The sequence below is a fragment of the Haemaphysalis longicornis genome, unplaced genomic scaffold (genome assembly GCF_048455015.1).
Source record: "Haemaphysalis longicornis isolate Haplotype H1 unplaced genomic scaffold, Haemaphysalis longicornis Haplotype H1 scaffold_7, whole genome shotgun sequence".
NCBI classification, from domain to species: Eukaryota; Metazoa; Arthropoda; class Arachnida; order Ixodida; family Ixodidae; genus Haemaphysalis; species Haemaphysalis longicornis.
This window is the reverse complement of record NW_027526422.1, coordinates 172633887-172705411: the sequence shown is the minus strand read 5'-3', so window position 1 is coordinate 172705411 and position 71525 is coordinate 172633887. Positions and strand designations below refer to the sequence as shown.

Genomic DNA, 71525 nt, shown 5'->3' with positions numbered 1-71525 from the left:
AATGTATAGAGTCATGCCGGAAGAACCTGAGTGGTTACCCATTCTGGATGTTCTAGCGCAGTTTAAGATGTTTTAAGCCACCCCCTTCAGCCGACTGGTGGCTGCAGCTACTAATTTGTGTACTGTGCAGAGCGCTTTGTGTTGTCGCCAAGCAGGCAATAAAGAAAAGAAAAAAAACGGTCGTAGCCCAACGGGTAAGACGACTGACACTAACGCTGTCTGGTCCATCCGACACAGGCTGGAATCCTGCCGGTGCCTGTGTGATTTTTTGCGATTGTAGATGCTATGCGCACGGACGCGGACTGACATTGTGCGGTCTTAAGGTACTCCGCACCTAAAACAGAAGAAATGGCGTCCGCGTAGGTGGCCGCTGGCAACTAGAAGGAAGCTGAATCAAGACAGACACATCAATGCTCGTCCAATGCGCCCTTCCTGCTGCTTTTTCTGACCGCTGCGACGTTTATCTCGCAAAACACAGGACTCGGACTGCTCGGAAGCCAGGTATGGACCGTAGATGGCCAGGTTGCTTCGGCTACGGATCCACGCCCAAACTCTGGGGCAGAGAGTTTCGTTATTTTCATTTGGCGCCTATCGCGTTCGAGAGTAAGCAGAATTAAGGCGAACGTGAAGATTATTGAATGAAAAGAAGCTGAAAGAAGCCCAACAATATTTGAAGCAGGTTTTCGTGAGGAAATTTAAAATTTTCCCCGCTGTTTTGATAGCGGGCCCGCCATTTTTCAAGCAAGAAATATGTGTTAAAAAGCTTTATTGTGACGCTTTCGCGCATATTTTGCACATTTCATAGCAGACCAGACGGCAACACTGCCCGGGAATATCCCAGACTATCCGGCTTGTCCAGACTATCCAGACTATCCAGATTGCTTTTAGGTTAACGTCTGCCCAGCTCCTCAAGCTTCGCTTGTGGCCATCGTAAGAACGTAGTTATACGCTTCCTGGTAGCCTCAACAGAGTAGAAAGGCTTCGTCTAATCTCACGGCAGCCGTGATAATTACCTCCGGGAAATTCTCCCGGCAGTTTCTATAAAAGCTTGCTGGCCGAAAATTTGCTGAATATCATTACGTCCCAACGTAATCTAACATAACCTCACCGAACCTAGCGTAACCTAACCGAACGGGTCATAACTTACAAATCCAGCCCAACTGCAACAAGCCTAATCTAACCCAGCCCAACGACACAGAACACAACCTACATTAACCGTAATTCAACCCATTCTAGAAGCCCTGTACGTCGATCTCTTGATATAGTAAAAACCAGAGTAAAAAGTATTAACAAAATCACGATGACCGAAAAATTCTGAAAGCTAAAAAAACATCCCAATGTCGGACGCGAACCTGAGCAGACTCGTTTAAAACGAAGTACTATACCATAGCGCTACACAGGCAGCTGCAGACACGGCCTTTTAGGGAATATTTGTCCCAAAGGATCTCCGCGTAGTGTGCTTACCCAATGAGAGGTGACTGCCGTGAGAAATTTCTGACGGTAATTATCATGGTTGCCGGGATAACAGACACTACCGAGTAGAAATGGCTTTGATTTACGAAGTTATGCAGCGAGATGTTACGAACCCGATGCTCTTCAAAGCACTGACACAGCAAGCCTTGTTTGAGCTCCGAACAGCGATAGCGCGCGCGCGTACCCGTAGAAGTCGTCGCACGGATGCACGCTATGGTTGATGGATGCCAGGAGGTCCCGCTCGAGGGAGAAGCAGCCGCCCAAGCCGCGGCAGGAAGCGCTCCTGTAGAACATCCAGGCAGGAACCCCGCCCATGACCACGAACTGCACGGCGACAACTGACAGCACGAATGACGTGTACTGCGGCACCGAGCGGGCGCCGGACACGTCGCCGTGGTACGCGGTTTCGGTGACCGCCACTGTGGTCGACATCCGCCGGAGGCAACCGGAGAGGGTGGCCAGAAGTCGCGGCAGCGTGTGTCGCACGGAAGACAGCGAAATGCGGACGGAGGAACGCCTCCGAAATTTCTTGCCATTTTCGCCGCGGATTGAAGACCTCCTAGAGTTCGCGAACTGCATTGTTCTCCGTCTTCTTCTTCTTCTTCGTCTTCTTCTTCTTCTTCTTCTTCTTCTTCTTCTTCTTCTTCTTCTTCTCCTTCTCCTCCTCCTCTCCTTCTCTTCAGTGCTCATGCTTCCTATTTCATTCGTTCTGTTAAAAATGCAGGGCTCTGCTGAACGCTCCGCTGGTTTTAAAGTGGTGTTTGCTAAAGTGGTGTTTGCCCGTTTAACACCAGACAAACTTTTACCCCTCTGCGCCCGAAAAGCTGAGTGAAGACGTAGGCATGTTTTATTCGCGTTTGCATCACTACTCCATGTCGAGAATGGCGACTGTGTTTTTTTTTTTTTTTTGTAGGCTCGAATACCACCGTTCTGTGAATATTCTCTGGGATGGCCTCCCTCGCGAAAAAACACCGCTGTGCTATCCGTGCTTAACTGGCCATATGAAGTCTCGTTAGGTTATAATACGGCAGGCCAATCCCAATCTATGCTCCTATTTTTCATATTTGTACGTATTTTTAGTATCATAACACCACGTATTCGCCCCCCCCCCCTTCTTCCATCAGATGTAAACAGTCAAGCTGTCAGCCATGCTGACCACGCCAGGAAGATAAACAATTGTCTATGTCGTCACTCGGCTATACAGAGCAAGTTGCCTAAAATGACGTCCAGTGTCACTATTTCACGCTAACGGCACGTTTTTCATCAAAGAAAACGCCTTTCGTTCCGCTTCCGTTGTGCAAATAATGTATCGGGATTGATATTGAAGAAACCGAAACGAAGCAGGTTCACAAGTTAACTGCCCATGCTCGTTGCGACTAGACCAAAATTAACATCGGGGAGTAGCCCGCTCACCCGGAACGTGTGGGTCCTTCTCCCGGGAAACGAAACGGCTCTTCCGCACAAAAAGCTCTGCATGTTAGTAGAAATTTTTAGCATTCTGTTTGTTCCGCGTGTTCTGTGCGTACCGTCAGTACCGGGACTCGACTGCGACTTCGCGCGCAGTCATGGTGAGGAGGGCACACCCTACCGTAACGAATGCGCGGTCATGGCGATGGCCGCCCGCAGAACTAATTCAACCTACTAGAACGAATGCGCTGGTGCCCTGTCGGGTCCCGGTAAGCACAGTGCGCACGGAAGACACGGAACCCACGGAATGCTGAAACTCGAAGTTGAAGCACGCGTTCAGGCGCTAGTGGCTCAATGCTGATAAAATCCGGCAAAAATATTGACCTCTTGTCTGGCGTTGTTTTACTGCAGCCAACTAACGCATCTCCGCCAGCCCTGCTGCCAAGTACACCATTTTCTTTTCTCGTCATTACACTCCACTCTCTCCTCGCCTACCTTTCCATGCTCGCATTCGCCTCGCCTATGTTGCTCTCCCTTCATCTCTCCATCTCCCCTCTCTCTTCATCTTCTTTCCGATCCTTCTCCTAATGCCTTTCTCCCCTTCATCTCCCCTTCCAACGCCCCTTCTTAAGATCACTCATCTTCTACTTTCCATCTTCATCACGCCTCCCCACTGGCCAAGCCTCTTTTCCGTTTCCTCACTTCTCCCTTCCTCTCCCAGTCCCATCTCCCCTCCAGCGCTCTATCTCCCCAACCTTAAATCGCTATTATGTCCTTGCCTGCCATTTCTCTCTCCTTGGTTCCCTGCCCCTTTTCCTTCATCATTTTCAAGTTTTTTTTTTCTCCTACCCCTGACTACCTTTCCAGCAAGCTCGTTCCCTCGTCCCTTTCTTCTTCTTTCCTTTCTTTCTTCTGGTATCCTCTCTCTCTTCTCATTCTTGTCACCACTGCGAACTCCTTTTCTCCCTCCTCTCTTCCGCCCCTATCAATTTTTTTTCATTTACCTATTCGTACCAGCACTCCACCTTCACCCCACCATTCACTTCCCTCTTTGACCCCACCCCTTCCGTTGTCATTACTATGTCCTCCTTCTCCCCTTTAGCCTTTTTATCCCTATACCCCCTCCCCAGTGCATGGTAGCAAACCGGGCTCTACACCTGGTTAACCTCCCTGTCTTGCCATTTATTTTTACCCTATCCCATCCTATCACACTCCTCCGCTGCCGTCTCTCTCTCTTCCCTTTCCCCTAAGCTCGTCTTCCTTCCTTCTCTCTCTCATCCAATACTATCGCCATCACCCGTTCTCCTTTCCTTCACTGCCCTAGTCCTTTGCAACTTATTATATCCCATCTCTTCCCTACACTATCTACACATCCTGTGTGACCTCATGTTCCTCCGCCGTCCACCTTCTATATACCACTGTCTCACTGCCCATGCCCGCGATGTCACTACTGCCCTCACCCATTGCCCAGAAATTCCGCGTGGTTAAGTAGCCAACACTCGGCATTTTGGATAAACTGCACTTGGTTACATTGTCAAGAGAAGGAATGATGCAGATTTTATATTTCTGTGTAAATGTTTCCGTCAGGTGACTCTGACTGGGACAGCTTGGCGTCGTCAATACACTTGCGGGTACTTTATAAGCCATTTCGAGAATTCAAGGTGTTGGGAACAAACAAAGTTTGTTCTCCTATGCAACGATGGTTTCATTTGTATAATGGTGCAAGGGCAAACGATGTTGACGTTTTTATCAATAATCTGTCGACATTTAAATTAGCTCTTGCGAAGTTACGGGGTCTCATGTATTAGTATTTATGTTTCTTCTCTTTTTAATGGCATTTTCTTTTAATTTTCTGCCTTTTTTTCATTTTGTACACCACCGTCTAAGGCCACGTGCTGTTGGGCGGCACGTACAAATAAAGATGAATTAATGAACACTGTGCAGGATCACTAGTAACGCTTGATGTCGACAGGCCGATACCAACTCCACCCCTCGCCCCTTCTCCAACTCAGCTTACATGCTCACAGAGTAGCATGTAACAACCTAGGTGTTTTGAAAAATGCGTTATGAAACTGCTGAATCGTTCTAGTCAGCTCACTACGTTTCCTCATTCAACCAATGAAATAGTACGCAAGCACTGGGATGTCTGAACGCAAGAAATGTGTGCCACCCCGTGGACCTATATATCCATGTACCCAGAGCCAAGCACATTGTTGGTCACCCGCTGTTTGGTTAGTTTTACAGAGGTGTACCAGGCAATGCTTTATACGGAGGAATAGAATGGAAAGAGACTTTGCTGATCGCCGGCAACAGACGTAATGTCTCCACTCGTCGATCCTGGTGGCGTTCTAGTAAGCAACCCTTTCGCTACCCACTGCAGGGCGTCGCTTCGCCTAATGTTTGCTCTGCGCCGGTCATAAAATTGCTCTTTAAAAACCGGTTATTGTTGCACTCTGTTACCTTGCCATTGAAGCCAACGTAGCATTTATTTTTCTTTACCTCCTCTGTGTCTGGTCTTCTTGCATAATATTGCTGCTCGTCGTCATGTTTTTGTATAAACTGCTGTAATGTTCCCCATCAGTTGCCCAGATGACTGCTTTTATTCACGTGTCCATCAATGTACTGTCATTATTTTTGTGTTGTGTCGTATCGCTCACTCCTGCGAAGGACATTGTTTCAAGGGTTGGCCGAAATAAGGAAATAAATAAGTAAAAATTTAGTTCCCTTTCACTCTCTGAAGGAGCATGACCAGTGAAGTTGGGTCCAGTCCAAGGCGTGCACGAAACAACACAAGTTTGCAATTTGCGATTGCGAATACTCCTCAGCTAATTAGCTGAATGAAGTCCGGAATAACTGGACTTTTATTGCAGCGGAAAAGCATGGGGCTGTCTGTTTACCTCACGCGTTGTCGGCATCTTACGGTCTGTGGAACACAGCACACTAAACTGCTCGAACACGGAGGACAGCAGTCTGATCGCGACGGGCTGTGCAAATTTCACGTTGACATGTTCCATCAGAAGAGGGGCACATCATTGGTGAGCGCATGAGACGTAAAAGACACCGTCGAAAATGTCGCTCTAAATTCCCTGTAGATTAATAAAAAAAACACTGTCGCGCAAAGACAGGTCGCGCAAGCCCGCAAAGACAAACGGTCCGCGGCTGCGGTTTTCCTTTCAGGACGGACTCGACCTACTGAGGGAAGTTCGAGCTGCAAACACCGTCCAGGACCTATCTCAGTGGACAACTGTTCAGGAAAATGTAGGAAGAGCCACGGGAAAGGCATTTTCCGGCGGGCCGTGCGCGACCATTTCGATTTACTGCTGGCGCAGTTCAAGAGAGACGACCGTGCGAATTTGCAAAAGTGAGTATCCGTTTTGATGGAATTTCCTACGTTTATTGCATTCAATTTCTTCATATTGACGGCCGTTTTCTACAACGGCCAGCGTAGGCCTATACGTACGTCCGCCTCGATGCGCCACGGTTTGGACGACGTAGACGCACTTTGGAGTTCGAAGAAAGTCTTGTATAAGTCATTATATAAATCACCCCGTCCTCTGAATTATCTGTTCAAGAACGACTCTGCCAGCTGATATGCCGGTTTAAAACCCACCAAAGACCGCGACGACACAGCGACAGACAAGGGCTGACAGAGTCGGCATGGCATGTGCTATTGGCCCACGTGGGTTTAGGTACCGCGCTCAAACCACGAGGGTTTCCGCGCCGTGCCATTATTGCGTGACGCGCGATCTCCCAGGCGTAATTTACCTCGTTTTTGCTTACGAGTCCTAGGAATGAAATCAATAAATTCAAGGCTGCAAAGAGTCGGCATGACATGGGGGGTTTCTGCAGCGTGCTCGAACCACGTTTATGAAAGCTACAAGTGAAATCCATGGATTTAGCCTCGCGATAGCCTTAATTGTCTGCTTGCTGCACCGCAACCGGCCTGACGTCCAAAAATTGATTTCGCAGTCTGGTACCAGGGATGGGTACACGGAGAAAGAGCAGCTTCTGCAGGAGCTGCTGGAGCTGGCGCAAGGGATTGGAGGCCCCCGTCTGTGCTGGCTGCCGAGAGAGACAGCTCAGCGGCAGCCAGAGGTGAGGCAGCATCGAAACACGCGCTGGAGCTCGGAGTGTGCACTGATGTACCAGCGCGTAAGCAGTTTTTTTTTTTTTGCCTTACACAGGCACATTCTCACCGTGCATGTCTATTTGCATGTCTGCGCCTGGGCTTTAGTGTTTTTTTTTTCACAGCTAGTATTTACTTGATCTCAAACCCGAGTTCGCCTGCACGCAAATTAGTATCATAGCAGACCACCAGAATTATTGTTGTAGCTGGGAACTGAAACAAAGTCTTACCTAAACACCTTTTATTACACTAAAACTTGTCGCCTACAGCTGAAAACTTTTTTTCTAAGCCATATCTATTTAGTAATTTTTTGTGCTGCTTGCAGCCCGTTCAGGAACAGCCCAAGACATCCTGTGCGGAATTCTTGGAGGTGGGAGCTCTCCGCCCGTGCAACTGGAGTACGACGCCGCTGGCAAGAGCACCAACTACTCACCGCCGCAGTGCGATGAGCCAGAAATCGTGCCACCGGCCACGTCTAATTCCGCGGCAGTCGACGCACCATTGGAGCCCCCGAGGCGGCATTTTGCACGAAGTAAGCAACAAGTTTGGTCTGGCTGCTGCATTTTACTAACACTTGCCTTGCAGAAAGAAGGGAGCCACGCCTCAGCGCTGACCACGCCTTCTTGGAAAAAAAATGTGGCGCCACGAACAGTTGTTGCGTGACAAAGAGAACGCCATAGAAGTGAAGAAGTTGGAGCTTGAAAACAACCGGCTTGCCCTAGAAAGGGAGTGCCTCCTGCAGGAGGCTGCCATACGCTTTGAGGAGTTCAAGGCACGGGAAGAAGACCGCCGCCACCGGGAGGAGCAGCGACGCCACAACGCTGCCAACCAGGCTGCTTTTTTTTATGTACTGAAAACGGCGCTGGTGGAAGTAAAAAAAACTGAAACGACATAAAGGTTTCTGTGTGTTTATTTGAATGAAACCTTGCTTCCTTTCCATTCCAGCAGGTACAGAACCACTCATGAGGTTAGCTACTAGACCACTCAGGACTTAGGCACTAGACTTTAGCTTGTTGCAGATAGTCGCACACCCAAGGTGGCTCCGTGCCAAAATAGGCTGAGATTTGGTCGCCATGCATGCACGCATGGCAGTTAATTAAAATGACTGCCACTCGGTACATTTTCGGCACAGCCTGCAAAAGCAACTTCTGGTCCATCTTGAAGTCAAGAAAGGCAAACTCTGACACCGCCTTCTCAAATCCCCACTCCACCGCCTGCCTTACGGCGCTCATGGCAGAGTTGAAATTCTGCTGTTCTCGTGTCAGATGAGAGCCTTCGTGTGGCTTCCTGATGAAATGCCGAAGGGGATATGCAGGATCGCCGTAGATGGCGTAGTGATGTTCGCCCACCAATCCCTCCAGCTTGCTGTACAGGTCGCTCTCAAAAATAATTCCTGGAACAAAATGCAATCCTTGAGTAAGATATAAACACCTAACTAAAAAAACAGCAACTGCTACATAGCATTTGCTTTCCCAGTCTGTTCATTTACTAACCCATGCCTAATAAGAGAGACTAGGCATGGGTAAGTAGTGCCAGTGCTGCACGCTGCAGGGTCCATTAAAGTGGTTGCTCCACACTTTGTAAGTTTGTTTTGCTGTTGCCTTTTCATTCTAATTGAACTTTTGACCACAGACAGCAGGCTCAACAGCGTGCACTATACATATCGAAAGTTTGGGCACTTTAGAGCTGGCACCCAGCACACACTGTTGTTCAAGTTCCTTAAAACAAATATGATGCATGCATGTCTGCGGAACGCACATGGTATAAATACGCACAGAAACCAACTGCCAAAAAAATCTACAAGGCAACTGCATGAATTGCATTGACGTACTATCAGAAAGAAAACAAATCACCAAAATCCCGCAAGCTGGTCCTGCGTAGCATGTTTGCTTCAAAATGGCTGGAACCTCAAAAGTAAAAGCTAAATGAGCCTGTTGCTTACGGCCGCAATGTATATCCTAGAGGTTTTCCAGTGAAACATGATTCATATCGGCATCATGCCGCTTGCCTGGGTGCGGCCCATCGAGCTCGCAGGTAAGCCCATTCGCACACATCAGAAGCTTGATATCTCAGAGCGTGCAGACGTCTGTGGCCGGAGAAGTATTCTTGGTGGTTTTGAGTTGGTCTGCAGATGGGTCTGCCAGTCCCATCAATGAATGCCCAACAGTTCCGAAGGGGTGCTCCCTCGTTGTAGACAGCTTACGAAACAGCGTGAAGCAGCACACAGTTACTACAAAGCAGTATCACAAACGTCGCCCAGTGTAACAACGAGTACAAACGGAAGAAGGCTCCGCTTGTCTTATGGCGCCGAGGTACCGGCTCGTATTAATGGTGATGAAGCCATCGTACTATGGCTTCATGTCCCATTCATCTGGGCTTTTATTTTCTTTTTTTTTGTTTGCATAGGCAGGACTTTTTTTAAGTAATCGTACACTTTATTATATTTCTATTCTCGTTTTCTGCCCCTGCACTGGGATAGCCGGTTTTAGGTGACTGGTAGTTACTTAGTACAGGGCACAGAAAACAGTGCTCTTCATTTCGGGAACTGGTTATTTCAAGGGAATCAGTTGATATACACAAGATTTTGAGAAGGTGGTGTGGGTGGTACCTTTCAGGCAACTGTCGACAGAGCGAGCATAAACACGCTGTTCATATACTAAAATTACCGAAGGCGAGCGTATACCCATCCAGGTATAATTTCACGACGTACAGAAAAAAAAGTTAATGACGCAGCTTTTCGCTCCGTAATGCGCGAATCCGCTACACACACAACACTGCAAGCCATCGTTTGGTCTGAAAATTGTATTTCACTTGGCTTTAGTTATAAAAATTAAAGTTGTGTCCACACCAAGTTAGAAATTAGCTGTAGTAAGATGCCAGCTAACCTAGGATAGCTCGTCCAAATCAGTCTCTGTCAGCCACTTCATCTCGCTCACGTCGCCCCGCAAGTCTCCGAAGCTTCTGTCAATGTGCTCAAGCAGTATGTTTGTAACGCTTGAAATCACCGAAGAGTGGCGGCCAAAAAAGAGTTCTAGGTCACACAGCCATTCGGGTAGGCCAGCCTTCGCAGCAATATGCACAGGGCTTCCCAGCCGGGTATGTTCACCCCCTGCGCGCTCGACATCATCTTCGGGATTCCAAGCGCCTGGCAAAGCGTAGGAAGGTCATCTTTTGCAAATCGGAACTGTATCCTAAAGACACTGTCGGACATGGAGCTTAGGTTGATCAGCCCGCGCTTCAACACGAAGCACCTTGGCACTACCTGGTGGCTTCTCATCATGAGCGCCTCAACGTCCCAATAACTTAAGACGTCAAGGTAGTACCGGTCCCACAATATACTCGTAGGCGCCATTCTCTAGCGATTAACCACCCAAGATGAAACACGTGCACTTTGTTTACGCGAGGTGTTCGACAAGGAGGCCGGAAACGACTTCAGTTGGATCAAATTTTGTATTGGCAGGGATGCCGATGGCTAGCTTCCTGGCTTATATGCTTGGCTACTTCCCAATTTGTCTTTTAGATGGCGCAGCGCGCACTACCGTTCGCTCCGCGCTATGTGGCGTTACTCCGCAATACTAAAACGTCCAGCGGTCCTGTCGCGTAGCGAGGCGCTATCCGTTTGCGATTGCGGCGCGCAAACGTTAACGCCACACCTAAAACTCTTAGCATAGCGCCTAGCAGAGGCTCACGCTACGGCGGCGGGATAGCGGGACCCTACTGCGCATGCGCACGCGGGGAGGGTGAGGAGGTTCAGGAGAATGAGGAGGAATGTGGGGGCATGGCGAAGGGTGGCTCGCGGAACTAATGCCCCCTACCGGAACGAATTTGCGCCTGCCCAGTTGGGCCACACTACAGGCCGCCGTAGCGCTAGCGTGCGGAGCCCGCTATGCTAAAACTCTCTAATGACTTCTTCCGGCGGCAAGCGAATGACCCAAAATGGCGGCGCCAACCTAACGTGTCTGCACCCCTGTACGGCGGACGCGTGAATCAAAGCACCCCAACAGCGCCAGCCGTGAGCGATGACAGGCCACATAGACGCATCGTTTGACGCGGTGTAATATCCCCGCAGGCAGTTACGTAATGGCACGAAATGACCTGCGCTAATCATTTGAATCTACGGCGTTGTAAACGAAAAACACGCAACGAAGGCACTGCAGCGCTTTCGGCCAAACCTTTTGTGGGATTGCGCAACCGCCTGCGCTGATAATTCATCGTGCCACATTAAGCGCTTGTCTCCCGTGTCATCGCTTACAACTGACACTACAGAACAGAATTCCGTTCTGCAGGGTCAGTCGTAAGCGGACCTCACAGTTAGTGCCGTCGGCAAATTTCAGTGGCCCATGCTAAATGACGACCGGCCACAGCCTATCCGACATCGGCGCACGCGAAATGGCAAACTACCTCCAACCAAGCAGCTATAGGCAAGTTGCGCTGATGGTCGCCTCGCAAGCAGAAGCGCCGTTTTCTATATCCTGGTGGTTCGGGGGGTCATTTCTTGTAGGAAAGATGTCACACATGCCACGGGCTCGGTTCGTAGCATTCATATTACGTACGTGTCGGCGTCTTGTCCAAGACAGCAACACCCGGGATTATCACGAGTCACGCACGGGCGCCCACACAAAGAAGGCATACTAGGTAACGTCATGTTAACAAGGCCGTCAAGAACGAACAGTTTAAGTGGTGCAGACGAAAATACGTTAGCTGTTGATATTGTAGCCGACCGGTGAGATTGCAGATAATACAAATAGCAAGGAGAAGCCGATGCGTTCATCATGGCCGTCTCTTTACACCGTGTCGCACTGTCAACCCCATAGATCGTTGGCACGGCATGCTGCAGGCAGTGGGTGATAACGGGTTGAGGAATCGCCACTCCTTTACCGATGCCCTAGCGTGCGCTACAGACTTTTGTAGGAAAAGTGCTGCGCTCACAGCGGACTCTGTCCAGTGCAACGTGCCTATAGCAAGTGTCGGCAGCATGCTCCGAAGCCGCGCGCTCGCTTGCCCTAGACAAGCCTGACGCGCACTGTACGGTACTTCTCGTATGCACCCACTCCTGAACGCACAATTTGCCTCAGCCGCGTTCTAAGACTGAAGCTATGCGTGCTGCCACCAGTGGCGTAGCCAGGGGGGGGCTGACCGGGCTTCAGCCCCCCCCCCGAAATTTTTCCGGCCGTCGCCGGGCTGCCTGTATGCCTGGTACGTCGCCTGTTAACAAAGCTGCATATCCTTTGAAAGTGCCACTAATAGAAGCATTCACGACTCAATGTCTGCCCTACGCAAGGGTGTTTACACAAAACCACGGCCGGGCTCGACTTTTTTTCCGCGCTGCGGAAAGGGAGTCGAGTCCGGCCGTGACAAAATGAAGCGCCTGAAGGGTGCGAACCGCGGAGGGATGATTGCGGAGGGGGCCACGGCGCCTTCAGGTAAGTTCAGCGCACGGGACGACAAAGGCATGCGTTGTGTCCCTTTGTGCGAGACATATGGCAACACAGAGAATAATAGGCCGGCTGAGTTGTTCTCAGCAGGGGAGATTGACTCTCAGCAGAGGAGATTGACTCGGCCGGGGAAGCAAGGAGTGGTCCGCACTAACTCGCGGCGAAAAAAAAGAGGCACCGCCGGTTATTGATGGTTGAAGACTGGTACAGTGCAGGCCCGAAAGGGAACAGACGATCTTTGTATGTTAAGCAGAGCAACGTGCAAGCGGCGGTGGCTGACGAAGGCTGCTCCATCTCCTAGAAATCAAGCGGCCGTGGGCACACATTCAAGACTCGTACAAGGTAACTGAAGAATGCGATGGGGCTACATAATGGCTGAAACATGCAGTTTAGCTGCATGAATGTCGTGCGCGGGCAGAGGGCCTTTGCGAATAAGACACACAGCAAGCTGTGCCCCTCTTCCTCGCGTCAGCCCTTCATTCTTCCTTTTTCATGTTTCTATCGAGCCCGGGAGGGTTTTGTTGGAGTGGGCTCAGATTGCGCGCACTGAGTGTCCCCTTCCGACGGCGATGTTGCGACAATCAATTTCACCCCTGCGATTAGGCAGCTTTGTACGGCGGTATTCTCCCCTAACCTAGGAAACTGGAGAACAGTGGTTCGACAAAAAAGGCGCGCTGCGGCTCCCCGAGCCAGTCCCAGGCTTTATCCTAAATGTGAAGGCACGGCGGCCACCAGCCCTGCCCACAGTCAGACGACGTCGCGACAGTAACAACGATCACATTGCCATATAATATTCTAGTTCACTGTAGCCATATTCTACCTCGATCCCAACTAAAGCCCCTCCATTGCATCCACGGCCGCTTTTTCCCTGGACGGCGGCTGCCAAGAGCAATGTATATTAAGGGCCTGAAACACAACGGCAATATGCCGCGAGGATAGAAGCGCCCCTGGTTTTGAGAAGCTCATGTTGCAACTGCCAACACTCAAAAGAGGCCTCGAATTGTAAGTCATTTTCTTTCAGTGAATAATCCTTCCATGATCACTGGTGTCTTTTGGCGATGGAGGTTGCATTGAACGTTAAGTTGTGCAGTGCAGATCAGTTATGCATTCTCTGATATTTAAATAATAATTTCTTTATATTTACACGATGCCCCAGTACCTTGCGTCTGCGAGCTAAAATTGTGTATTTCGTTTTATTTCGAATGCAGTATTTGCGTTTGAATTGGTCGTTAAAAGCGCTCACGGTGGAGCGGATAGGTGATTTTTAATGAGGGAAAATGTAAATTCAACTCCTGTAAACGCCTAAATATTTTATTATGCACGAAGTTGGAGAGGGTTAATCAGAGTGTATCGGAACAGCGTTAGTATCAGTACATGAAGAGTGAAAAATATATTTGTTCTGGCTGCAGTTTTAATAGTTTGCTTTTACTGGAACGAAACTCCATGTGATGTCGCCGCTGTCGTATTGTGTGCGCGTTATCGGGACTTTTGTTACCGCGTTTCTTATCTACGCGTGCATCGACTGCTACACCCAATTTTAAACCCATAGCAGCGTGCACAGCGCAAGTGAAGGACCTTCGTACTGGTGGCGAAGAAACGAACGTGCCTTTCTGGTAGAATTTTCCTTTAACTCTTCCTGGCCTTCTTTGAAGTTCTGTGGACGCAGGAGTATCGTTCTTTCAAGGCTCAGTTGGTCGTGCAAGACAACATAATTTCCTAATTAAATAAACGGGCTACAGACAGCAGGCCCTCTCAAGAGCACCAGCACACCTCCACCCTCCTCCTCCGCTCTACTCCCCCCCTCGCATACACACATACGGGTGCGCGCTGTTGTCTTTCTTCCTGAATCCACAACTGCTACGTATACATTCTAAAATGTTGCATGAAGGACATTTTGAGCAATCGTCAGCATTTCTTAAGTAACCGAAATGACAGAGGAATTATCACGGTAAACAACTTTGCAGCTTTTGGCCAATCTATCCTGTCGTAGCCTGAAACCATGCTTCAGTTTCAACATCACGCTCGCTGTCAACCAAGGAAATAGTTTAACTATGTCATTACTGTCCGCTTCATGCTGAAGCATGGTAGTCTTTGGTCTTTCTGTATGCGGGGCTATGCCAATACGCATGGTTTCTTGGTGCACTCTGGAAAACGAAATGCTGACTCGTTTCGGGCATCGCACCACGCCCTAAGGTCATGCTGGCTCTGCACAGCTGCCCAATCCTCCGTTTTCTGGTGGACCAAGGAGATTCCCAACATAACTTCAATTTCCCGCATCTCTAACAAAAACTACAAAACTCATGTGCGCCCTATACATTCCAGAGCCACCCATGCTTATGCACTGATATTGTTTTATCGTTTAGCTTTAAAACCGGCAGTGTGTACTCGGCTGAAAAATGGCAGTGCACGCGTCGGCTAAAAAAGTATGTCCTTTCCTTAAAGTTTGAAACCAAAATGGTAAGACCGCATTATAACTCTTTCCTCAGATCTAACGACAAAATTCAAAACAGCAATATTTTGCTCAGATTGCACAGAACATGCCTAACCGCAAGAGTATGGTCAGACATGGTCGTCTTTGCGTTACTATTTTTTCTTGGTAAATATAAAGTTCGATACAGCATCGAATGGTGAACTTTGCAGTGACTTGCTCTACCTCATCTGGGAGTGGTAACTAAATGGGGTGGCTGCTTCAGAAAAGTTACTGGATAGTACACGCCTTCAGGCAGACTATAGTGCACGAAGCATTGAAAACTTGACAGGTAATAATGCAACTATTTGAGAACACCAAGCTCATTACAGCAGACTCTACATTTGGGCTGTGCCGAAATGTAAACCAGATCCATTATGTTACAAAGCACAAGCTTCTCATGTCCGCCCGGAGACCTGATAGAAGCTACGAAATGGACTGTGTTGAGACTCAAAACAGAAGCGCAAATTTAAACTGGCGTGACTTAACAAATACCAATGGCTGAATTATTCCGCTTTGGTGTGGACTAATCTTGGCATGTTCATGTAATTTTCGCCCTTACCAGCGCTGTTATTGCCCATGATGTCTGTGTGTTTAGGGTTGATATTTGTTAAAATTATTGCTAGAGATATAACGCTTCTTGTATGTATAATTCATAGCCTCTCATTTTTTAAAAATAAGACCTGCGCTAGACATAACGCAAGTGCATAGATTATTCGATGTATACTGCACAGAGTGAGCTCCATTGGCCTGACACTGGCCGCTACTGTGCAGGCGTATGCAAAACATATTATTTTGCATTTTGGACAAGGACAAGTAAATAAAAAAATCGAATTCTTACAGCCTACGTCATTTCATTGCGGATGTCACACTCATCATTCTCCACACGTTGAAATAAAGCAAGTAATTGCATGAAACTATATGGCCGTTTAATGCAATGCCTGCACAAGGTTCCCGTGCGTGCAATGTACGTCCCGTATCACGGGCAGAGATTTGTACCACGTGGTCTGCGGATTTCCGCCCAGTTTACAACTTCAGCTGGCACAAATATACAATCATAATCAACACCAATATCATGAGAGAACCTTAAAGGGCCTTTTAAAGACAAAATACAACCTTGTTCAATTGAATCGCAACTAGCCTTTGGTAACTCGCACAGCTCCATTCCAATCACAGGCGTTTTTTCAACCGAAGCAATGCAACAAATGTCAGAAATCTTCAAATTTAGCACTGCAGTGAAGTGATATCGGCAGGAGTGGTATATATATAGGCTAGCACTAAAACGTAGTTATGAGTGTGTTAACTGCACGTTAGAATTCAAATGATAAGATCAATGGAGGCCAGTCTACAATCGCGCAATCATGTTCCTTGGCGGTGACTTAAAGGGACACTGAAGTGAATTTGTCAAGCTCCCGTTTTTGCTTGCACTGCATAGACTGGCTCAAATTAGCACACTTTTCATCGTTTATTCGGTTGACAAATCGGTAATTATTTTACAAAGCGCGAAAGAAGAAAAACTACCATGCGCGGTTTGCGGCGGCCGCACCAACTAAAGCTGTGACGTTAGGAGGAGCGGGCACCGTGATTGGACGGTGCCCAAGGTGAGCAACCAAACAAGTTTCGGTTTCGGTTTCGATTCTGTAAAACACAACCGTTGGCGTTGTTGGATGGGCATTCTCAATAACTCAGTAATCATCGTACCGCGCTTCTGCCATGTTGTCAGCTGTAAAAATGCATAAAGATAAGCCTCCTAGGACGGATTGGAATCGTAGCATTCACTACGTAACCTACGCACTGCATGAACGCCCTCCGCGTACCCGCAGACGCCCAAATGTCATGCGCTATTTCCCCATATTTGCAGCTTGCCTCCCTCACGCATGTGTCGTAAAAAGCGTGTTCGCACCAGGCCAAGGGTCTGTTCATTCTGGCCTGTGCCCACTGCCTGCAAGCAGTCGGTGCTTATGGCAACAGCACGCCAACGAGAACTCGCTAGCGCGCCAGTGCCAGCCTGCGCGCGTTTTGTGAACTAGTTCGTGGAGCCATGAACGTTGCGGCCCAAAAAAAGGTGAACTCAATATAGAAATCATCGGCGGAAAACGAAAAAAAAAAAGCACGTACCCGCGGGGATTCGAACTCGCGACTTGCAAAATACTTGCGGTGGCATACCTAGCAATCCAGACCGCTCGGCCACGAAGCGGGCTCCGCTGGTATTGGTAATATAGGGTATATATTGTACAACCAGTTTACACTTTTCTTTAGTTTTGGCATTTCAAGCAGCTTAGGTGACTATTTGTTGTATTGCGCTCGTGCAGTAAGCGTCGCCCGAGTTTCCACAATAGCTCACGTCTAGCAATTGCATTTCGTAGACGGAAAAGCGTTCGCAGATGCGTAGTCGTGCTGCTGACCGCTGTGCTTGTCCGCCCAGCGCAAAAAAGTGCTTCCCGCACCCTAGGTTTACGCTGTACGGTAAAAATATCAGTTGATTTTATTTCTTTAGTACCTATATTGACTTCGCTGACTCTTCTCCCGCCTTCAAGAGGCCTTATATTTTCCTACTGGCATACCAGTCAGCGAAGCGTCGCATGTGCGCTTGTGCAGCGCTTGCGTGAAGCGACCTTGACTTGGAGCTAGATACAGTGTACAAACTAACCAAGTAACGAAAGGCAAATTCTACCATTCACAAACGTGTCCTGGCTTCGTTTCAAGTGAGCGAACGAATTGCGACGACCCGTCGGCAGCCGGCGGACGAAACGCTGGGCCGACTGACTCTGTCTGAAGGCCGGGGAACCGTGCAGCTTATCCCCTCCTGACGTCACACGAAAACGCCGCAGAAAATGGGCGAGCGTAAAGAGAGGAGGACAGCATTTTCGAATTGATTTTTCTAAATAAAATCGCGTAAACGCGCCCAGGGTGGTCGAAACATGGCCTGGGGACTCCGGACTACAATTTGCGCAAGTCATCCCGCAATGTTTACATATCACTTCAGTGTCCCTTTAAGTCGTTGGACGCCAATCGTACCAACAAGATCCTGAACTGTCATAGTGAAATCGCCGCCGGAAAGTGGGCGGGGATTCGCCATTGCTTCAAATGTTTAATTTAATATTTTGATGATTCCTTTGAAGATTGCGATAAAACTGGTATCATTGATATCGGGACAAGGCAGACTTTATAATGAATCAAACATGAATTTTATCTTCATAGCCTTTAAGGGCGCTTGCAAACTACCGCACTTTTTTTTCTTCGGGGGGGGGGGGGGGGGGGGAGGGCAAAAACAACCTTAGCCCCCCCCCCCCGAACAAAAATCCTGGCTACGCGCCTGGCTGCCACTAATACGGCACGACTGGCGCAAGCGTAACCGATAAAACAGACTTGCTGGGTGGAATTTGTTTATTATTGACAACGTGGCTTGATGATGTGTTACGTCTTGTTACGCATGCCTTGTTCACGCGAAAAGTCGATCCCAGCGGCAACACTTTTACAGCTTGGGGAATGTCCGTCGCGTTGTCTGCTCGAGATTGGTTCAGGCACTTCACTGGTCTGTTCCGTGGTGCACCTGAAAGGCAAGGAAAATTTGGCAAAAATGAAAGTCTAACACATGCATTTGCCAGGAAACCGTAGGGGCTACTTGCTCTGGTCACAGAAAAGTCTCGCAGCATCCGCCAAAGTAATGCTGGTATTTCTGTCACTGCAGAAATAAAACGTGCCGATCTTTACTCTTGCCAAAACGTAGTGCACATACAGTGCCAAAAAATGGCTGGCGATTACGATACTCCCTAATGCGATTTTGGGCGCAGCAGCAGTGCGCTGAGGCAGCACTAGTGGGTTCTCTGGACGGCAACGATGATGAGCCTCTGCGTCAGCGGCGCGAAGTGCGTCTCAGGAAGGGACCGCGACCCGCGTACTAGGCATGGAACGCACACGAAAGGTCACGCGCAGCCCCCCTCACGTTTTCGCCAGCGTCGCGCAGTCGAGCGTCTCGTGCGGGCCCAGCATACTGTCCCCCCCTCCTCTCCCACCAAACACTTTCGGAGAGCGCTCGCGCTGCCACGGAGAATCGCCCTCCCCTCACATTTTCGTGACACTCCTCCTTTGCTTTCTTTCACTATTCGGTCTTGCCATCGTTCACTCGGTTACGACGACGACGCTGCTCAGCCCATATACGGCCGCCAAAGGCCTGCGCCCTAAAAAACCTAAAAAACCGGTTGAATGTTAACGAAAAACCTGCCGGGTGTGATTATGGTTAGTGGGTAAGTAGTCGAAAGTAAGCAAAAACATATCGAATTGGAAGTGTGAAGCTCCTACATTGTACGTTGGGAGGATACAAACGCAGCAAATATCAACACAATGGAGAACATACTTTGAGCTTCGCTCAGGCCGAAAAAGAAAATCGAAGTGTCGGGACTTACCACTTCTGCTGCACTATCGCCGTAGCCGAACCAAGCCGCAAGGGCCTTTTCCCAGTACTGCATCCACTGCCCCACCGAGCACTGCGTGAACCCCGGACGGTTACTGCAAGCCTGCTGCCACAGGTAGTAGTACACCAGGGGCGGCTCTGTGGCGAGCCTCGAGACCAGCGCCCACTGCGCAGCATCGCTTGCGTTCGGCCGGCGTCGGTCGTTCGGCTCCGGAGGGTTCGGCAGAGTGCATCCGCGACGGCAGCGGACGGCCGGAACGACTCTGCCCGAGCTTGACGGCGGCGACCTGTGGCCCCTGGAAGGAAACTGGGCCCTTGCTGGTCTGGGCGCGGGTGCAGGCGAACGTGAGGGCGAACCCTTGTCATTTGCGGGGGCCGGATTCGGTGTAAAATCCCGTGTCGTGCATTCGACCGAGATGCCGCCGACGTGTAGGAGCCATTCTCTGTAACCGACGGCTGCGTCGACTGCAGCTCGCCCCCCGCGGCTGCCTGCTTCCGTCCCCTCGTCGTCAACTGCAGGTGTAAACATGACGACAGAACTGTCTTACTAATCGACCAGACGTGCGGGCACTGAAAATAATGGAGCTTGGGCTAACATTAATAAAGGTTTGAAATGGTTTATCGAAACTTTTTACGGTTTACCTAGTCACGAAGCAATACATGTAGCTCATAACAGCTCATAAATCATCTTATCGGTAAAACAATTTGTTATTATTTTTAGTTTTCTAACACTCACCGCGCTGCACAGAAACAAATTATCGCCACTAACTTCTGTCGACAGGGCGCTACAGTTGAGGGTACAGCAGCACAGCGCCAGCTCATGTTCCCACTTTTTCGCTCCATATATAGGTGGAATCTCATATCGCACCATGGAAGCTGCGTCAGATATCTGCAATCTAGCAGTGTAAAAACACCAGGACACCGAAGCACGTTTTATTCTGCCGCACGAAAGAAAATACAACCCCAGTGACGGCCCACTTCGGGCGCTTGAAACAGAGCGTTCTCCGGATATGACCAAACCGTCCGTCGCCGGGGATATCAGTTATCACTACGAGATGAACAAACATACTGCCATGACTTGCCACACATCTTGTTTCTTGCAGGTGTTTTTGCCTGCCGCTTTGTCTTCCCCCCAAGAACACGAAGTTGGTGACTTGAAATGAGGCACGGCGCAAGAGTAAAAGAGGGGAAGAAGGGTACCTTTCGTGGTCTCAATGAAAAGCTGTTGTTCACGCGATAGCGTTTTAACGCGATGGCATTATTAGGCTCATTTTAGTTTTAAGTGCGAATGCACTTCTTAAGCGACCCTGAATCACGCGTCCACCGCCGTCCGTCCGTACGCAGCCTAGCAACGGAGCTAGCTAGCGTGCCTAGCAACGGCGCCGGATTTCCGACGCGTGAGGGCGCTCGCGTAGCGCCTCCTCTCCCCCCTCGCCTACTCTCCAGCTCGCAACACCCTCTCTCGGCGCGCCAGCCAGGCCACTACACTATATAAAAAAATAGCAGCATCCGGCGCCGGGTTTCGATCCGAGGACGTTGCGGCCGCAGCGCGACGCTCTACCGACTAAGCCACGGAAGCCTTTTTTTGTTTTTTTCCACGCTGATTTCAGAGTTAGGAACGCTCCTTATATCTTTAACGCATTCAAACTACGTCGTCAGCGGCGTTGCGTTGGCGACTCAGCGGCGTTATAGCGGCTTGATAACTGCGTGGTGTACACGTGATACTACAAACCCGATGGAAGAGATGGAAGAGAAGGCGGCGAGGCGGTGGGCTGCGGGTGCCGAGCGCAAGCGCCGCAAGCGGGCCGACAACCGTGCATTCGCACTTTCACATTCTCCCCCTCGGGGAAATGCGGGTTTTTTCCTCGTCCCTGCTAGACATCCGCTATGAGCCGTGCTCATCAAGCGTCCGAGGAAATACGTCGTCACTGCCCCCCCCCCCCCCCGGAAGCTACGACTGAGACAGCAAGATTCGAGGGCTGGCATGAATCTGGAATAAGGGGAAACTCAAGTGTGGAAAGGAGGGCATTGATCCGACGGCGGAGACGAAAGACAGGACGCGCATTTACAATAGTTACCGCGCCTGGGCAGTGAATTTCGTTCAGACACCCAGTCGCCAGCCGTGCCCGCAATTGGCGCCACCCCCCCAAAGCGTCTTTCCGCCTGAAATTAAAAAAAAACGAAAATTCTGGTTATTGACGTGCCGAAGGGGAAGGGTCTGGAATAATTTCTACCACCTGTGGGTCTTTAAGGTGCTCTGAAATTTCGGCGCACGTGTGCTTCAATTTTCTCCTTCCATCAGGAAAGTGGCCGCCACGGCCGGGGATCAAACCCGCCTCCTTCGGTTCAGCAGCGCCCCACCTTACACACGAAATCACCCCGGCGTATTTTCCACCGGAAATGGTATCGGCGATAACACTGGATCACCTAAATAAAACAGGTGACAATAGGATAAACACCAGTACCTCAGAAATCAAGAAAGGCATAGAATATATACAGAAACGAACTAAAATAAAGCCAATATATTGTCACGTGAATTTTCAAACTATCTACTTTTCAATATTCTAGTGGTTCTGTAAAAGCTGGAAGCTCCGTTTGTCAAACGACGTAAGGCGCCAAGCGGCCAAGTTAAAGATCTCCATTACAAAGTTACGGATGTCCTCCCAGATAACAGTCACGTAAGAATGCTGAACGTGGGGCTCTAGAGTCAAACGGCAGAGCCAAACTCGCAATCTCCCCCCCCCCCCCCAAAAAAAACAATTTTTTAAACCAATTGCCCACATTATAAAACGCCTAACCAAGAGAACAGCAGGAAAGAAAGAAGGAGAAACGGCAAGACTCATTCAGCCGCTGATCATGAGCCGGATATTGCAGAGCTTAATAATAATAATAATAAACACCATCATTAGCTTCTACATGAAGCTAATTGGACATTGGTCATCCAAATCTACATGAAGGGAATATTGGGCTTCCAGAAGCCCTAGGATTTAAGCGTATCACAGAGGAAGTTAACTTCAAGGCTGTCGAGGCGACGAAAAGAATATTACAATGCTGGTGGACGAAAACCAGAGAGGGGAATATTGCCTAGGACGTAGTTACCACCTGTAACAGGAAAAAAAAGTATTTTGTGCCCGATACGCTTTTGTGCCTGCCCTAAGCAGCGCTAGTATTAAACCAAGAGTGTAAAACATGGTTGTATTCGTCCTTTTTGGTAAGATGACATGTCATCACCCCGCTACAAAAAGGAAACCAATAGAAATCATCATCATCATCATCATGTCAGACTGTCCTTGACCTCGCTATTTTAACGTGAGAGGAACAGACAACCGGTGGGCTACCGGGGTAACAAAATGGACAGCCAGGGACCGGTCTAGAAGGGGAATGCCGCGGAGGAGTTAAATAACAACATTCAGGAGCAAAGAAAGGATTCGGACAACGCAGGACAAGAGCGGTGAAGGTCGATAAGCGAGGCCTTCGTCCTGCAGTCGAACTAACTAGGATGTTGTAGATGATGATGATGAATGGGCCCTCGCTGTGTCTTCATAAGGTAGTAGTAGTAGTAGTGCCACTTTATTTTACACTGGGTTCAGGGCAGGGGGGTGGCGGAGGCCCAAATGGCCCCCGCGACGTCCAGGGCTCTGTCCGTGACGGCTTCTTGCGTTGCGAGGTCAGAGCTCCCCAGAGCCTGCTCCCAGTGAGAAGGGGAGGGGAAAGGGGGGAAGGGGTCGCGCGGACACTCACAGAGCGAGTGGAAAAGAGTGTCCAGCGCGCCACATGTGGGGCAGTGAGCGGAGGTGAATTGGTGTGGGTGAGTGTGCACAAGGAGAGTGCGGTGTGGGAAAGTGTGGGTTTGTAAGAGCCGCCACATGTGCGCTGCCGGCGGAGTAAGTGAACGGCGCGGGGGAGGTAGGTTCCTGCGGAGGAGGCGGTAATGTTGAGTTATGTCCCTGTACGTAAGTAGGTACGCGTGGGACGTTTCGGGGATGCCGTGTGTAGGCGTAAAAGAAACGGGAGCCCGGGATATCAAAGCTCGGGCGTGTTGGTGTACCGTCTCATTACAACCTACGCCGGTGTGGGCCGGAGTCCACAGCAGCATCACGGGGTGGGCAGGGGATTCTGAAGAAGAATTTTGAGGGCAGCTGTGGAAATGACGCCCTTTGTGTAATTTCGTATGGCAGTTTGGGAGTCAGATAAAATTATCTGGGGGGGGTATGTAATTGAGTTAGGGCAAGGGCAATGGCTGCCTCTTCCGCAGTTACCGAGGAGGTGGTGGCGACTGTAGCTGAAACCTGAGGGACTGTTGGAGAAGCGCCTACTAAAGCGAGTGCGAAGGCGGGACGGGTGGGGTAGGCCGCTGCGTCTACGTAGAGAGTATGCTCAGAGGGAGGGTAGCGGGAGAGGTGTGCTTGGGCTCGGGCTAGACGGCGTCCGTGGTGGTAAGCTGGATGCATATTTCGCGGGATCGGCTTAAAGGGCTGGTGAAGAGCTTTTCAAAAAAATTTTGTTGGGGGCATTACATTATGGTTTTCCTGACGCTGAATTCGAAAAACATGTTTATTTTATGTGTAAATTCACCCAAACCATCTTTTTTCGTCAAAACAAACGACCCCTGCCCGCGGGCGCGGTGAGAGCCCTGGCTGCCTTTCGCGATTGGCTGGCGGCAGATGACGTCATATTCGGAAGTGCCGGCGCTGCGGGGACCGCTCGGCCTGAAGATCTCATTCTGTTCCCGTTCAGATACGGGCTAGAAGGTCCTCTGGTGAATGGAGGGCTCACACAATCTTCCCTTAGAATAGGAGAGCCTGAGGGAAGCATAAACACAACAGGTTCGCTCGCGGCGAGCTTTAGAAAGGGGTTCACCCCCGACGACTCATGGCCGACTTGTTTCTCGGGTGCAGGGAAGTTGCGCAGATATTGGTTCGCCGCTTTCACTACCAGCGCTAGCCACGATTCCTAGCACAATTTTTCAACCCACCATCATCCCCATCCTCGAATGTGGAACTTTGTTTTTACATTTGGACAGGCGGCAACAAGCTCTGTGCAGCGGCCTGCGATGCGCACAGGCAGCGCGGCCGCCGCCGGTCGCCGCGTCGCGCAGAGGTGCTGGTGCCGGGTCGCTGCTCGGCCGGTCAGCGGAACGTGGCATTGCTGCACATACGCATGTTTTAGAATAGGGGAACCGAACGTTGGTCACCCCCCAAAAGGTAGAGGAACCCAAGCGCAGCACGCTGGTCCCCGACGAGCTTTAGAACGCCTTCCCCAACAGCTCCAGCCGACTCAGGCTGCTCGGATCGCCGCTGATGTTGGGAACTTTAGGCTTAGCACCAAGGGAGCTAGTTGGTCGCCGCTATCTCTACAGTTGCGAATGACTATCCTTAACACAGTTTTTCACCACGCTATCATCCCCTTTCTCGCATGTGGAACCTTATTCCTACGTTGATAGTCATTCTAGCGATCGGTGCTGTGCTCATTCTTGCGCGCAGGTAACGTCATCCATTTGCCTCTCGCCGCATCTCGTGCTCGGGCGGGTTCGTTTGCGGCCGTCGACGAGCCTCCGCGGCCTCCGCGACCGGTCGGCGCTCCGCATCGCGATACAAATTCGATTACCTCTTTCGAAATCACCTTGTATGACTACCCCTTGCACAATTTTTCACCACACTATCATCCTCTCTTGCACGTTTACCTTGCTTTTCGCGACGGCCTTGTTTCTGGACGGCAGCGAAGGGCGGTCGCTGCCACGGCATGTGTGGTGCGAGCCGTTTCGTGCGCCGTACGGGCATGCACGACGGGCGAGTGTGCGGAGCGCTTCCGCGCGCAGAAAACGCTTCATGCTTTCAGCTTGCTTGATTTCTTCTTAACATCTAGCTATTCAGCTAAGCTGTCGTCACAGCCAACAAAGTTGATCGGGAAAACGAAAGCACAAAGCGCTATGGTTCCACAATTTGTCTAATTCCCTTATAATAATGGATCAGGAACTTGGAGTACCTCCGTATTTGTTTGAGCCCGTCGCCTCGCGTACGAAGCACAGAGCACCCGACGACACGGCCTGCCCCGCGACTACTCGTGAAGGCAATGTAGCAGCCACGGGCGCTCGGGTAAGAAATCTCTGGTATCTAGGAATCGCTTTAGAGAATCACGCAGTAGCATTAAGGTTAAAAATCGACGCGGAAGCAACTCTAGACAATGATGATTAATAAAGTACAGATTACACGCCTGCTTAATTCAAAACTTCGTCCAGAAAACTGGGACACAGCGAAGCGGCGGCGCACGTCGCTGGCCGTCTTCCGAATATGACGATACTTCCTGTCGCTGCCGCTCAGTTTCTCGCTCTTCCGGCGATGCGGCAGGGAGCGGTGGGCGGGGCGGGGCGTAGGGTCAACTTTAACAACGAATACCGCTGTCCCCAAGCTAAAAATGACGAAAAAAACTTTACAGGCATAAACTGACCAATCTAATAATTGTAAAAAGTAGAGTTTTGCCCGGTTTTAAAAGCACTTCATTAGCCCTTTAATGTGGAGACGCCCGCGGAGAAGCCGGGGGATGTGAGCTGGAGGATCTAGTATAAGCGGGGGGTTGGCATGAATTCGATCGAGGATCTGCCGACCAGCCGGGGTCTGGGAAAGGCGCGTAAGCTGGGCCAGGCGATGGGCTTCAATTAGTTGGTCTATAGTATTATGTATACCAAGCGCGAGGAGTCGTTGGGTGGGTGCAGGGGGGGGGGGGGGGGGGGGGGGGCAGCAGCAGCACGGAGCGATAGGCTCTCTGAAGTAAGGCATCGAGGGAGGTACGTTGTGAGCTGTGCGTACGGGAGGTGATAGCAAAAACGGCTCACCAGGTCACCAGGAAGCACTGCACAATTCGCAGCCGTTCTAATTTTGTTATCCCATGTTTCCTAGACGGGATACGTTTAATGAGACCAATAGTCTGGACGGTGTGAGTGCGCAAGAGATGTGTCTGTGCTGCTCCTGTTGGCTTGGAGATGCATGCCGAGAAGGCGAAGCTGGGAGACCTGGGGGATAGGTTGTCCGTCCAGCATTACCTGAATGGTGTCCAGGGGAGTGGGTCAATTCTAGGTGGAGGAAGGAGTAGGAGTGCTGATTTAGAGGCCGAGCAAGTCAAGCCTGCTTGTGCAGCAAGACGGGAAACTGTGGCAGTCCCTGCTGAAAGTGCGGCCTCTATGTGGGCCTCGCTGCCTTGCGTGACCCAAAGTGTAATGTCGTCTGCGTATATTGTCGAGTGGAGGGACGGTATGTTTTCTAGAGCATTCGCGAGAGGGAGCATGGCGAAATTGAATAGTAGAGGCGAAAGAACGGCCCCTTGGAGGGTGCCTCTGTTGGGCATGTCGAAAATGTTTGATTTGACGGTGCCCAGTCGGAGAGTGGCGGTGCGATAATAGGCGTTTGAAGAAATTAGAGAAATCACTCTCCTAGCCCCGAGAGAGCGGCTGGGTAAACAAAATCGTGACGGTCCATCATATGGAAGACAGAGGCAGCCCCTCTGAAAAGAAAAGACTGCATGCCATGATAGACATGTCACCGAATCAGCAAATCCGCATAACAGCTCTCCTCTACCAAAAACAGGTATATAACTTACGCAAGAACAGGCGATACGACAGGATCAAGTTCATTTGGGAAAAGTTCCAAAGTCATAAGGCCGCGTACACTATACACCAGCTCCGGCACATATGAAAGCACGAGGCAGCAATTCTCTTAGTTGACTACTTGTGCAATATTTGTGGCTGCATGGTGCTTCCAGGTATCAGAAAAAAGAAACGAAAGTTGGAGACATCCTCTAGGCAGTCGGACCAGCGGTAGCATTGAATAGAAGCGCAAACATCATTACATACTCTCAAAAGGCATTAGACTGTTTTCTGCAGGCAGAATACCTAAGCCTTTCGCTAAGATGCTCCCTTCCAGTTTTCCGCAAGTTAATCTGGAAACCTGTATACACAAGTCAGGAAGAGAACCAATCACCGACCAAGAGGCACGCGAACTCGCATACCGTGCTTTTTTGCGACCACAACTACAACACTATCATCCACGAAAACGCTAAGAACGTCTCCTTATCGTACGCCTTTGCGAGCAGCAATCCTGCGTAATATGCCCATGGTTTGAGTTACCTGGGAGGCCTTAAAGAAGCAGAGAGAATCCGCCTCATACAGGCGTTTGTAATAAGCCTCATTGCGTATTCTCTGCCATACCTCAATCCCTCTCAAGCAGAGTTGGCAAAAATTAATTGTCTCATTCGCCGGGTATACAAGACGACATTGCAGTTACCCAACAGCACTCCCACTGCCAGATTAGAACAGCTGGGCATTTACAACACTGCAGAAGAAATAGTCGAGGCCCATCAACTCAATCAACTTAAGCGCCTATCGACAACACCCACTGGTCGACAGATCATGCATAGATTAAATCTGTGAGCTCCGATAATCACTGATCCCGAAGTCCCCATTCCTCCAAGCGTTCATGCGAACCTCTGCATCCACCCTCTCATACGCAATATGCACCCAGTGCACAACAAAACTCGCGGGGAACAGCGAGCACGGGCCTTGACTGAGAAGGAAGGAAGGATCAGGTATTGGGGGTGGAGGAGGCCCACAGGGCCGCCGCGACCGCCAGGGCCCGGAAGGTGGTCAGGACTTGGTCTGACTCCCCCGGGTCACGCAACATCTGCTCCCAGTGTTGAGGGGAGGGAACGGGGGGTACGGGTCTGCGGGGCATTCGCAGAGGGAATGGTAGTGAGTGTCGAGTGCCCCGCAGGCTGGACAGGTAGGGTCAGTAAAGAGGTGTGGATGAGTGTGTATGAGAAATACCCCATTAAGCCGAACGCCCTTTACGTAGACGCAGTGGACTACAGACACCACGACGCGTACGCTGTCGCAGCAATATTCAGCCCTAACTCCCCACCCCTCACCTCCCTCACAATACGCACCCGTCATCCGGCAACGGCGGAGGAAGCGGCAATCGCCTTAGCACTAACGCAACGGCCAACCCCCACAATTATCACCTCTGATTCAAAAACGGCCATTCCAAACTTTGCCAGAGGTACTGTCTCTCCTCAGGCGCTACTAATTCTTGTTCAAAATCTCCCTACCGACACCGTGGAGCTTATCTGGACTCCTGCCCATACAGGGCTGGGCCGCAACGAGGCAGCCAACAAAGCAGCTCGAGAACTCACTGTCCGAGCAGGCCCAAGCCTCGTACCCCTACACGGAGCCCGATCAGCCCGAGACAGCTTGCTTAGCTATCGGGAAATAACTGAGCATTACCGCCTCACCCGCCGCAAATTCCCGCCGGCTCATCCAACCCTCTCTCACTATGAAGAACGCTTATGGCGCCTCATTCAAACAAATACGTTGCCCTGTCGCGCCACACTGCACCTAATTCATCCCACCCTGTATCAGTCCCCCAACTGCCCCGCATGTTTCTTGAAAGACACCCTCATCCATACCATGTGGGCATGCAACATCGACCCCTTCCCATTAATCCGTACCACCTAGCAATGGGAGGCGGCGCTGGGTAGCTCCGACCCGCAGATGCAGAAAAGTCTGACGGAACGGGCTGCCTTGGTCACCGGCAAACTGCAACTACCGGTCACCACCCCATCCTAACTACGTATCTCAATAAAGTTTATTTCTCTCTCTCTCTCTCTCTCTCTCTCTCTCTCTCTCTCTCTCTCTCTCTCTCTCTCTCCTTGTCGTACGTCTAGGAACACGATTTTTTCCCTTGTTACTCAATGCCGAACAAGCATAAACTCCGTGGAGATAAGCCAAAACGAGTATCTACAAATCCACGTGTGGGGGAAGGTGTTCTGTGGGAACATAACAAATAACTTAATTCTGCTAAAATCGGGGAAACATCCACCCTCTTCCACGCAGCCTGGCCATGTCCGAGGGTACGCTCGGGGGAGAACAACCCAAAAATTACATATGTCACTTCTGTCGAGACTTTGGACAGCTCTGTACCTCAAGATCAGCACGAGCTAATGAGAAGGCAAGGGAAGGTGATGCTGCATCTGGCGCCCTGCTGCATCTGGAACAATTCAGGATCCACCCTTGAGCTCACTACCATCTCTTTACCCCGTCTTCCTAAACCCCAACTATGTCTTCCGCATGCATGCAGAAAAATCACATGTATTATTTTGGCATACGTCGCAGTATATCTCGGTTTTTATGTTTTTTATTTACTCGGTGGCACATAACACAACCACCCCCTCCCCCCTCCTAAATATATTCCTGGCTGCGCCACTGGTCACGAATGCGGGGTATGCTACGTAGTTCAGACAGTCGGCTACAATGGAAAGAAAATTCGCTTACGGTTGCAACTGTGGAATTGACTGAACATGAAAATTCGGGAAGGCGAAATTTGCCATTAGGAGAACGTAAAGATCCCTGACGAGCAAAAAAAAAAAATGCAGCTGTTGTTAATAAGACACATTCGTGAAGCAGTTTCGATAAAATGGCTTCGGAGAAATACCCGTCCGCAAAACGGCGCTCTATAAAATACTTTAGGTTACTCCGGGTTCGAGAAAACTTTCTGGTTTTTAGTTCAACCACCAGAAGCTTACGCATACAGAGGAAATGCAAATGCGTGATGTCTCCGACCTGCTTAGTGTAGATCTGAGCATCACTCGTGATAGGCTTGTATTGTTCACTTTTCGGAATGGGATGGCTTCAAGCGTATAAAAAAATGTAGTGGCATTTTTCTTTGTTGTGTCCGCAAAAGTTTGCCATCATGTTACACGCATTACACCGATCATCAATTGCTTCACCCTGTAGGTCCGTCACTGCCGTGAGGTTCATATTGGAAGGGGAGGGAGAGCGACCCCCCCCCTCACCTTCCCCTCGTACGAGAAAAATGGAAGGGCGCAAAGAACATGGCTCAGGCCTTTATGTCTGCTGGTGTTATTTTAAGAGGGAAATATGGCTACCCCTGGCGACACATACCAAAGGCTTGTTCACTGCCACATCGCGTTTGCTTCTCTTTCTTCGCGATCGCTCCCCGTATTGTGGCGCGATTTGCTTCGACAGGCAGATCTGGCGGCACTTCACGCCGCAGCTGCCCAGAGTCAGAGTGTCCCGTGGCAGAGGGTTCCCCTGTTCTACTCATCGTACCGTTACGTTCACCGGTCACGCTATATAATGTCAGCACCGCACGCACTACTCTTGCTTCCCCGCTGGAAACGTGCTTATTTGGTAACGCACTCGCCTCGTACAGTGGCGACGCGGGTTTAACTCGTATGTATTTTTCATAATGGTATTCAGTAGAAATTAAGAAGAATAAATGGACGTGGGCAGGGCATGTAATGCGAAGCCAAGATAACCGTTGGTCATTAAGGGTAACAGCTTGGATCCCTAGAGCAGGCCAGCAGTGAGATGGGCAGATGATCCCGAAATTTGCGGGGATAAATTGGTCGCCCTTAGCACAGGACCGGGATAACAGGAAATTAATGGGAGAGGCATTTGCCCTGCAGTGGGCGTAGATAGGCTGGTGATGATGATGATGATTTTTTATTTTTTACAATGGCACCCATATCCTCTACCGGACGACATAGCTGATTTTTCGCAGACGGAGTCACTAAAGGCCAATCACAAAGCGGATGGCACTCGTGAAAATGAGCATTGGTTTCAATAAATTAAAACAAGCTTCTGTAGATTATTACGGAATGCTTCTCGACCAGATTTAGGAGAAATCCCCAAGGTGGAGTAAGTTTCTGAGAAGGAAACAATTGCTCCACCTTCGCAGAAACTTACTCCGCCTTGGGGATTTCCCCTAAATTTGGTCGATTCACACCTGTTCATCACTTCGAGCTGTTGATATCAATTCGCTCTCGTGCTAGAAACTGCTAGCCTCCTGGTTAGCTCAGTTGGCAGAGCGACTGCTCCGGTTAAGCGGTGGTCACCGGTTGGAATCCTGGACCGGTTGCTCCGGTTAAGTGGTGGTCCCAGGTTCGAATGCTGTAGCAGGGCGAATTTTTCTTCAACTGCGAAGTTTCTGAGAAAGCTGTACAGCTTTCCTTTGTAGCCGTATGACTGCATGAGGTGGATGTCAAACTGTCCTTCGCAAAATGCTTCTAGGCTAATCAGGGACCAACCTTGTCACAGAATTAATATCTAGAAGGTCGTTTCACGAGAGGATTGTACGTGGGATAACAAACGAATTGAGCGCTTGTGGTGCCGTGGGTGAGGGCTACCCACATTGATTATATAATTGGTGTAGAAGCAGCCGCTCAGGGTGGACTTAGGGCATCATGGATGACGGGCAGAGTCTTGTGCTCTAAACATATTTGAGAAATAGGCGTAGAAGAGTGATTGGAACCTCGGGACGTGATGTGGGTTGTTGCTAGAGTTGAAACCATGTGGCCGAAATATGACTTCAACTCGAGCGCAACCTATACACATATGTCTATAAATAATTTAAAGCTAGCCGATGAATAATAAATCTGTTTTCCGATTGAAAACTACCACAAGGTAAAGGAAACAAGACCTACAGTCGAACACGGATATATCGAACACGGGTATATCGAATTATTGTCTATATCGAACTCGTGAATTATCCCCTTGAAAATTCTATGTAAAAGTATAGGAATTCGTACGTTTATATCGAACGATATTTTTCCCGACATTTAGTATATCGAATACCTTCGGCGGCGCTGCACCCCCGATTTCCGCGGTCGCTTAGTGCCTTCGCCGAAACCCAACAGGGACAGAAGCCACGGCGTCGGAGCGTCACGCTTGCCTTCTCTTGGATAACTGCTCGGCCAACCAAACCACCTGCGAGCTCGACAACATCGAGCTCAAGTTTCTGCCTCCGAACACAACAGCCAGGCTGCAGCCACTCGACCGCTCGACTAAGTCGTTAAAGGTTGGGTACAGGAGGCGACTCCTCGATAGGCTTTTCATGAACCTCCGTGTGGGCACCGAGCTTAAAGTTGACCAGCTGGGGGCCATACACATGATGACGGGTGCCTGCAACAGCGTAAAGCAGAGCGTGGCCAACTGCTTCCCGAAGGCAGGCTTCGTGACGGCCGAACACGGAAGCTTGCGAAGACGGCGACAACGACGAATGGGGCATGGACGACACGTTTCGCGAGCTGTCGTCCCTTTTCCCGGCTGCTGTTCTAGCCGGACTGTCTGCTGGCGACTTCGTGAACGCTGACAGCAATGTTTAGGCTGTTGCGAGCGTCGGTGACGAGGATATCGTAGCTGCGCTTGCAGGAACCCAGGCTGGTAGCTTGAGTGGCGAAGATCGTCCGGACGAGGATGCGGCTACACGATCGTACTCCGCCGGTGAACTGGCGGCTGCGTTCAGCTTGATTCTACGTAGTTGCAGCGTCATGGGAGGAACTGGGCTGTCACACCTGGATAGCCTCGAGAATATCGAGACCCGCGTCTTTAATTCCATGTACAGGACGAAGAAGCAGGCCAAGATCAGCGATTTCTTTTCACGCAAATAAAGCATCCTGTTGCGTCGTTAGTGCGGAATTACTTGTCATTCTTGAATGCACCGATCGGTAAGTGGCCGTCCGCCACAGGTGACGTCTCAGAGCCCATATTTTTTATATCGAATTTTTCATATATCGAACTATTTCGCGATCCCTTTGGAGTTCGATATATCCGTGTTCGACTGTATTACCAAATAGACATGGCACAGTCGTCCACAACCAACGCTTTACTCGCTTATCGTCTCCTCCTGCTTAGGTGCAAGGTAATTTAGTCACAACTGCCGCATTTCTTTCTAATTTAAGGGGGCTCATAAGTCCTAAATATTCGTTTGAACAGTTTTGTCAGGAACTTTAGGTGTATTCTATGCTAAAGTTAAATGAGATGCTCCAGCTAAGCCAGTGGATGACTCTACAAGAAAACACTTTCGGTTTCAGTGTAGACGTCAAAATATCCTCACGGAGTTCTTTATGCATAGCCGCTAGCGCCGCCGCTGCGCCAGTAACAAAGAAAGTCACCAGAGCCATGCTGCCTTGTCCGTTGTTGTTTCTCGCTTGTTTTCAAGTTTTGTCATTAGTGTCACCCTTTCGAATTCCGCTGGGAAGGCGTAGGACACTTCATCGCAAGCGGTTGTGTGCGGTTCGAACTCGGCATTGCTTGTGAAGAGGGAACAATGCGTTCCGGTGCGGCGGCGGAGACATGCTTTTGGCGGCAGCGACGACTGTGCAACGGACATTCCCTCGTGAGAACAATTGAGCATCATCTTAGAACAATTAAGCACAATTAAGTGGCAGCTATACCTGTATTTGACTTGCGAAGCGTTAAACATCCTTTGGAGGGCCTATCTATCCGGAAAGCTCATAACTCCGGATCGACCTATTGCCTCGCTAGACACTTGTTTTTATAGCTTGATTTTTGAAATTTTCCCGTCATTCGGGAGAATTTTATGTCCCCACTATCAAGCAACAGTGCTGCAGTCAAACGTGTGGGCAGCTGGCACTGATATTCCTTTGGAAAAGGAACAACCAAATCCCGCGCGGACATACCGAATTAAATTCGGCCAGCACAAACCAATAATGTTCCAGGAAGAGGCAGGTGTCTAGTTGTTGATAGGCTCTGAAGTCTACCTAAGTTTTTACGACATAAATGCGGTACTTCAGACGAACGCGGTAATTAAAAAAGACGCCCGTTGTATTACACTGACAGCGGTTTGTTGAGTGAGCACATGACTATTCAGTACTAGGCAAACGTTCTTTGTTTACTTCATGCTGAAGTTTTTAACTCGCGTAGCAAATCTTGCATTACAATTGTGCGTAGTACTTGTGAGTTCTTTCCAACGCTCTCCGTAGAAAATTCATGACTTAGTTTTGTGACAGCAGGTTAATACGTCCGAGTTACTATGATAGATGTCAAGTGTGCACAACTGATCAACCAGTGTGCACAAAACTTCTTTGTGCAGGTCCTGTGGACACGACCTGCCATGCTGAGTGCAGGTGTGGCTTGAATTGAACAGCATCAATGAGCTGGCGAGTATCAGGTCTGGTTGAAATTTATTGGCTACACGTTGGCCAGCTATAAAACTTAAAATATTTAATACCCCTGCTACACTAGCGTCGAAATGTCATTTGACTCAAATGCCAAGTTGTGCTGCTACGCTAGGTTTAGAAATGACATTCGAGCCAAATGAGCACCGAGATAGACTTTTGGGATCTCAAATGCCATTTCTAGCACTCTCGCACACAGGGTCTTCAATCGGCAATAAAAAATATAAAACTTCCGTACGTAAAACAAACAAAATATTTTTGTGTGTGGAACTTTGTTCACTGTTCACTTACTCAAAATATGAAATCAACATGTTTAATTTTCATACTCTGCAAACCAGTGGGTCAGTTGCAAGAAAAAAAAAATTACGCAGACACCACATTAGAGTCAGAACTAGTGTCTCGTCTAATTTGACATCATTTTACTGCCTTAGACTGCTGCTAAATTTGATTGTTGTATTGTACGAAGACAGAACTTGGCGACAGCAGCGCCACTACAGCACGGCGAGTAATTGGGAAAGCTTTCAAATGCCATCAAAATTGTAGTGTAGCACAGCGGATTGTGAATGGCATTCGAAGCACCCCATTTGAGTCAAATGGCATTTGCTTCAAATGACATTCGGGCCCTAGTGTAGACGGGGTCTAATAAAACTATTGGCCAGCCACAAGTGGTGGGCTTCATTTTCCAGTTTGGCCCTTGTCTCATAGGTTACATAAGGGGTGCTGTGTAGAACATGACTAGACTCGGGGAAACATTGCTGCTTCTTCCTGGCACATAACATGGTGTGCGTTGGCAGCACTTGTTATTCATTGCTCAGCAGTGGCTGCCATCACAAATAGAGCACTACTGAGGTGATGTGTTTGCATAAAGTATTGGCACACATATTAAGATGAAAAAAACTGCGTAAAAGACGGGACTATGATGAGAAACAGGATGGGCATTTGTTGTAGTCTTAAAGCATGGACTAGTCTAAAAACCTGCTGCTGTGGCATGTAAGCCACTCGTTTTAATCAGCTTTTACAGTTGTACGGTACAAACGGATGAGATGGTGCCCTCTGGAAAAGAGTAGTATCCCACTGCTTATTTTCCCTTTTGCTACAAAGCCTCTGCGTTGCAGAAGTGTGGTAAGGGGGCGTCTAAAATTATGTTGCAAAAGATTGAAATTCATGGTAGCCCGGCCTTTGAAGCCCCTGCTTCAACTTAGCTGACAATGACACTACTGGATACATTTTTGTGGCCTGCTCTGTAAATGCTCTTTTTCTGTGCAGTTTTGATTATGTTTGTTGCAGAAGCGTTACAATAAACGTACCGGACCTTTCTGATTTGAGGCGCACCTTGTCGTGGCACTGATGTAACAAAAATAATTCCACATGCAGGCATGCCGGGTGTGCACAGCTCGTGCATCGTTGAAGTTGCCTGGTGGTGCAAGGGGCCGTCCGGACGTGCCACTGCAGATTTGGGCCTCGTGCAAAGGGTGTTTTTTGGTAAGTATTAAGCGATGAACCACTAAAGGTGTGGTCACATGAAAATGACATGGCGGTGCCGCCGACTCGTCGGCCAACTGCTGAGTTGCCAGACCATGTTGTCACACTATGCTGACGGTGGCACAATCGCGTCGTCCAATGGAAAGTCCACGTAGAGTGAGGGGCTTGCTTTCTAAAGAAACTGACAAAACCGGTTGGCCAACTGGTTGGTTGATGTGTTGTCAGGAATCGATTGAGAAGTGAAAACTGTGCCGTGACAGCATTCATGCTGAATGAATGTGGCTCTATTTTGGTAGTTTCTAAAATGTAATAAACTTAGTAAGGTTCATGAATCCCACACAACTCGGCTCTAGAGAAAATGCGATCGGTATTTTGCCTTTACGACGCTTTGGCCGTTCGCTTCAACGACGTGCTACCCCACAGCTGCAAACTGCATGTGTGTGTGTGACCGGCACATTTTTAGAAACTATAAGGTCAGTTACGTGCAGGAGAAGAGTTACAGAAGGTAATTTGGGTAATAAGGAATCGGCTATCGGAGGAGTTTTTTAGCGTAAAGCGTAAAAGCAAAGTACGGCAAGCCCTATTCCCGCAGTGTGAAATTGCAGTCGCCGTCAAGCACACAGTTGCAATCGCTTTTTTTCCCGAAGCAGCGGAGTTGATGGCGATCAGCTATTGTGGGGGCTTCAGGGAACGTTACTGTGCGAGCGTTGTTGAAACAATTTCAGTTTGCCAGCCAGGAGCTCTGTAAACTAGGTAGTAAACACTGATGTATGACACAAAGGGTGGGCCTCCATCTAGTACACGGGTTATTTCCAAAAGAGCTTCGATTTCTGTGGGGGCGCAGTGGTCGCAGTCGTCGCGTGCACTCCATAAACCTGGTGGGTTCAGTTCTTGGCAAGGTCTTTCTTTTTTTTTTTTTTTTTGAGCGGTTTCTTAAGTTGCATGGTTTGTGTATCCTATTCGCAAATCATTTTTTGTGAGACTTTGAGAAGCAATTACCTTTGTTATGAAAAATTTCCTTCGAAACAGCGAGTGGTGTCTTACAGCCACGGCAATCAATTTTACTTTTTTTGCAATGTGTTTCTCGAAAATGCGATGCCATGCAAGGCCTTCCCTACTACAGGAGGTTAAATTTCTGATGACGTATGCACTAATTCACGTGCTCATTCTACGTGCTACAGAGGCCTCTTCGCCGGTTTATCCAAAACGTCCGATATTTATGCTGCGGTAGCAGCAAACACTGCTCTTTTTTTCTTCCATGTCCGTGATCGAACAAGCTGTGGAACACACAGTACAAGCAGTACACACGTGAGCATGCACGAACGGGTTGAATCGCGGAGCAGCCACATGATACTCCAAGTTTGACTAGAATGGAGGCGAAAAGCAAAAACGGCCGTGTGTACGAGATTTCGGCGCACATTAAAGATCCCCAGGTGGTCAAAGTTAATTTGGAGCCCCCCACCATGGCACGCCTCATCACCTGCGTTGCGTCGGCCTACAATCAATCAAGTTTGACTAGAAAGAGGAAGATCCCCGGCAGAGAGGCGAGGCGGCGGGCAGGGTGTCGTCGGCGTGGTGTTACAAGCGAGTACAAACGGAAATGCGCAGACACTGATGCCCCACCGATTTCTCGACGACACAGATGGTTGGCCAATGGCAGATGTCAGTGCAGTGTGACATGGCCGCCGACAGCTCGCTGACCGAATCGTCACACAGTCGGGCTAGTGTGACCGCGCCTCAAGCCGCATTGCTGTACACTGAGGGAGTGTGTGTGATGACCAGTACATGCCTGCTAGTGCAGCCAATGCCTAGGGTTGTGGAGCGGCCATGCTGCTGGCCTTATCAGCTGCACCTGGGTGCAGGCTGCAGCTGCAACCAGTAATGGCAGTGTTGGCATCTTTTGGTGTTAATGTGAAGCAAAGGCAAGCAGGGTTGAAAGCGATGAAATGAAAATTCACCCTGCAGATGAGCGAAGATTTTTCTAGGCCTGTTGGTTAGCAACACGTGGCGTTATTACGCATCATGGTCATACCTTGGCAAAACTGGGTGCCACTCAATCACACTCACACAGAAAAATTAATTTTTCCTCGCGCACTCATTCAAAATCACGCTCAACAGTCGCCCTTACCACTCACACTTAGTCACATTCACACTCACTATGCGCGCTCTTCCACTTGCACCCACTTGCGCTCACGTTCACGACTTGCCGTCACCACTCCCACTCACTCACGCTCGCCAGTCGCCGTCACCACTCGAACTCACTCACGCTCGTGCTCACCACTCGTCTCTACTAGCACGCGAGTGTGTGCAGCATACCCTCCATGAGTCATGAAACCGAACAGTATGAGTGCATTACGGTATCAGAAAGCAATGCAAACCTTGTTCTAAATCAGCACGGCACCATAGAATTAATTCTAGGATGCCCCATTGTAGGAGCTCAGTGATGACATATTTCCGAAGATAAAATCAATCCCGCCATTCAGAACCATCGCAGCGAGCGGTTCCTGCGACGAATAGCCAACAGCGAGTACAAGCGCAGTAGTGGCGCTCCCCGTCCTAAGTCCTGAAAATGACGCTAGTAGCGCGAGTGCACTCAGGAGTAGTGAGCAGTACTTGTGGCGAGTGGCATTCAATAACGGTAGCGTCCTGGGAATTTTGTTAGTCCATTAATAAAAATAATTGCCGAAAAAAAGGAGAGCCACGGACGAAGTGAGTAAGAACACAGATGCGCCATGTGTGTCCGCTCTCACTTCGTCTGTGTCTCATTTTTTTCGCAATTAGTTTTAGGAGTGGCACTCGCACTTGCGAGTGGTGAGCGGGGCTCCCTGAGAGTTGCTCTCGCACTCACGGGTGGGGAGTGGGGCGCACTGCGCGTGGGGCTCGCACTCACACTCTCCAGTCCAAAACGATACAAGGCTCACTGACCACTCACTCATGAGTGGTGAATGGGGGGTGTGTAAGTGCACTCGTGAGTGAAGCTGTTGATTTATGATCATGGTGGTGTGTCTCGGTCCAAAGGCATTTATTTCGGTCATTTTGCATGGGAATTGGGGTTTTGATGCAGCAGTATGTGTGCTGGCCAAGAAGAGAATGTGATTTGGCTGCATGGGTCCACGTATGGCATGCATAAAGGGACACCAGGTTGTGCTGCTCTCAAGCCCCTTAATCATGGCACTAATTCTACCCTTCTGTGATTTTTTATCTTTATCATCTGAAATTTGTTTAGCTCATCAGAGAACGAAAAAAAAGATGCCTTAATTTACGCTGGAGTAGTGGCCGATTAAAGAGGAAAACTCTAAATAATGCAACTAAAGATTGTAATTGAAGACCGCTTGCTGATCAGAAGATGTGGTTCGAACTTTGCTAACCGGCAGTATGTCTACGCATGATCAGCCACTGGCATGAGGCATGCATAGATGGAGACTCAGGATGCCCGTTACACAACCAAACACATTTACTTAACAGCACACGTAGGAAATGCGCAACAGACTGGCACAGAATGTATTGAAGGCAAAGTAAAGTGAAGCTCGCTGATCCGAGCCCAGGCACTAGGCAACAGTAAAAGAAAGACGGGAGTAAAGTGTACAGTATGCGGGGTTCGGGGCTTCCCCCAATCGCTAACGAGGGCTCATTAGAAACACACAGAACATGGGGCACCAAAAAAGGTGGGTATACAAGTCCGTGCAGTTCATCACACAAGAAAGTGCGGCAATAGGGAGGACGATTAGAGCCTAGAGAAGGGGAGGAGGGCTTAGCTTCAGTGGCCAAGGTTCTCCCTGTGGGACGCATCAGGCTGCTGGTTGTCTGCAGTGGGGCACCGTTGATTAGCGACGCTGCTTGGGTAAACTTTGCACCGCGCACTGTCTTCTCCTCAAAGGAATCTTCAAGGGCCGAAGTTCACTGCTTTCGCAGCACCACAGCCCTCACAAACGAACGTCGTATTTTGTCCGCTTGTCCAATCACCATGATTCCTTGCTCCCCTTTCTAATGTCACCACGCCGTTCACTTCGGCACAGTTTTTCGAATCGCCCCGTTCTTGCAAGAATTTGGAGGGCGGGGACTTGCCGCAGCATCTTCACCTACCCCTGAAACACGTGGCCCCTCAGCCTCTGTGCCGAAATGGCTACGAGACACACTCTAACTTCGTGGCATGCTGCCCTTGCTCCCCCAAAGTGGCAAGCGGAGAAAAACAGCTAGGGACGTGGGCACAAACGTTGCCCAATCAGGCATGGCAATCTCCGAGCCTCTTCTGTGATGTCGCGCGCGTTAACGTAGCCACCGCCTGAATTCAAGTTTCATAAATAAAGTATTTGTTTTTGTTTTAGCACTAGTTTTCATGTCTGACCGTGCAAGGCATGGAAAATAGATGCAAAGTCTCAAAAGGGCCAGCTAAAGGTGTTGCGACACTGATATGAACACAAAGAGGCAATTCTATAAAGCGTAGAGCACGAACACTCGGGAAAAAGTTGATGCTTACTTGCAGGTGCACGATTCGACACCCAAGGAGAAAGCTACCGTGCGCTGTTGTTACTCAATGCTGAAAATCTGCTTGCCACTCGCCTAATGAGACACTGTTGGAATTTCAACGGTTTGCTTTGTCTTAAATGTGGTGGCACCTGGTTCCTGGCATGGCTCGTTAAAACGGTGTTCACGCTATTAGGGGTACTCACTCCAATTATTAGTGGCTTTCGTTTGTCACTGCCACCCATACTGACACACAGCAATAGAGTCGGCTATTGCTTGCTATGTTTTCAGCCATTGGTTTTCACCATGAAATGTTCGTTTTTGACGTCCGGGGTCCTCTTAGCCAGAAAAGAATAAAACAAGGCTGTCTCATTAGCATTGCAAATGTCTGCATGATCATACAGTGCGAAGTTTCGAAAGTGTTCAGGAAGGGAATATGTGGCTCTAGTTGCGTTCGCTATTGCACATTTCCCATAGATTGTTTGCCAGCGATACTGTGGCATTCTTTATCCTTACAGCCAACTTCTGTTACCTTTGAAGGTGCTGCACCCGAGCATATTTGCGGTGTCCAGGACTCTTTGTCGGAGCAGTGCATTGCTCAGAGGCACAGTTTTGGCATGGATTTTTGTAAACCATGGTGAACCAGCCTTTTCAAAATTGACGTACATAGCTGGTGTTACCCTTTTTTTATTGCCATACTCCAACTGCTGACGCTGATGGCACAAATGCTGTTTTTCTTCTTCAGAATGGTTGAAAATGTGCTCAGCGATATCTTATACCTGTCAGGCACTCATTCCTCACCATGTGTCCTACTTTATATCATCTATGCTTTGAATTGTAGGGATAGCACTTTACTTTCCCGTGAAGCACCACTCATTGTGGCTCAAGAGTATACCAGAACTATGATGACTATGAAGGTAACGAAATGACTATTGACACTGCAGTTCAGAAAATGGACACTCTAGATGTCCAATTGTCTCTGTGAACTTCAAAACACCTTGCTGTTTCAATATTCGACACCATGGAGGGCCAAGGTGTTTTTTTTAAACCCGATATGTTGTGCCTCTACAAATATTGACATTTTTACATAAGAAATACATATTTTTACTTGAATTACTTGAACTTTCTGGTTGTAGAATTTGACAAAATTTGATCTTTTGCTTGTGAAAACTCCGTTGTTTAAAAACTGTGGCCCAAAATTCGAGGGAAGAAACACGCATCTTTGTAGCAACAAGAATTGGAAATGGAGAAATCTCGTTTCATAATAAACGTTGTTCAACCGAGTTTTTTTTTCCCCTGGGGTTTTTTATTTTTTTAAAGTTTACTGCCCACCCCCTTCCATGTGCACCTTTAAACCCCTCAGTGGAGGCATCCTCAGATGGAAAGTCTATTATCATTGCCTCCTAGCTTTCGATTGTTCACTCGCTGTTTCAGCGTGTCCCGAAGTCTTCAACTTGTAGAGGTAACGTGTGTTTTGTCTTGGCAACAGTTCCGTCTAGCTTGAGCTTTGGGACCATTATCATGCACCCAACAATTCCCCTAGCTTTTTAATAGAGTCCTAAAGTCATCTCCTTTGCACCGTTAAAAAGATCCTCTAACACTGCCAATAAATGCTCTCACTCTTTTGTTTATGCCTGGAAGCATGACAAAAGCTGTAGTTATTGCCAGTGCAGATCGGCACTGTGTGATTTGCTCGTCCAGCAGACATGCCGTCCAGTGTCTGATTTGCTTTTGTTGCAGTTTTCTTGAACGTGACTATTGTGTGTCTTTATTGGTGCAATTGAAAGAAAGCCAGCCAATATCCGCAGTATAGCTTGAGTGACGTCCCTCAATCAGGCAAACAATGCTAAGACCGAGAAAGAGAGAAAAAAAAGCCTTTTTGGCAAATTTATATGTTATCATTTGGTCAGAGAGCACTAATTTTTTTCATATGATTAGGGATTCAAGGAATTTTATTTCCCGTTTGCACATGGCATGGCCGACAATAAAAGCTGCATGGAAGCAGCAGGTTCTTTACGACCCTCTATTTTAGCTTGTTAAGCACTTTCTGAAAGCTATAATTCAGGTTTAGTAAAAAAGTTGACAAAAGTGTTGCAGGGTCCCTTTAATGACGAGGTGCAAAGTGTGAGCAAAGCAAGGACTATTAATCCACTAACATCGAGGACTGGCAGCTCTGACACCAAACAAACGACCATGGTAGTCTCCCAGTCTGTTACCAGCCTTTCAAGGAGCAGCAGATTCCTAGCTTCTGTTTGCTTGCCTTGGAGGTGACAGTGGCTCAAATTGTATCTCATCAACTTGAAATGGGAATCAAGAAAGTAGCATGTGAGGCGTATGTAGCTTTCGTTTGCAGTGGGGTCCAGATCTCGAAGACAAAGTGTAGGCTCCACGCGACTTTCACACGCTTTTTGTCGTTCTACTTGAACCTGAACCCTTTTCCTACTGTCATTACACAACTTTGGAAGAGAGCAATCTGCAAGAACACATTGCTCTTGATGAAAGCTGCTAGTCAGAGACTGCCTCCTTTAGCAAATCTCTCAACCTGCGATCTTGACGGTATGGTTACAGGTCTGGAGCAATATTTTGACAATTATAATGTTCGAGGCACTCTTCTGCGTTGGTGGCAATGTTGGTTGTTTTCTCAATATATCGGTAATGCTTGGTTGCTCATTACCCTTTGGTTTATTATGTGCTTTATATTTAGGGTTGTTTCTTTTCAGGTTTTATATATATTTTTTCAAAATCGGGGGTGTAAAAATCGGGTGCTCTTTTTCGAACTGATATTGAGGGAGAAATCTGGTGTTTTAGTGAAACCATTCCGAAATTCCGTTTTTTTTTTTTTTTTTCTGGTTACACTGATGGATGTACTAGGTTTATTTTTATACAGTCAGTTTATTTTATTTTAGAGGGTATCACGAGCTTTTTAACTCACGTGTTTACTTCAAGCTGGACATCACAGTTTTCTTTGAAATGCACCCCGAAATTTGGCATTTGGCATAATGGCGGCTGGTATTGCTGCAGTGAAGATATGGCATGACCATAACAGGCCACAGGGGAAACCCATTTGTAAAGTGGCCACGAAGACAAAATACAAGTTTGGGTCATTAGAAGGACTGCTTTGTCTCGATAACAATGATACAAATTTACCCCGAACTTCAAACAAATAACCGAGATATTAAGGAAAACGTGTGAAGCAGTGGCGACTCCCTTGCCATGTCCGGCAACTTTTCTTTGACGTCACAATCTTGGTGCAATTAGTGGCTGCCAACCTTGACCACTGCTAAGATGCATGGCTTGACAATTGTGGGGCCTTTAGCTCCATTTGATCACATTGCTTGAATGCTAACGTGCAGTTAACACACTAATAACTCTCTGTAGTGCTGGCCCATATGACGTCAATCCTGCCCATAAAACGATCGGTAGCGTGAAATTTGAAGTTTCTTGAATACATCTTGCATTTTTTCGGTTAAGAAACCGTCTTTTGTGGCTGCAATGGAGTTGCCTTGCTGCCTTGTTCTTTCGGCTGCCTTGGCTGCCTTGTGCTTTCAGATTGAACTAAGTTGTATTTTGCTTTCATGGCCCCTTTAATATCGAATATTCCTACCTGTGGCACCTTCATCTTGTCCTTAACTCTTTCGCTACCGCGCCTATCAAAATCGATCAATTTGATCGATACTTTTGGGAGCGCCTTTTCATAGCGTTCCAGGCGTTTCTCGCACAAGTAAAGCTGTTCGGAGTTAGATCAGAAAATGGCCTTTCAAAATCAGTTTTGTTTTCATTTTTGCGACGGAAACGTGATTTTTGACACGCTTTTGAATCACCTGGGTGTGGAAAAGGGGCGTGGTCATCGCGCGTCACGGCTACCAACGAAGAATGCGTGCAACTCGTAATCACTCGGCACCAGCGCTTGTTTTTTGCTATCAGGGCGTGAATGGGGAACTAGCAAACAATTTTCAATCGTCAGGTTCGCGCTCTAACAATAATAATCCCAGAAATCGGCTGAAAATGTCAAGCAGTGCCTGGTTGCAAAGCTACTTTATGATTTTAGGCAGTTTTATTGCCTTTGCGCACATTGTTCTAAGTACTGTGGTAGTTCTACTTACCCCAGGACCATTCGCAAACAGTTTACAGCAGTTTCGGTTTTGTTTCTGCATCGCGAAATTCATATTTAGTGCTATTACGCAGTTACCCAACTTCAAGGCTACCTGCCATGGCGCCTGAAGCGTCCGCGACTGATCCTCGAACAAAGCACGGCGTTCCCGATTTCTGCGATAAGAACTTCAGATGCAAATCAGACGGTCACACCCAGTCGCCAGATATCTGTTCCGCCGAGGACAGCGCTTCAAACCGGCCTTACACTGCCAGCTGTTCGCCTTCCAGTTTCGTTGCCATGCGAGGGTACATCTGGGTGTCTAATGTTGCTGCTTAGTTGAACTGTCTATTCGGGCGGAGTCTCTGATAACTTTTTGTACTGTTTCATTTGAAAAATGTTAGGTGGCGCTGCAATAGAAGAGGCTCGTTGTGCTGATCTTTTTCAGCGCCAACTGCTACTCGGCCAAAGATCGCAGGGCACTATGCTAGCTCATCGTACCTCATTTTTGCCAGCAAGGCTACAATTGCGAGTAAGAAGATGATAATAATGCTAAGCTAAGTTTTGAGAGATAACTGACCGTGAACGACAACATGTGTCTGCCACGGCGTTCCGTTTTCAACTTCATGCATGTTTTTTTCCGCATCGCGTGCTTGTCCCAAATATTGTGCTCGCTCTAACGCAAAGTCAGCCATTGACAAGATGTTTTTACGTTATGTGGGGGCAAATTGGTGCCTCTGATAATGACAAACCGCCAGATTTATTCCAGGAGACCACCCGGAATTGCACATTTTGAATTGGAGGTTGGGCTTCACTGCATGACACGAGCACCGTGCATTGCTAACATTTTTTTCTTATATCTGACAAACTGTTCCGTGCAAGTCGACATTTTTTCTAGGGCGTGTTTTTGAAATGTTTTCCTGCAAAATGTATATTCTAATTTTTTTCTACTACCGGTGGTTTGATATACACAACTCCTTTTTTATCATTTTTTTCGACAACCTGACAAAAATTTTGGTTTTTATATTTTTTTTACAACTATGATATATAAAAACCTTTAAAAAAACTGGTAATATTGGAAATGCCGTTAAATAATCTGCATTTTGTTCTCCTACAATTAGTGGCTAACCAATTTTTTAGCAGGAAAAAAAATGTTTTCTTGGACCCCTAAAATTAGTCAATTTTCCGGCGGTAGCGAAAGAGTTAATGGAGCCATGAAGAGAAAATACAACTTCGTTTGATTTGAAAGAACTAGGATTCAGTATCTCACTCAGCTCCATTACAGCCACAAAAGATGTTTTTTAACGAGAATAAAGCAAGAAGTAATTAAAAACTTTCAAATTTTGCGCCACAGTGACGTGTTATGAGCAAGAATGATGTCATACGGGCCAACAATAAAACATAATTTTCAATGCGTTAACTGCACGTTAGCATTCGAGTGATGCGGTCAAATGGAACTAGAGGCCCCATTACAGACGTCCACTCATGTGTCGTCGCGACAGGTCAGTTAGGCGGCCGCCAATTGCACAAACAAGGTTCTGTGACGTGATAGAAAAGTTGCGGGAAATCGGCTACGGGGTCGCGGCTGCTTCACACGTTTTCTTTCATATCTCTGTTATTTTTTCGAAGATTGCGATGATATTGGTATCCTTGTTATCGGGACTAAGCAGTCTTTCTAAAAAAACCAACGTGTATTTTGTCTTCATGGCTCCTTTAAAGCCCAACAGCACTGAAAATTTTGTCCTCTTAAAGACCTGTTTCCGTAAATTCTCCTTAAGAAGATTGTGAGGTTCAAAATATGAAAGCTGAAATTCGCGCAGGCGCACTGCAAGCGATCAGCAAAAAATCTGAGATTGTGAAACCGAAATTGAGAAGAGTGGCTGTTACAGCCAAGCTGAAGGGATGTTGGAACTGGCTAGCGAGCAGCCGGACGGTCAGCAGCTCGGGAGCAAACCTGCGCGCAAGCTTTGCGCACATGCGGCAGCGTATGGGGGAGTGCTCACAGCAGAGCTAGACTGGTTCTCCTGCTGCGTGGCTGGCCGGAGGACGGAGCAGCCGGCCGGTTGGTATTGCACTTTCGCTTCATGGCTGTTTGCGCGATCCGCCGGAAGGTGCAACATCGTGGGCCGTGGAGCTATTTCAAGCGCTTCTGACTGATTAGCAAGGCATTTCATGGGGCTTCAAAATAAATTTGGCTGAGGTGATATTTGAGTGCAGTTGGCCTTTGATGTTTGTTACGAAACCTGATGTCATCACAAATAGGGATAAAATAGTCACAGTGGCCGAGGAGTTCTATAGGGATCTGTACAGTAGCCGGGACATACAGGATAATGCCGAACGAGACAGTAGTTCAGAGGAGATAGACATCCCACCAGTAACGACCGAAGAAGTAAGGAAGGCTTTGAAAGAAATGAAAGGGGGCAAAGCACCTGGTGAGGATCAGATAACAGCAGACCTCTTGAAGGATGGCGGAGGAATTGTACTTGAAAAACTGGCAAACCTGTATACGCAATGCCTAATGACCGCAATGGTACCGGAATCTTGGAAGAACGCGAACATCATCCTAATCCATAAGAAAGGCGACATGAAGAACTTGAAAAACTACAGGCCAATCAGCTTACTGTCAGTCGTCTACAAGGTATTTACCAAGGTAATCGCTAACCGAATCTCTGCAACCTTAGATTTCAGTCAACCTAAAGAACAAGCAGGGTTCCATAAAGGTTATTCAACAATGGACCATATTCACACGATCAATCAGGTGATAGAGAAGTGCGCTGAGTATACTCAACCCCTATATATAGCCTTCATAGATTATGAGAAAGCATTTGACTCGGTCGAAACCCTAGCAGTCATTCAGGCATTACGGAACCAGGGGGTAGATGAGCATTATGTAAGAATACTAGAGGATATCTATAATGGGTCTACAGCTACTATCATCCTCCATAAGGAGAGCTGTAAAATACCTATAAGGAAGGGTGTCAGACAAGGAGACACAATCTCTCCAATGTTATTCACAGCATGCTTACAAGAAGTATTCAGAACGTTGGATTGGAAACAGGTGGGAGTAAGGGTTAATGGAGTATACCTCAGTAACCTCAGATTTGCTGATGACGTTGCCTTGCTAAGTAACTCGGGGGACGAATTGCAAAGCATGCTTTCCGCACTGGGCGAACCGAGTAGAACCGTGGGCCTGAAAATTAATATGCAGAAAACTAAAGTAATGATCAATAACCTCGGGACAGCAGAGCAGTTTGAGATAGATGGCGAGGCAGTGGAAGTGGTAAGCGAATATATATACTTAGGCCAAGTTGTGACCCCAGATCCCAACCATAAGGCAGAGATAATTAGAAGGATCAGAATGGGGTGGGGTGCATATGGCAGACATTATCAGATAATGAATAGCAGCCTACCATTGCCGTTGAAGAAGAAAGTGTATGACAGCTGCATCTTACCGGTACTCACCTACGGGGCAGAAACTTGGAGGCTCACTAAGAGGGTTCAACTTAAATTGAGAACGACTCAGCGGGCAATGGAGCGGAAAATGATAGGTGTAACATTAAGGGACAAGAAGAGAGCGGAGTAGGTCAGGCAGCAAACTGGTGTTAAAGACATATTAGTAGAAATTAAGAAGAAGAAATGGACTTGGGCAGGGCATGTAATGCGAAGGCAAGATAACCGCTGGTCATTAAGGGTAACAGAGTGGATCCCTAGAGAAGGCAAGCGCTGCAGGGGGCGGCAGAAAGTTAGATGGGCAGATGAGATCAAGAAGTTTGCGGGGATAAATTGGTCACAGTTGGCACAGGACGGAGGTAATTGGAGATTAATGGGAGAGGCCTTTGCCCTGCAGTGGGCGTAGACAGGCTGGTGATGATGATGATGATGATGTCAACCACAAGCTTGGATTGTTGGACATTGGAATTACGATGTGGTCATTTATTTCGCCAAACCAGCTGCCCACTTTTATACCCTGCAAAAAAAAGAAATAAAAGGCCACAGAATTAGATATTTACTCCAAAATTGTTCATCCGTATGTTAAAATCTTACAATTGTGGCACAGCGTTTTCTTGAGGGTTGGGTGCCGAGTTTTATCTTGCTGCTGGCCTCTGCGATCCTACATGTGCTATGTGTTTGCTGACTTGTGGGGTTTCTGTGTGCAGCATGTGGCAGGGTGCCACTACTCACATCTGTGCTGTGGCCCTGAGCTGTGCTGTGCCGGGCAATGGTCTGGTGGCCGAATAGATAACCTGCTGAAGCTGCTTCCCACATAGGTAAGGTCACTGCGCTCATGGTTTTATGGTGTGCTGATGACACTCGATTTTAAAAAAGCACGTCTCAAAGCATCAAGAAAAAATCTCCGCTTTTGTCAAGTTTTCTTCACTTTGTGCGGGCAAAAAAAGGATCATTCAGTCTTGGAATACGCCTTTCTTAACCCACCGCGCTGGCTGAGTGGCTAAGGCGTTGCGCTGCGGAGCACAACAAGGTCGCGGGTTCGATTCCCAGCCGCAACGGCCTTTCGAAAAGCAAGAGGCAAAAAGCAATGGAGGCAAAAAGCAAGAACATCTGTATGTACGAGATTTCGGCGCACGTTGAAGGGGGACGTGGGGATGGGCGCAAACTTTTTTGTTTTTCAACTTAGAGTAATGAAATTTGGCATGCTTATTAAGAGTGGCCTCAAAGAGGCAAATACAAAGTTTCGGCAAGATATCTTCAGTAGTTGTTGTGTTATAAACATTTACATTTTGGCGGCTCGTGGAAGGCCTAGCAAGGCAATGAAACGTGCTAGGAAGCTGCAGATTGTGTCTATTCATAGTCGGAAGTATATTTTAGGGCAAGACAGTTCCGAAATAATTTTTTAGGCAAGTGCTTTTTTTTTGCAGGAAATTATATTTGTCTTTGTACAACAAGACACGTACTACAGCATAAGAATAATCGCAATAAAATTACGCAAACATAAATAGAAATTGTAAGACTGCCTCGACCTCAACCACACATCAGTGATTGAAACAAAAAAAAAAAACGCATTGAAAAATGTCCAGTTGTTATCGTGTAATGCCTTCCACCGTCGTAGTAGAGTCTCCGAGGCCCTCCGGAGGGCATGAGCACCAGGTTGAATGCCCAGTGAGGAACAGAATTCCACATACGCTTGTCGGTTGCCAGCATTATATGTCGCAACAGCCTCATGCACTGCAGTCTCCACGGCGAAAAGAGAAGTGTGCTCATCCTTGGAAAGGACTGTCCAAATGACCGAGTGCAAGCTCTCAGCGGCATTTTGTGTCTGGTTGCCCTTGCATCGTTCCAGAAGCTGGGGGTCCGAAAGGCGCTGATACACTGGCAGCAATGCTTCTGCCACCCGCCGGGATAGCTTGTACTTGTGGGGGGGGCTGAGGCTTGCCTTCTGCCTCCCCTCACCGGTGCTTGCACCAGCTGGGAGGGCGGAGTGGGCAGAGCTCATGGTGGGGCTCGGCATCCGGTGATGTGACATGGTAGTAGGTGGCCATGACTGCACGTTGCGTGTCATCCACCTCCGTGTTATTCCGCAGAGCCAGTCCATAGAAATTTGTCAATTTTGTGATGAGATCCTGGGTCAAGCCCCCTCTCCCACCTAGAAATTCTCCTTTTCTTGACTTCACCAAAATGCCGCGAAGATTCGTACCCATTCTTCTTTGTACGTGATTCACACAATCTTCTTTGGTGAGGCGCATGAAGCCGTACGTCTCGTCCTCGCACAGCATCAAATACGTACGACAGTCTCCGTCGCAAACAATGGTGGTGTATCTTAGGTCACTTTGCTGAGAGAGCGCCTGAAAAGCTCCAGGGCGGCTTCCACTTCCGTGCGCCCGGCACCGACGTTTGTATTCTTTTGGCATCGGTGGTTCTTCCTCCACTCCTGGTAGCTATCTTCAGTCTCTGTTTCAGTCTCTGTCGGTCCTAGACTGCACCCAAGACAAAAGTTTGAAAGAACTGTGCAGTCTAGGACCAGGCCTGTATAAAATTCAATCACACAGCCCACACCAATGTGGGTGGAGTGGCCACGCGTTAGCCATGTTCCATCATACTACACCACGGCGATGTTTTTGGAGAAGGTCACCTCCATTTCCCGGTACACGTCCTTCACTGCGCTCACAGCATCAGCAAAGATATTCTCGGCAGCTGAGGCAGCAGCCGGGCTGAAAGTTTTGTGGTGCAGCCCACGGTAACAAACATTCATTGTGGCCCAAAACTCGTTCAGAGCAGTCTGGCCCTTGCCAGTGCTTTTGGTGGCCTGCATGGAGCGCAGGTTAACCTCGAAGGTTTTCACTCCTTCTTTTCGGCCGGAGGCCCACACCGAGTCTCTCACACCGCGGGACGTGCATGTAAGCACCATCTTCACTGCCAGTCCCATCCTGGTCCCGCAATCTATGTTCAAGCTGTGCTGATAACAGGATGGACAAATCGTCTGGCCAATCGGCGAGTTTAGCGCACTTACCTGCATAATGATGAATCCATCGTCCGTGGAGGTCAAAGTTTCCGATTCTTGACCCGTCAGCATGAACTGCACTCAGTTGCGGACATTGCGCCTAGCGACTCACGCACTGTGGCCGCTTGCGCTTGCGCGGCCTCGGTGGACACGTACGTTTCCAAACGTACAAATATACCCTGATCAGAGCACTCTACGAAAACTCTTTATTTGTACTTCATCTGTAATATAATAGGCACATCGTGCTGCACTCCCAAAATACTGGACATATAAATACATTTTTCGAAGACACGCTCACGCGAAGAAAGACGCGTACATTACATTTTAGGATATATACATGCAGTTCAAGAAGACAATCGGAAAAGAACACGAACAAGAATGATCATATCTCACTAACAAATTATGCACAAAATAACTTCACTGCACTGTCACCGAACCTCGGCAACAGCCGCACGCATGCCAACACTTTTACTGCCGCATTTGCTACTTTTCATCGTAGCTACTTTTGCATCTTCATTCCTGACAAGCATTTGAACTCGAAACTTTAAGAACACACGCAAAATGTCTTCGAGGATGTCATGGCAGTTGGGAAAAGGGATTACGAAGGTAATGCTGTTTTTTACGGTGGCTTGCAGTTGTGCAGTACTGACCACAATTTTAGCAGTGCTTCTCCGTTGAAGCGGAAAAAGTTCCCAGCAATTTTCAGTCTCTGCTAAGGCTGGTGAAGGGTTTGTCAATGAGTGTCGCGACTGTGAGAAATTTGTTGCTTTGGAGCCGGCCAGTGGGAAAGCACAGTTAAAATGGCGTTTGGTTTTAGCTTCATCGAATTGATCTTCAGTAAAATGGAGCTGCAAAACAATACGATTATTTGAAACGGGTATCACGAACACTTCTCAGGTATTGGTTTTGAAGCATTCCGATTTGAAAAAAAAGAAAAGAGAACTGAATCATAGCCTTAATGTCCTCCTGTTGTGATGCGGGAGTTCATATTTACACATAAGCTCTAACCGGCACCTCACGAATGGGCAACCTGTGTAAATATACAAAATACAAATTTACATACCGAAATATTGAAAAAAATACGTGTTGCTGAACATAACTAACATATTACAGTAAGCGGCTTTTTGTTTACTATCAAAAGCAACTTCTTTACAGCATGTCTAAAACAAAATACAGCTGTACAACAATTTTTAAAGACATGTGGGAAAAAATTCTACCAAAATAGCTCATCGTTACAGACCAATAGAGAGGGGAAAATAAATGTATATACAGCTTATAGCGTATGTCTTGGGAGCCGCGAAAATCCGCACTATAAGCGGTACCGCACTATAACCAAAAACATGCGCAAACCAAAGCACATTCACAACTTACCTTTCGGGTGTCTTTTAGTTAAGGGGGGACGAGGGTCTTAAAACTAACTTTTTTATTTATGGGTAGAAACTTATGAAAATTTGCACACGGATGTGTTTTTCTCTGTAGATTTCAAATATGCAATTATATTTGAGCTGGTGCTGTTAGTTCAAAAGTTATCATACAAAGTCTAAACCGCAATTAGGTAATTTCTTACGCAGCTTTAATGAACTTTCGCATTGCATTTTGTCGCTTTTAATTACATGAATGGATAGCCAGAGAGTTCCCATACCCGATGACATTCTTCGTTTTTCTCTAAAGTCACGGCATCCTAAAAAAATATGTCAAGTACAAAAAATGGCAATATTGGATATTTTGGCTCATCAAAATAACTGCAAGTCATTATTTATGCGTAGCCTAAACAGAAAAACTAAGAATGTCATCGGCTGCCTCAGGCTGTACTGAAAAAAATGGTACCAAGATTGACCTTATGAAGCAAGAAGAAGTTTCCAAAAAGCTGCGTAAGGCTGAGGGAAGTGACCAAAAATATGAAACTGAGAAAACTGCATTTGAAGTTTGGCCATGTGTTATGAGATGAACCGTCAGTAGTGTAGCTTCAAAATTTCCCAGTAACAAAGACATGTTCTTCCCATTTTCAAATCTGTCTTTGGATTCCAAAAATGTCAACTAGAACTGGAGATACAAAAGGCGAAGTAACGGACCCCATCAGGAATTTAGCAATATTTATCGACTTCGAATCGGTTGGCATTTTGTTAGCGTTGTTAAATCTGGTGGTGTCTTGCTGGCGTCGTGAAAAATGCAACAGTCCTTCGTGAAGTGCCATCATCTATTACAGTGCACTGTGGTACCCAGAATATTGTGTACGGCAAAAGTGTGAGGGTGAAACTTGCTTTAGGGGCCCCCCTTTTTTTGTTCTTTGGTGAGGCTATTTCATTCGCGGTTTTTATGCTGGAAGTTTGAGAGGATACAGGGGTGGGACACTGCGCAGTGCGTTTTCCGCAAATGCATCATGTTGTTGGCCCTCAAAAGAGTCTTTTGGGGAAAATAAATGTAGCCGAAAGGCAAACTTTCTTGGCCTATGGGGATAAACCCATAGACGCCTTTTTCCTTCAAGCCGTGCATGGTGCGGCTATCTCCATCGGACATCACGGTTGTGTACCGCAGCCCATTCTTGGAGAGCGAGCGCTTGAACATTATCAGGGCTGCCTCTACCTCCATGCGTCCTGCACCACAGTCAATGTTTCGCTGGCACTCATGGTCTGCCAGCCAATCTTCGTAGCCCTCATCTGAAGCTTTGGGTCTGATGGCGCAACCTAAGCAAAAGTTAGAGAGGACTACATGATCAATCACCAAGCCGGTGTACACTTCAATGATGCAGCCCACTCCAATGTGTGACAACCGTCCCCTTGTCATCCATGGGCCATCAAACATCACATCTATGTTGTTTGGCGGCTGACCAAGGTCCGAGTACAAGTCCTTGATGGCATGCACACTATCAGCTTCAGAGGCTGCTGCAGTGTCCTCGCAAACCTGAACCACTTTCCTCAAGTGCGCTTGGAATGTCTTGTGGTGCAGGCCTCTGTGGGACAAGTTCATACCAGCACAAAAATCTGACAGAGCAGTCACCCCCTTCCCGATGCTTTGAATACTTTTCTAAGCCCTCATATTCACTTCAAAAAGAGTGATATTGCCAGATCCTTCGGTCCTTGGCGAGGAAAAACGTTCCACACGGTGTTCACAAACCGAGCACGTCACCTCGAGCTTCACGGCGAGGCCGTACTGCCGGTCAGGCTTCCTCAAATCCGGCGCCGCCAGCCCGCACTTGCCGCACCTGATGTGCGCAAAAAGGTCCTTCAGCATTGCAAAATCCACTAAGACAAAATCTGTGCCGGATTCTTCCTCTCAGTGCGCCAAATCCACTTCAAGGAGGTCGAATTTTCGCTGCGTTGCTGACTTGGTCTCCATTCCGCGCTTGACCTCGTCCGCGTGTTCCGTACGCGCGGCGATCTCCCCCGCCGTGTAATACCTCGTGTCAAGCCGGCAGGACGTGCTTGGACCAGGTATGGATTCCGGAGGTGGTTGGTCAGGCGATGGGGCAGGCGAGGCAATACGAGGCGGCGAACGATTCTCCTCCGGCGGAGTCGAGCGGCCCGAAGTCGCACCACGCGACCTTGGGATAGGCGGACGACGCTTTCGCTTCCCGTGCGCATGACGGGTCGTCGTCTTCAAGCGTACGTCTCCTGGCATCATTCACGAAAGTATGCGATGGAAGAATTAGAAGAAACTGTAAAAAAAAAACTGCTCTAAGCGAGCGCTGCGCCAGAAGAGCGGACTCCGTCAGACGCGCGTAGCAGACGCCATGATGGCGACCGCCATGACAGCAGTCGCGCCGACCAATGGGAGGGGTCGTATGGCGAACTCAAACCGCGCGCGCCCGCTCTAGCCAATCGGCGGCCGAGAAGGTGCCTTCGGAAAACTGGCAAGGGCGGTCGTTCTACTCAAGCGACGCCATTTTGAGATATCGCAAAATGCGCACAAAGAAACAAGCTTCAAAACAAGACCAAGATGGCGGTGATCGGTCGGCTGCTTCGCCTGCGGGGCGCGCGGGAATTTGAAGCAACTTTTGCCCGATTCGGGGCATTTCGTGGCCCTCGAGGCGTTTCAAAACATGATTTTAGAGTATTTCCCGATGGAATTTCGCGTTGATATTTTGAAGGCAGGTGCTTGAAGGTACAATAATTCCAAAAATTGGATTTTCTCAAAATCGATATTTTGGCCATTTTTGACCATTCTAAGACCCGCGTCCCCCCTTAACATCACACGAATGAACACAACATTTTAAGCAAGGCCAAGATGTTTATTTCGCGTCCGTTCGTCCGCGCATGCTAACGGAAGAACGCGGTAATCTTGGTATGGCGTTGCCTCTTAACGGTGCTCTGCACCGCCTCGTCTTCAACGACGCTAAGGCACTTCAGCGCTTGCTCAGACAGGCCGTTCTGCCCGCAGTACGCCTTCAATTTTGCCAAGCACTCAAGCCCCTCGTTGGTGGTGACAGGCGGGATTTCGTCATCCTCGGACTCCTCCTCGGAAGCACTCACACCTTCCCCGTCGGCGCCACGAACTGCCGCCACGATAGCCTCGTCGGTGGCCGCCGGCTCACAGACGGGGGACTCGTCGTCGCAGTCTTCGTTGAGGTATCCCTCGAATGTGTCATTCGCTGACACGAACTCGTTGCTAACGAGGTCAGACCACACGTCCATGGCGTCGACCGCGTCGTCGCTGGGCTCGTCGAGGGCGACCGGGGTGTCATCACAACGCACAAACCCAGCCTTGCGGAAGCACTTACTGATGGTGGAGGCTTTCGTCTGCCACCGTGAAGCGGTGATCCTGTCTATTGCGCACCGCAAGTTCACTTTCAGGGATTCTTTGCGTTGCAGGCGGAGCACCACCCTCTCGCAGATGCGCTTCCTGTAGTGCGCCTTTACGGTGGCAATGACGCCTTGGTCGAGGGGCTGGCTCTTGGCGGTGGTGTTCGGGGGCAGGTACTTTAGGTTGATGGCAGTCAATTTCGCTTGGGAGTTGTGGGCGGTGCAATTGTCCAGGATGAGGACCACGCTGCGCTTTTCGGCGACCATATTTTCGTCGAACTTCCGCAGCCAGCAGGAAAACAGTTCCCGAGTACTCCATGCCCGTGCGTTGGCTTTGTAAGTCACGGGAAGGCATTCTCGTTTCTTGAAACAACGAGGCCGAGCCGGCTTGCCGATTAGCAGCAAGCGCCGTTTGTCCGACCCGTCCATATTCGCACAGAATAAAACTGTGACGCGCTCCTTCGACGCTTTGCGGCCAGTGCAGGGCTCGCCTTTCAGTGAGAGCGTGCGGTTCGGAAGCAGGTTGTAGAAGAAGCCGGCTTCGTCGCCATTGTACACGTCCCGGTCGGCATGAGCGGATAGTATTGCCTCGACGTTCAGGTTCAGCCAAGCCTGAATGGAGGCATCGTCGACCTCACCAGCCTCGCCGCTGACCACCTTGCATGTGATGCCGTGGCGGTCTTTGAAGCGCTGAATCCACCCATTCAGCGGGTTGAAATCGTCGTGCCCCAAAAGGCAGCCGAAGCACCTCGCTTTCGCCTGCAGCATCGGGCCACTCACTGGGACGTTCTGCGCCTGGACTTCACTGAACCACCAAAACAAGGCCTCGTCCACATCTTCGTACTTAGATGCCCGGGTTCTTTTCCTGTCCTGCGTTGACGAGCCTTGCTGTAGCTGCTGCCGCACCTTGTCGCGGTTTTTCAATATGGCAGACACAGTTGTGTCGGCGACGCCATACTTCCTCGCCGCTGACTCCTTTTTCATGCCGCATTCTATGTCCCAGACAATCTGCTCCTTCGTTTCAAGAGACAGCGCTTGTCTCTTCTTGGCCGAAGGAAGGGCAGACGCCATAGCGGCAGAAATGCGGGCTAGACGCTACTGTGCGGCTGGAGTGAAGCAGTCGAACAGGCTTTTCGCGTTCTCAACCGTCCGCACAGCGCTGCACGAGAGCTACTGCGTACCCACACGCTTCAGGAGCCTTGGCGCTCGCTTCTCGCTACGGAGGTTGTTCGCCCTCCACTACCCTCCCCTCTATCTTCTCCGCATTGTCTCGGCATTTCTCCTCCGTTCGTACCATCTCCGCGTTTCGTGGCGGGGGACACGGAAAGGAGGCTGGCGAAAGCGTCAGTACCCTCTTCTATCCTTCTCTCCGTGTCCGCCGCCGTTTTTGGTCGACTCCTCGCCTCCCCAGCCTTGCGACGCACGTGTTGCCCGACCGGTTTTTGCTTTTTTTTTCTCTCTCTCTGCAGCCCCTTTCGCCGCGCCCGCGCTTTCGCAGCCTTCGAAAGGCTCGCTAGCTGCTCCGGCGATGAGCAGGCCCCGCGGAAAACCGCACTATAAGCGGTCTTTTCCTTTTCGCGGCCGCATTGTAAGTGGTATGCTTATACATTGAGTTCTATGGGAGGACTACCGGTGGTCACAAAAAAACCGCGTTATATCCGGTCCCGCACTATAAGCGGTTACATTATAAATGGTCTACGCTGTATTTTTAATAAAAGTATCTTAAATTCGCATTAGAGTTGCAATCGATGCAGAGGCACGCATTTTGCTGGACCTCACTTTGCGGTGTACCGACTCGCTTCTCCGGAAAAAAAAAAGGGAAGCCTTGTTTCGCAAAAATTAAGAACAGCTGTGAAAGTGAAAGAGCGAGTTCACCACATTCTGTCAACTCCTCGTGTCCGTGCGGAAATACCAAAAATTGCAGCTTTCCTCGCACAAAGAAATCCTTCTGGAAGGCGCAAAGTCTTTCCTTCCGATATTGTGCAGCCACTGCTTCTTGCGCTGGACATCTCTTTTGCCACTCGGAATGGCAAACAGCGAGAATCCTTTTTCACTTTTACTATTACCTTGATAGGCGCAGCAGAACGGCATCGCGATTATGAACAAGCATGAAAAAGTGCGGGCGCTCTGAAAGTCGCCGTGGCCACAGGGCGACAAATGGCGACCGGCGGAAAAAAAGAGAAAAAGGCAAACAAGTTCGACACCCGCTTGACGAGCGGTGGAGATGTCACGGTGACGTTTCTTGACGCTTCCGCTCCCCGCAGCCAATTACGGCCCGAGGGCAGTGGCAGGTAAGGGAAACGGTGGCAAAGATCCAAGAAAGTCGCTACTTTCCCGAATAGAGGGGCTTTAGAAGGGGGGGGGGGATGCGGCTTGGTGCGTCATGTCTGTGTGGTGATGGCAATAAATAATTACATCTCTGCGTATGCTTCGGGAGGCAGTTTCAGTGGTAGTGGTGTTGGAGTGGCCCAGTGCTCCGGAGTCGTCCTCTCCACTAGCCCCTCCCCAATGGGTCTCAGCACGAATGCTTTTTGAGAAAGCTCAACTAACAATAAGTATTACAAAAAAAAAAAACCCTGACAATTTCATCCGCTGCATCTCTTTTTCCTGTGCTCAGCATAATAATACCAATTTTGCAGCTGCACGGAAACAATCAGAACGCGCGAATGGAACTTCGCGCGGAAAAGATAACCTTTAGGCACGCTGCCACTCCCATGCTTACCTTCCGGGGAATGCTGATAAGAGGCGTCCTTCCTGGCCTTGGAGAAACGGCGACGCACTGTGGATGAGGACTGGAACAGGGGGTGCCGGGCTAGCCGACCACCCTTGACGCTGCCTCAGGAGGGGTTCTGCACTGTTATCTGCTCTCAGGGCAAGTGAAACAAGAACACCAGCAAAAGAACAACCTCTGGTTAGTAACCGCAAAACCCCAATTCCTTTGCCTCTTTTCTAGTGAAGGAATCATTATTGCAGAAAAAAAAGAAAAAAACAAAACTCGCCAGTCATTGAGATCATAACGGAATTACGGAGTTATCCAAATCACCGCACATTTAAAGAAACCGAGGCGCTCTCGTTTTATTTACCTTTGCTGGCCAGGCATCGCATTCTGGGGTAGGATACCCTGGCTGGTGGCACCGCTGACCAAATCAGTTTTGTCTTTTGGGGGTCAGTAGAGTCAGCCGCAGTGAAGTGGTCCGAGCAGACGCAGTACGTCGACTTGAGAACCTTTTCTTCGGCAGTGCCTTTATGTACGGTTGGTTAACGGCCGTGCGCGTACGGCCGCTCAACGAGCGGGAGGTGGACAGCGCCAGTGTGGTGTGTGTAGTCGGCGAGGCGTGCTCGGTGTTCGACCCCACGGAAGAGGCGGAATCCTTTTACTTGCAAGGCCAGCGGGCCTGTAGCGGGCTTGTGAGGCCAAACAAGAATCAGACGTTTATGTTTGATAAGGTAAGGGCGTTGTTATTGCGAGACCTTTAATCACAAATACAGAGGTATGACTGCTGCATCTTACCGGTACTTACCTATGGGGCGGAAACTTGGAGGCTCACTAAGAGGGTTCAATTTATATTGAGGACGACTCAGCAAGCAATGGAACGGAAGATGATGGCTGTAACATTGATAGTCCACCCAAGCATCATACCTATGAAAAAAGGCGCTAAGGTAAACCACACGGCCGCATTTTTTTTTATAATTCAGAAAGGCTTCATCAGTGCACAAATGTGATTCACGGTGATATACATTGATGTGGAACAAAGAAGCATACATTGACAACCACAAGTACAGTTTGCTTATTTGCACGAAGGAAGCCCTGTTATTCAGCGAAGCTTATGCACACGACACCACAGGGCAAGTAAACAAGTAGCTAAAGTGTCTTCGCAAGACTCTTGGTTTTTCCTTAGGCTTCAGCTCAACTGCACACGGGAAAGGAATTTTCTAGCCTCTTACCTCTGGTCCGACTAAACGCACAAGAACTTCTTCACGCAGTTTCGCCCGTTGTTGGGCACCACATGGCAGCACATGATACGTGGCGTCCTTTCCTTTGCATCGGCATGTTCGATCTATTTGCAAAAAAGAAAATTCCTAAACTATGATTACTGTCGCTGCCATCGCCCGTAGTGCCCGGGCAGCTGCCGCGTACTGACCGAGAGATCATTTTGATTTTGCCCACGCGCAGCTTCTTGCAACGAAGGGGGAGGAGGGCTGCTCTATGAAGGAAGGGTGACGAAAAAAAGTGAGAGGAAAAGGAGAGGTTGCGTGCCTGAAGCGAAACTGCTCCCAAGCCCAAGTTGCATGCATCTGTTTGGATTACCGTATAAGTCAGATTATAGGTCGAGTCGGAATATAGGTTGACCTCCTTACCTTGCGGCCGAGAAATGGAAAAAAAAAAAAAAAAAGCAGGCATGCAACATCATTTTATTGCGGCTAGCAGTGCTCTCGTATCCGGCACATCGCTTGTCGGAGCTGTCTGAGGTCTCGTCCAACAACTGCTTCTGGCTGGCCGTCTCCCTCAGCATGTCATCCTCAGTGCCGTCTAGTGCATTACTGATACATTGTTCCTTGAAGGCTCGCAACACCATCTCATCCAGTAGCGAGCACCAAGCATGGGACACCCAAGTGCAGACATTAGCGAGAGGTGGTCTGCGCAGGCGGCCAGCAGGCGTCTTGGGGTTGTCACTGGCCAACCATTCGCTGTCCTGCTCGCGTACATGATCCTTAAAAGGCTTATTCAGTACTGCATCTAGCAGGGTTCGCACAGGTCCTTGAAAACCTTGAAAACCCTTGAATTTAGAAGTGTCAATTTCAAGGCCTGGAAAGTCCTGGAATTTTTAAATGGGCCTTGAAAAACCCTTGATTTTTCCGGAGAGAATCAATGGCCCTGGCTTTTCACAAGAATTCAAAGTGTTTGTCGTGGATTTTAGGTGCTAACAAATGTAAAGAAACATCGTAACAATCAAGTTTCAGTGTATTGCGTGAAATTACAAGTTTGGTGGGAGCAGACACTTGTCAATCCAATCCATGTCACGATACAATCCAGTGAAAGCCAGCTTCTGTTCTCTATCTTGCATCTTCCATATAGTCTGTGGACGCATGCTCCTTGCATGTTTCCTGTGCCTCATACTCTCCATCTGTGTTTGCTTTTATGTGCAAATGGTAGACATGTGCATTGTTCATCCTGCCTTGCAGCAACACTTGCGGATTTAATTTTAGCTGATACTTTTGCTGACAAAGGAGGAGATGCAGGCAACATTAACTAAGTTTTAAAATCAAACAGCCTAAGCAAACACAAAGGAAAAAGAAAAACCTCTAAATACCAGCCATGAAATAAAAAATAAAGCTGGGGAAGCATTTACGAACCCGTTAGCAACTATCTAAATGTGCACTAATGTGCTTAGGTATTGTGCAATAAAAAACTTTTGCATTGTGTTGGAAAAGTTATAAATAATCCCATATAAAACGTTAGATGGGGACCTTGAAAATGTGTTTTCTGGTCCTTGAAAGTCCTTGAAAACCCTTGAATTTTTGCTTTTCAAGCCTGTACGAACCCTGATCTAGTAATTGCAGGGCGGAGGTCATACTCTCCAGAATTGTCACGAGGTCCGTGCTTCCGTCGCGAAGTGCCTCTTTCACAGCCGCGGTTAGGTGCCTGTGAAATGCGTACAACACCAGCTTGCTTGGACGCCTCAAAAGTGCACCCGGTCGTTGGTTCCACACAGTCCGTATCCACTCCAGCATGAGTTCTGTGCCCATGTAGCCTTTTTTTGTTGACACGGACGACATCGCCTGGTGGGAAGGCTTCATTGGGTAAAGTGTTCCTCTTAAAAATAATAAAAGGAGGCAGCTTTTTGCTTGACGCCAGCTTGACGGTAAAACGCGAATGTTTGCTTCCCACCGAAAGCAGGTTCACTTGTTTCTCTCCCCTTGCTTGCGCACAGTTGTGGGCGACGGCATGTCGAACCACACTGGCGTTTCGTCGGCATTGCCGATCTGGCCCAACATATAGCCGTGCTCTCGGCGGAGATTGATGATGAAGCATTGAGAGCTGGCTACATTCTTGTCATACTCCTTCGGAAGCTTTTGACAAATCGATGTCCTTTGGTGAAGGGCGAAACCCACCCGTCGCATGAAGCGACGGACCCAAGAACTGCTCCCTTGAGAGTCCGGCCTGGCAAGCAATCTCTACAGTCTTGCAGGGAATCACTTCAGCTGTCACTGGCAGAGACCTTGTACAATGCTCGTGCACAAACGCAGCCACCCCGTCCGTCAATTGCGGGTGCACAGCCCGGCGGCCACGAAACGAGGTCGTGCGACCGTTGCAAGACTAGAGCTGGCCCTTCTGCCTACGCCAGTACCGAACACTTTTCTTGGTGACGCTGAACTCTCGCTGAGCCACCATTTTGCTATTGGCTTCGGCACACTCTATCACCTTTCTTTTGATCGCTGTGGTGAACTTACGGCGAGCCCCAATACTCATTTTTGTGAGCAGAAAATCGTGCACACGCGTGTACCGGCAAAGAGAAAAGCATGAAGGGAGCAAAAGAAGATGGAAGCGTGTTCAATTGGTGCTTGTGGCGAAGGCGCCTTACCGGTTTGTCTGGGCTCCATGGGCTGCCCCAGTTGCCAGATGGCAACCAACATTATGGCAGAGACTGGTATGTAGGTTGAGGGGTGACTGTGCGGCTATTTTTTTGGGAAAAACCTTGACCTATATTCCGTCATATATGTTGCCACCTTTCTTCTGAAAAAAAAAAAAGTAATAAAACGACCCTTCGGTGGGGTGGGGGGGGGGGGTGTAGTATATAGAAGGTTGCATTTGGGTTGAAAGCACCATGTTTTTTTTTTGTTTTGACATGCAATGCCATTTATTGCAGCGCTTTTCTAGAAAACAATAAACAACGTTTACCGTATTTACTCGCGTAATCCTCGCACTCGTGTAATCCTCGCACCCCTAATGTGAGCCACCAAAACTTGGATTTTTCGGTTCCTCGCATAATCCTCGCACCCCCAACTTTGCAGCGGCGAAAGTTGCCTGCTCGCGAAACCCGCATGGTGCACGCGCTCTCCAACGCGCGCCCTCCCCCGCCGCCTCTCCGTTCGGCGGAGAGCGCTGTGTATCCAAGGCCATCCAGGCGCCTTAACAACCTGCATGGCTACTCCCTAACAGGCGCCCTAACACGCTACTCACACACACGGAATAAAAAATTACGCATCGGAAAGAATGTTTTGACACTGTCCTTGAGCCGGTTTCGCGTGCGCGCAACTAGACGATGTTCGCGCAGCCCGCTGTCGTGTCGTCGTGTCGCCGTCGTGGTCCCGTCATGTTGAGCGGCAGCAGTCAGTGACTCACTCGCGTCAGTGGTGGATAGCTCGCTGCCATTTTGAGAACTTTTTGATCTCTGTTTTGTGCTTGGTGCCACTTCGCCATGGGGAAGAACGCCAGCTACACTGCCGCTTTCAAATTGAAAGCGATAGAGTACGCGATCGAACACGGCAACCGCGCCGCAAGCAGGCACTTTGGCGTCACCGACTTCAATGTGCGTTACTGTCGAGCTTCGCAAGTAGGGCACGCACATGACGACGACGAGATAGGGCGCGCGCCAGAAAGCAAAGGCGGCAATTTCATGATCGCTGATCGACGGGAAAATGTTTACGTTGTAAATTATAAAATAAAAAGAAATAGCTGCTGTTGGCAACACTGAGCTTACATATACAAAAAACGATCGCTACATTTAGTGGGATTGGCAGAAGGCAAATTGGCACCACTGTGCACCCTATTTTTTTCCCCGCATAATTCTCGCACCCCTAACTTCGCATTGACTTTTCCGAAAAAAAAGTGCGAGGATTATGCGAGTAAATACGGTATACTGAAAGTGAAAGATGATTACCGTATTTACTTGAATCCGGGCCGCCCTGGATTGCAGGCCTACCTCCCAAATTCGCAAGGCCCTCCACAAAAAAAAAAACCTACGTCGAATGCAGGCCGAACGCGGACACTCCGTAAGCCCATACGTTAGTTTTATTCGTTATAGTCATAGTCATCTTCGTCCGCAACATCGCTGTCCTCTTTGTTGCTGAGTTCATTCCAGAGGGCATCATCCTCGCTTCCGTCCAGCACGTTTGAAATACAACTCTTGAAAGCTCTAATGATGGCTTCATCTGGAATCTCGTTCCACGCCGCGGCGATCCAGTCCGCCAGCTGGCCGAGCGACGCATGCTGGATGCGCCCAGTTGGGGTGAACTGATGGTCTGCCGACGTAAGCCAGTCGGTGTAGTGCTTGCGAAGCCTATCTTTAAAGGGCTTATTAATAGCGATGTCAAGGGGTTGGAGTTGGCTAGTCATGCCACCAGGGATTATGGCGATGTCTGTCCCAGCATGAGAAAGCGTGGTCTTCACACTGTCAGTCAGATGGCCACGGTAGGAGTCGATGACGAGAAGTGAGTGCTTGCACAGCACGCCCCCTGGACGGCGTTCCCAAACCGTTTTTACCCAGTCCTCCATGAAGCCGCTGCACATCCAACCTTTGTCATGAACGCGCACAACAACATTTCTGGGTAACTTTTCACCCGCTGGTAGAGTCTTGCGCTTAAATATTATGTATTGGGGGAGTTTTCATCCATCGGCGGTGCAGCACAACATTACTTTTGTTCGCTGCTTTTCGTAACCCGTCGTCCTAAGTTTGACTTCCTTCGCACCCTTTTTGTTCACGGTGTATGCCATTGGCATGTCGAAGAACACCGGGGTCTGGTCGGCGTTTGCATTTGCCCCAGTTGGTAGCCCTTTTCCTGCCGTCTGTCCATCACGTAGCGCTGGAACTGGACAAGTTTCTCCTCGAAGTCAGCGGGAAGCTTCTGACACACGGAGGTCCGTCATCTCAGGCTGAACCCAAACCGTTTCATGAAGCGCGTTGCCCAGCCCCTGCTTGCTTTAAAAGTGGCTCGTGCGACACCCTTCACGTTGGCAACTTCCCTGGCTTTCATCTGAATAATCTCTGTAGTCATGAGCATTTCCTCTTCCCTTTGTTCACTGATAAACTCAGCCACAACTTTTCCACCTCATGGTGTCGACCCGTTTGTGGTCCAGTGAATGCCATGCGGCTTGCTTTACAGCTGAACAGTTCGGCCGGTTGTTTGCGCTATCGTCGCACATTCTTTTCGTTCACGCCGAAATCCCGCTGCGCTTGCAGGTTTGAAGTATTCTCCGCGTGCAAAATGACCTTTCCCTTAAAGGCCGCGCTGTAGTAGTACTGCTTGGTTGGTGCCATCGCTTCTCAAGCACATCGGTGGCACAGGCGTTTCACGAACACAGGGTGAAGGCGTGACACTTCCAATTCTCTATTACCATGACTACACCAAACGATCGCTTCGGGAAAACTGCTAACTCCGCGCCAGCGTGCCACACGAGAGGAAGGGGGGAAGGGGTGTTAAAGCGCAGGCGATTGCCGGCGCCGTAATCACGTGACACGATCCACCCTTGCCGGCGCGGAAGCTCGCCGGCTCGATGATCCTCGCTGCATGAACGTGGGACTGTGAGATTTCGGAATAATGGACGGTACGAAGCAGACGACGCGGTTTACCTGTGTAGCCGTGGGGACCACTTCACCGCCGCTGAACCTGAGTGACCACGTCACTGCAGCTAGCGTAGAATGTTGCAAAAATGAGCCTCGGGTGCTCATGCAGAACCGCCTGCACACGACAGTCTGAGATTGGCACATGTCAAGCCGTCATGGTGCTGGCCCGGCCGGTCCTTTAGCGGTCAAACTGTGGTACTCGAATCTAAGCCGACCTCCCCACTTTTGCACATCGTTTTTTTTTAAACATTGGCCTCGATTCGAGTACATTTGGTATTGCTCTGAATGTGCCGCACTTAAAAGTAACTGCACGTACTTCGTCCAGATTGGTTGATTGATTCTGGGGTTTAATGCGCCGACGCAACGCAGGCGATGAGGCGCGCCGTAGTGGAGGGCTCCGGATTAATTTTGACCACCTGGGGATCTTTATCGTGCGCCAAAATCTCGTACACACGGGCGTTTTTGCTTTTCGCCTCCATCAGAAAAACGGCCGCCGCGGCCGGGAATCGAACCCGCGACCTCGTGCTCAGCAGCGCAACGCCTTAGCCACTGAGCCACCGCGGCGGGTACGTACTTCGTCCATTAAAAGCTCTTCTGCACATCTGAATCCACGAAACAAATGTCAAATAGTATGCAATGCATACGACATAATGTATTTGGTTTTCATATATACAAACATGCGCAATACTATGCAATACAAGAACAACGCAGAACGTCAAAATCTAAGATTCTACATGCTCGCCTTCTCCTATTTTCGTAACTTGACTGTATATTAAGAATTCAAGTGAGTGGCTCGGATGAGTTGCTTTTTTTCTCTTGCCATTTTTGCAAAGTCTTCACAACTGTATACAAGTTGTATTACACACAGAGCTGCACTTTAACCATTGGAACGCTTAGCCGATTTCTCTCATTTGTCCACAAGTTCCCCGTCATGCTGAAAACTTGTTCCGCAAACTTGTTGCTCCAGGAAACAGAGAAAGCGTGCTCTATTATGCTCTTTAAATGGGGGAACTTAACCTCCTTGAAGAATTTGAGCCACATTGAGCTCGATTTCTCATCACAACCTAGAAGTCCAGGGAGGGTATCCCTCAAAAGACTGCTCTGAGTACAGTTGGTGACCTTCCTATTCAAAGTTCATGCCAAAAATCCTCCCTGCATTCATTATGACGGATCAGCTGGGTGCACCTTTAATTGCGCAGATCCAATTCAGCGAACATCTTTCCACAGGAGTTCTCGAAGTAGAACCACTTCTCAAGGTAGGCGAGGGCCCTGTCATAGACATTCACAAAGCCCAGCATTGCAACTTGTCCGCCCCGAAAGATTTCGAGTCTGATTATCCTTGACACCGAAGAACACACAATTCTCCCGGAAAATGCGGGCTTACTCGTGTATTTTCTCTGCTGGCGTCTTCGCACAGCTTGCTGGCACATATTTATTGTCCTAGTTTCTGAATTGACGCTTATATAAGGCAAAAAAATAATAATCATGGCGTGATGGCCAAAAGAAAGCAGCTAATGACTGCCAGTGTTAACTATGGACCGGCAACCATCCCGCAGTCTTTAAAAAACTGGGCAGGTGACAACCCTACTTGTAAGAACACTTCTGGCACTGTTTGATCTGCTTGCTACCGCAAAACTTCGCAACAAGAGGCTTGAGGGATTCAGCTAGGGTGCTCGTGCCCTTGGTTATGAGACGGGTCAGCCTTTTCTGAAATACCGTTGGCTGTGGTCGTTATCTTCGTTTTGAGCATAGCAGGGAGCGTCTCAAATAGGTTTTCCCCCTTGGGGCCGTCACAAAAGTAACTCTTGCAGCCATCATGGCATCCAAACACATGATTTGGACCATTTCTTAACCCATTAGGGACCAAAAAAGATCTACCAGACCAATTTTGTTTATTTTTGGCGCACGGTGTTTACTTTGCACAGAAAGAAGATTCCTAGAATTAAAAAAAAATTCCTTTATTCATTCCCAAGTAACTGGTTTACTTCTAATAGTACGCTAGGACCTTCGCATAGCAAAACGGGCATTTGCATGAAATTGCTATTTGATGCATGAAACTTCTTCAAGCACCCAAGATGGCAAGTTGGGCGAGTTGGTACAGGTTCATGATGAAGGAAACAACCAGCGCAAGAAAGATGAGGACGAGGAAGGCTACAAACACAGCGCTGCACTCGTGTTTCAAACAAAGTGTAACGTTGCACTTTACACATGCCCACATTGACCTCTTGTGACAATACTGGCAGAGAAGTTGCTTTTCCAATTTGTTTGGATAGTGTCCTGCTTTGTCAAGAACAGTGTCACTCACGATAGAGGCTGGCTGCCTACGGATGTTGTGGTTTTCTTTTTTTCCAAAGGCGGAGGTAGTGCTGTGTGACATTTCGTAGAAATGTAAGGAGGCCGACGGGCTCATCTGCAATCGTGTGATGAATTTTTCAAGCACTTACCGTGACCCCATTCAGCATCTGCGTGAACAAAGGCTACCACAACTTTTTGCCGCGAATGCGAAATCTGTGGTTGTTTGTGGCTTGGTCCAAGAGGTCTGCCCCTCCCATGCTTGTTGTAGCTGCTGAACAGTTTTGGTTGTTCAGGGGCGGGACAGCTGCGCATATTGCGCCTTTTTGATACAATTCCATTTTCCTGCGCCAAGCTGCTCCAAAAGCGTGAAAATTGCGAAAATTGCGCCAGACTGCTCCAGAAGAGCCTGAAAGGCACGGATTTTGATGCTCATGTCAGTTCCGGCGGGGACGAAAGCCTCCCGCATCCCGGTGACCGCTTTTATTGTCGGTCAACAGAAATGGCAAAAATAGAAAGACTGAAATTAAGCAAACGATAACTTCTAAAACACGATTGGCTTTCTGTCCGGGTTCGCTGAAACGGCCTTCCCTATTCGGCATCGCTGTGGCTACAAACATGGCCGCCGCCTGATCTGCCTGCTACTGCCTACTTCACGCGCTCACTGCGCATTGCCGATATTTTCCCTGGTTTATTTTACACTATCAGCTGGGTTCCAGTCTATTCATTCTATCAATTGTGGCTCTGAACAGTGACGTTAATGCAGGGATATGGTTTGAGATTGGTGCGAGATTACGAGAAGTTGTGCGGCCCGTAAAAAAGTTTTGAAATGTGGGGCCTACAACTTCGGCGTGGTTTGTCCTTGAGTGCGAAACTCGGTGCGTGCGTCTATAATCGGGTTCGTGAATTGAACTTTTTGGCTCGGTGAGGTGTTGCTGTGTTTCGAAGCACGATCGCGAGCCTCGGCCCGGGAGAGAACGGTCGGCACGAAAGTTGCGCGCTGCGCTGCGGCGCTGCAACCTGTTTAGGCAGCGCCCAATAGCTGCAGGACTGCATGGTTGCCATAGCACGCGACTAATAACACTTGATGTATGCGAAGTGAAATTTAATGCCCAAATCTAGGTGGCTAAACAGTAACGCTACTCAAATGATCACCGGGTGGACGAGTGCCCCACGGACTGCAACGGGTAGGCTGGTTGGGCTATGCGACCGTTATCTCGAAGTTGCTCAACTGTTGCCGTGACTACACTCGTTCATACAACGCAGCCTGGGATTACAAAAATAATAATTTTAGCATTAAAATGGCAAGGAAACACGCCACAATTGCAGAGCCCTTAAATTTGATAATGTTAACGGCAGTTTTGTTGTCAGTGTTGCGTACATCCGCAACACAATATCACTAGTTAGGAAAAAGGTAGTGTAGTTAGAACTTTGTGATGTGATACTCTTAAAAAATTCTTTCGCGTCAGGCTGTTCCAGTGTTCTGGGTATTCAAAACTGATTGGAATGTGTACTTGACCCTTCAAATTGCTGAAATTACGATTTTTTAAGCTCACAAGACGGTGTAATAAACGTCCCTACCTGCTCCAAATCAAGATTCTTCTGCTCCAAAATCGAAATTTTGCTGCTCCGAAAACTGCTCCCAAATCTCTTTGGGCTGTCTCACCCCTGGTTGTTGCATATTCACTTTCTCCTGCGCTGAAGAGGACCAGCGCTTTGCAAAGCACGCTGGTTTAATGCTGTCGTAGTTGGTAGCCATTGTTACCATGCTGCTGTCCTCCCACTTCACTCGAACCTCACCGACAGGGTCTAAAAGAATGGAAAAATTGTCCGGTTTCTTTTCTTTCTTTTTTCATTTTTTTGCTTGGAAGAAAACACTTCATTAGCCGGTTCCCACAAGGAGTGCCTGTTGCCCTAAATCCCTTATTACGCAGTGCAACAAGGAGACTGTGACTGGAAAAAAAATTGTCAAAGAAGACAATATGGTCACTGGGGTACAGTTGTTTCAAGCAGAGAGAGAATGATGCGACTTCCTAGAGGCTTGTTATCTGAGCTGGCAGATTTTCTTCAGTGGGTATCAAAAGCATAACAACACCCATCATGACTCCACATCGTCCAGTCAGTAAAACCTCGTTATAAACGTTAGTTCGTTATAAACAGTGTTCATATGTACTGCTAAATAACAAAGAAAAGAGGATGTACTCACCACTGAACCTCACAGCTGCCGCCACAAGAGAAAAACGACCATGGCGTGGAGAAAAGCAAGCGAAAAAATTAAGAACAGCAAGAATCACAACTTTATTCATGCGAAATGGCTCATCACTGATCGAAACAGCACATCAGCCGTTGCAGCTCACTTTGCAGAAAAGAAATCCTTGATGGATTTTTGCCGCGTCTTCTTCAGACAAATGATGGCTTTTTCAGCTGCAGCCGCAATTTCGATTCCGTCCTCGCCGTCATCGTGAGCGCCAAAGAAGCAGCGCAGCAGGTCTGCCGCCAGCGCTTGTGCGGATAGAGAGAGAGAAAACATTTATTGTGAGAGCATTTACGGTGTTCTTGTTGGAGTGGCTCCCTCTTCACAGGAATCCATGAGCTGTCTTAGCACCGGCTGCCCTCTCGGTGACCAGGAGCTGGTCCGAGAGGCAGGGGCTGGACAGCAGTGTCTCCCACTGCTCTGGAGGATTTGAAATGCGGGGAAGGGGTGGTGGGCGCATGTTTTTTGGACACTCTAGGATAATATGTCGTAGCGTAGCACGTTCTTGGCAGTATTTGCATTCTGCTGGATACTGGGTGGGGGATATCCGGTGAAGCCTAATTGGATGCGGGAAGGTGTTGGTTTGTTGGAGTCTAAGTGTTGTTTCTTGAGATTTCGTGAGGTAGCGGGAAAGTTCGCCGATTAAGCTTGTAATTTTGTGTTATTTCGTGGTACGTTAGAAGAGGTACAGGTTTCTCCACATCCTCCAAGGCCTGGTCGGCAAGTTCTCGGGCCTTTTGGTGGGCAAATTCGTTGCCTTCCATCGAAGCATGTGCAGGCGTCCATACAATCCTTACTTTTCTGTCAGGAAATTTGGTTGAGAGCGTGCGGTGCATTGCTGGTGCCACCAAACCCGACCTGAAGCTCCTGCATGCTTCCTGGGAGTCTGTTACAACCACCGTGACTTCAGCGCCACAGCTAGCTCCTCCGCTTCTTTGGTCGATGCGGTTATTACGGTGGCACTGACAAGGAGCTCTGTCATTGTGGTGACTACCACTGTTTTTGCTCTTCTACCACAGATTGTGGCTGCATCCGTGTAGACCGTTTCCGGGAGGGTGCCGTATTTCTTGTCTAAGGCTTTCGCTCTAGCTTCTCGTCGACTGCAGTCGTCAGTACGTCGGACTCTCCGACATTAGGCTCCGGGCTGTCGTCGCAGTCCTCATTAGGCACCCCGGTCACCTCACGTACAATTTCCTCCTCTGTTAGCTCCTCCGTCGTTACCGCGTCAGCATCGCCACTGACGTACGTGCAGGAGGTGTCGCAGTCAGGGACGACACCGGCGTCAAGAAGAGCGTCCCACGACGCCAGGGATTGGTCGCCTGCGGCACCTTCATTGACGGCAGCATCTAGATCGTCGCTATCACCACAGCTTACACCAAATGAGGCGTGCCAGAAGCAATTGGCTATCGTGCTTGCCGAAACAGCCATCCAGGCACCCTGCAGCATGTCAATCCCCATGTACAGGTCGATCGTCGTCTCGCGTTTCATGCGCATGTTTACGAGAATTCTGTCAATCACACGCTTGCGATAGCCCGACTTGAAGCTCATTATAACCCCTTGGACCAGGGGTTGCACATTAGCAGGGCAGTTTGGGGGCAGGAAATATAACTTGATGTTCCGGAGCGCAGCGGCAGTGTGGTGGGCCGCGCAGTTGCCCAGGACGAGGCATATCTTGCCGAGCTGCTCGTTCCATTCCCGCAGCCACTGTGCGAAAATTTCCCTGGTCATCCATGCTTTCTGTGCAAACATAACTTGCGGCTTCCTTTTCCCTTTGAAGCATCTTGGCGACGCACTTTTGCAGATCACGAGGGCTGGCAACTTTTCCGAGCCATCCATGTTTGCGCAGAGCAACATGGTCACGCGGACCTTGC

The 71525-nt window shown here is 48.8% G+C and overlaps 1 protein-coding gene, 1 long non-coding RNA gene and 1 pseudogene across 3 annotated transcripts; 1 reads left to right on the top strand and 2 right to left on the bottom strand.

Annotated features, from left to right (window-relative positions):
• Positions 1-18285: 18285 nt before the first annotated feature.
• LOC144145527 (uncharacterized) lies at positions 18286-20186 on the bottom strand. 2 transcript variants are annotated; one of them, XR_013317511.1, is made up of 3 exons: positions 20059-20186; positions 19315-19835; positions 18286-18461 (listed from the first exon to the last, which is right to left on the bottom strand). XR_013317511.1 is itself a non-coding variant. In XM_077677179.1 (2 exons), exons 1-2 carry the CDS (start codon positions 19849-19851, stop codon positions 18438-18440), a joined length of 561 nt encoding a protein of 186 aa, XP_077533305.1. In that variant the 5' UTR covers positions 19852-19947; the 3' UTR covers positions 18286-18437. The 2 variants fall into 2 exon arrangements, 1 of the variants encoding a protein (XP_077533305.1); XM_077677179.1 differs by lacking the exon at positions 20059-20186 and having other exon boundaries at positions 19315-19947.
• A 13082-nt stretch (positions 20187-33268) lies between these two features.
• Positions 33269-48726, top strand: LOC144145526 (uncharacterized). Its single transcript, XR_013317510.1, has 4 exons — positions 33269-33508; positions 34226-34303; positions 35685-35792; positions 48504-48726. It is a non-coding gene; the product is annotated as an uncharacterized LOC144145526 (long non-coding RNA).
• Positions 48727-49258: 532 nt separating this feature from the next.
• LOC144146665 (uncharacterized) lies at positions 49259-56613 on the bottom strand (annotated as a pseudogene).
• Between the last annotated feature and the right edge of the window lie 14912 nt (positions 56614-71525).

Bases quoted from the DNA above. Each gene is read 5' to 3' on its own strand.
- LOC144145527 (XM_077677179.1), bottom strand. From the start codon at position 19,851: ATGTTTACACCTGCAGTTGACGACGAGGGGACGGAAGCAGGCAGCCGC. The intron at 18,462-19,314 runs GTAAGTCCCGAC...CTTGCCTTTCAG, and splicing joins GCGATAGTGCAGCAGAAGTG to GTGCACCACGGAACAGACCA.